The following is a 71,628-nucleotide window of genomic DNA, read 5'->3' as shown; positions in this document are numbered from 1 at the left end:
GGAAGGAAAGAAGAATTATAAAGGAAGCATCGGGAGCAATGGACATGTTCATTATCTTGAGTGTGGTGATGGTTTCATGAGTATATATATATATATATATATATATATCCAAACTTATCAAATGGAAAATTTTTACAATATGCAGTTGATTCTGTATCACTTATACTTCAATAAAGCTATTATATAATTTTTTAAAAAAGAACTTATTACATGTCTGGCACCATGTTAGTCACTGAGGCTACAAAATAAGCTATGAGTTCTGTCACAAAGCAGCTCATAGTCAGTAAATTGTTCTGGTGAATAAAATAGGTTTACGGGTGTAGATGGTTTAGTTCTCAACAAATGGACTAAAGCAAGGCATTCAGTCTCTAACTGAGGACCAGATCCTAGCCCATGGGTCCAGTCAACCCCCAAAACCCAACTTGAAGCCCATTAATTTTAACCACTTGATATTGAGAAGCCACATACATGTACACACCATTCTTTAAATCTATTTCTACATATGGCTATGAATACATGTGGGGAATAGCATTAATATTTTAAAAATCCCAGAATTAATTGTATATTCTCCACTTTTCGAAATGAAATTCAAAGACGTGCTCTCTTTACTTTTCACATCTGTGTTGCAGAGCCAAGAAGGATCAACAAAGACAAGAAGTTGGCACAAGTGAATCTTTAGAAGGAATAGTTTAGCAAGACAGCTGTTTGGTACTACTATTTCCAATGACCAGGGCTGTTCCTGTTTTGACATCTCTTGGTTATAGCCTTGTAACATGGGTAACATTGCAAAAGTGCAGTATTAAGCCCTGGAAGTGTCAGATGTTGGCTCAAGGGCAAATACTATAGATCAAACTCTTTATTCTATTTTCTCCTCAGTTTTGCACCCCCTAGTTCCTAGGGCTTATGAAAGTTTATAGGACATTTCCTTGGAACTGGAAGCTATTGCTACTACCTTTTTCACTCTGTATTAATACCATAATGATGGTTACATGTCAATATACATTTGTCCAAATCTATAGATTACACACTACCAAGAATGAACTGTAAACTGTAGAGCCTGTATGTACGTACAGCAATTAAAACAAATGTATCACTCTAACAGCAGATGTTGGTAATGGGGGAACTATGCACATTTTGGGATGAGGGTGCATGCAAAATCTCTGCACCTTCCTGTCTTTTTTTGTGTGTGTGTGAACCTAAAAGTGGTCTAAAAAGGAGATATTACTGCTCAACATACTGACTTTTTATTTACAATAATCAAGGTGTTCCTATACAGTAGGTAGGAGTGTATATAGGCATGTTCTTCTGGACAGTAATTTGGCAAGATATATAATGAGCCTTTTGAAAAGTTCCTGACAATGTACACATAAAATATTTCCAAAAGACTATACAGTGAAGTGTTAACTGCTTAAAAAAAAAAAAATCATTAGGGTCATCTGGGTGGCTCAGTCAGTTAAGTGTCTGCCTTAGGCTCAGGTCATGATCCCAGGGTCCTGGAATCAAGCCTCACGTCAGGGTCCCTGCTCTGTGGGGAGCCTGCTCCTCCCTCTGTGTGAGCTCTTTCTATCTCATTCTCTCTCATTCTCTCTCTCTCTCTAATAAATAAATAAATGAAATCTTTTTAAAAAATCATTCATTCCTGAATAGATAGCTTCTTATGAAGTAACAAAATTAGATCAATTCAAAATCCATTCCAAAGAAAGAAAAATATTTTCCATCACCCACAAAGACTTTCCCAGTACATCTCTGTGGCCTAAACAGCTCTGAGCAGGGAGTGTCATTCAGAATTGTATCAAATGCTGCCCACAACCCAAAACACCCTCACCTCTTACCCTTATCCACCACTATCACTCCTGTATCATTGACCCCTTTAGATTCAGATGCTGAGGCTGAGAAAGCAAAAATCCCAATGGCTCACATTGCCCAAAGAGACTTGGAGGACCGGGGGCACCTGGGTGGCTCAGTGGGTTAAAGCCTATGCCTTCGGCTCAGGTCATGATCTCAGGGTCCTGGGTTTGAGACCTGCATCAAGCTCTCTGCTCGGCGAGGAGCCTGCTTCCCCTTTCTGTCTCAGCCTGCCTCTCTGCCTACTTGTGATCTCTGTCAAATAAATAAATAAAATTTTAAAAAGAGAGAGAGAGAGACTTGGAGGACCAGTGTCAGGTAACCCCGTGGGGTTAGTATGCATGATCACCATGGACCCGGGGCGGGGTGTGGGGGGTGCAACAAAGGCCACTGTGAGACACATGAGGTAATGACAGTAAACATTGGTTATGGGAACTTAATTCTTGAGAACCCAGTACATCATATTGTAGCAAACTAATCAGGAGTGAAGTGATGAATTATTCCACACAAAATCATAAAATCGTAATTCTTTTCAAATGTTGATGTGTTTTTAGGGATCCGTGATTCAAAGCACTGCTTTCACTTTTATTTAATCTCCTAATAAAAGCAGACTTGCTGTCCTCATTAAGCTCAATTTATTGGCACTTGGAGCATACCGACTTACTAGTCTATGATTGCCCTAATTTCACTGTAAGTTCCAAAGCCAAGGAACGCCACTGATGAAAATCATCCCTCCCTAAAACTCCCTTTCTGACTGGGCACCTCTGTGCATTGAAAACACATTCTCAATGTTAACCAGGAGGGATTTTCCTAGTTCTTATCATGTTAATCTTGTGGTCTTAACTTTTTTACTGGAAGTCCATTTCTTCCATAATTTCTTTCCTGAAATCCCTTTGAGCCTGGCATGAAGACACTTCATCAACGAGAAGGCCCAGCGCAGATGTGGAAGGAGAGAGAAATCAGTGACAATCTTCAACATTTGTTCTCTAATGACAAGCAGTCTGACCCTCCTGAATAGAACATCTGAATCAACTACCCACTTCTGAAGTTGATGGGAATCATTCTGCCTGAAACAGAAGTCCCTCATTATAATATGGTTTTCATGAGCAGACTTTTTAGGGCAGGGGGAGGTTTGGGACAGGGAGATGTCAAAAATGGCCATGAAAACCTGACATTGTAAAGCCTACACAACACTCATAGTTGCAATCTGGCCTCATTCCCAATTCCCAGTATGTCTCAGAGGCACTTACCACATCACCCAGTGACTCTCTCAAACACATCTACTTTGGACTTGCTTTGCCCTTGGACAAGTCACTCCTCACCTGAGTCTCATTTCTCATCCATACCAAGTAAAGCCTTGACTAGGGGCCCTCTACTGTCCATTATAAACATCTATTCTGTTCTGGAATCCAGTCCGTGAATTACCTTGATTTTCCCCTAGTGGTCACGCTTTGTCTTGATACCTTAATTCTTCATGACATCACTATCTTAAGACTCTTCAAGGAAGTCTATTCTGAACTTTTTAAATACCACATCCAAAATGCTGAGAGAGAAGCTTTGCAGGAGCATGGTAAGGATGGTCCATGGAGGACAGCTGGTAAAAGCCTACGATCTGCTGAATGGACCTTCTGAACACCATCTACGCAGACTGGCCTGGAGCTGGGAGTTGATTTTGCCCCTCGGGGTACATTTGGCAAAGTCTGGAGACATTTTTGTCATAACTGGGGACAGAAAGGGGCTCCCTTTATCCTCTAGTAGGTAGAGGGCAGAGATGCTGCTAAACATCCCGCAATGCACAGGACAGCCCCGGACAACCAAGAATTACCCAGCCCAAAGTGTCGTCGCCCGGAACTTGAGAACCCTGGTGCAGTCCACAGAATCAGCACCACGAGGCAGCCAACTCCCCAGAGTCAGCTGTGTGCATCTCTTTCCAGTTCCCTATTCATAAGTGAACTTGAGCAGCTTGAAATTGGCCATGGGGGGCGTATTTACATCACGGACATCAGCACATGCTACAAAGCAAGGCGATTCTATTTCTTCATTTCAGAGAGCCACCTATTAAGTAGCTGCCGACACACCGCAACTCAGAACTGACACCTAATATAACCTATCCCAAACTCAAAGGTGCTTTCAGCAAGAAGGCTGCGTTGTGGCAAAACCAGAGATGACTTTACATACAGGCAAGAAGTCTGACCTCAGAGCACCTCCATAAGAACAACAAAGAAAGAAGCAGCAGTCCGAGGAACGTGGGAAGCAGGTATCAGGAGCCTCTCCTGTCTTCTTTTGCTTGCTTATTCATACACACCCTGCCTTCTTCCAGAAAGCATTTGAGGGGACAGTTTAGGAAATACACAAGATGCTTGTTTATTAAAATCCTCCCAAGAAGTGCTTGATGGAATAATAATAATCCAAGACATTTAATCTCAAAAACTTGACATACAAAAATAAAGATCAACACACAGCAGGTACAAAGCCTGAGGAGCTAGCAAGTCAGTTTTTCCGTACCTGGCCTGGTAAACGGAGGGGTGCACTTCCTGGTGGGTCTTGCAAGTCGGCAAAGCTGGGCTCCACTAGATACCCCCCCCCCACCCCGAGAAACTGTGGGGCCAGCACTGCGGTTCTTAAAGGGCTTCGTGCCGATATTGGGCGCCCTAGAGAGACTCAAGCCACATCGGAGGGAAACCCTTTCCAGAATTTGCTCCTCCTTTCTGTCTTGATATTTGCCTCTGGTTGCTATGACAAAATCTGGCGTTGGAATTTTTCTGGGAACAAATAGGAAATAGTTGTGGGAGGAGATTCAAGACGCTACGCACATCTAGGTTTGCTTATAAACATTCATGGTAAAATAAAGCATTGACTCATTGACTCCCCTCGAAGAAAACCCCCAGATATTTTTTTAATCCCCAGTCAACATCTCTTTGTTCCAGAGGTGACCACCTAGAAGCTATTTGCTCTAGACAAGGTCACAGATGAACAAACAGGGTAGAGAACTGACCAGGGGAGCTTGGTTGGTCACTCAGTGCCAAGACACCCTCTGCTTTTAGTCTGTTTGATTTCTGGAGCAGAAAGTGCTAACACCACACAGCGGAAATTTCCCATTTGCTAGAGCTGATTATCTTGTCCTGCCTCACTGAAGAGAAAAACAGGGCTGCAGCCATTCAAATTCTGCCCCCAAGGGTCTGGGAGATCTTAGGAGAGCCTTCAGGCCTATGGCATGCCTTGGACCCAGATGGGCTGGGTGTCTCTTTGTTTTTGTCTATATTTATCAAAGTCTTCTGTATCTAAAATTCTGTTTCTGGAGGCACCTGGTTGGCTCAGTCAATTAAGTATCTGCCTTCGGCTCATGTGATGATCTCAGGGTCCTGGGATTGAGCCCCACATTGGGCTCCTTGCTCAGCAGGGAGCCTGTTTCTCCCTCTCTCTCTGCCTGCTGCTCCGCATACTTGTGCTCTCTCTCTCTTTGTCAAATAAATTAAAAAAATATTTTTTAAAAATAAAGTAATTGTTTCTGAATCTCCACTTTTGACCTAAGCCCAATTAACCTCTCTGTTCACATCCACCAACTTGTCTTCTGGATGCAGCTTTATAGGTGAGAAGCAGCAGCTGCCATCCTAGGGAGTGCTTTGAAGAGCGTGTGGAAGCCCACTCTCCCCTCCATGGGCTGGTCAGTGTGACTAGGCGTCCACAGTTTGGAGGCTGGTGTCAAACACAACGGATGTGGGGAGATGTGTTGAAAAAACAGCATACTGATCCTTTAAATGACCAGCAGGCCCCAGCCTATCTTTCCCATCACATCCCCTAATGCTCCCCAGGGAACATCCTGCACTCCAGTCAGGCTCATATCCCACCATCTCTTCCATCTACCATAGATGCCTCAAATAGTGATTAACATACAGCATTTTTTAATCTCTCAGAATTTCTTGAAAAAGAAAATAGATCTGTTTGGAGAAAATATTTAAGTAAGCCAGCTGGGGAGGACAGGCGAGATCTCTAGGGTTGTTCAGAGAGCAAACAGTGGTCATTGAACTACTATTCATAAAATAAGTTAGGAAGAAAAAGGCAATCGCTAATGGTAGGTTGGGCCCGTGTGGGAGGGGACTGAGAGTGGTAACTCCAAGACTAGCTAGTGCTTAGCTCTACCTAGTTACTCAATCTCTCTATAGGCATCACTCATTTAACTCTTACAACAACCCTAAGAAGGAATTAGTAAAATTATTCCCATTTCACAGATGGGGAAACAAAGGCCCAGAGTGGTTTGAGAAGTTGCCCAAGGTGATTTGGCTAGTGAACAGTGGAGCTAGTGAGCAGTCTGATGCTAGAATCTGCTTTGAACCACTCTACGCAACTGCCTCAGTGAGTAAGCTTCTGGGCCCAGTTGAGGAAGGACGACAAAGCAGAAAGCTACAGGGATTTCATCAAATATAAGAAGGTGCCAGTGTCAGACACACCATTATTTTATGTTATTGCTAGGAGATGGCTATGACATTATTTTATATAATACTATGACACATCATAGTAGTAAGACAGATTCTTGCTCGGAGATATCCAATATTCACTTTTGAAAAAGGTGCATCTCAGATCCAAAGCCGAGTATTGGAGGGGGATTATAAACCTGTTTCCTGGAGAATTTGTAATGAGATATTCTCCATCTCTCCTTGAAATCTGCAGTGAAGTCTCCATTTCTCATTAATGCTATTGTGTGTACAGACTCTTGCGGGGAGGTGGTGGCAGGGAAGATTGGTAGAAGTACTGTGTGTGTGCACGCACAAGCGTGCACGTGTGCGCCCCGTGCATGCAGGCACCGGTGAACAGATGCAGGGCAAAGACAATTTTAGCAAGTTCAGAATTACCCTACATTTAATGACACAAAGAAAATATAGCTTCATTATTTTCTATAATTGCTCTAATCTTTTTCCTGAGCCCTTAGCTATACTACACAGGGACAGAAAATTAAACATCATCCAATCCAATAATTTACACAGTCTCCCAGATATTTTCGATTGTGCGGTTTTCCTTCCCCATTTTCTCTTTTCTTTCCACCATGGCCCCCTAAGGAATGGTTTACTTTACCTGGTAGCATGAAAGGGGAGGGAGATCCTTGACCTCCATGATTCACATGCACAGGTCCCTGTACCATCCTCTGGGTCCTCCCTAAAGACCTTGATGTTGAAGTCGGTGGCTGGTAGAATCTGTTCTGTGCTCTTGGCAGGGCTTTGCTGCCTGAGCTCCACTTAGGTCCTCACAGGTGGCACAGCTACCTTTTCCATTTGATCTTTATCCTGGGAGTCCCCAGCGTGGAAACACCCTGCTAAGTCTATAACTGGATTTACTCATGGCCCTCACAGTACTCTTGTTCAATGAGTCCTTCTGTCACCACCCACTATGTTGAAGTCTGCATATTAAATAAGCTAGCGCCATCTTGGATCTACTGCTGATTGCCTAAGAGGCACACCTGTTGGCCATTACTTGTGCCCAGGAGATGGTAATCACCTGAAGGGGGAACGCAAACGTTAGATAGACATGCATTTAGTATTGACTGAATTAATAAATAGCTTTATCACCTACTGAACATGTTAGCATGGGCATTAGTCCTAGTTCTAGTAAATATTAAGCCATTGATCTTCCCCAAGGGAGAGAAGGGGACACATGCAGCATGGGTATGTGCTGTTCAGGTGAGATATTCCTCTGGCTGACTCCCCCAGGATAACCTGAGCCAGTAGGGGGAAGCATGGCATATGCATGTGTGTGTGTGTGTGTGTGTGTGTGTGTGTGTGTGTGTGTGTTGGGAGTCTGTCCAGAACTTTGGGTTGTCATGGGCTAAAGAGCTGATACTGAAATCTTATCCATGTCCAGAAGTCTGGATGTACCCACCAACTGCTCCAGACAGAGCCCCAGGCCATGTGTCTCCCCTTCTGTAGACTAGAGCCACCAAACGTGGAGAAGCCTGTCCAGGCCAGAGAGTAGCCCTTCACCTCTTTCTCCACAATCCCGTTCTTCCTCTTCCCAGAACATCTACCATCTGTTACCTCAACTGACCCTCTCCCTCTGTTCAATGAGTGGAGTGTTTGAATTTCACATTTTCCAAAAAAAAAAAAAAAAAAATCCACAGAAGGAAAAAAAAAAAAAACACAAAAAAAGTGTAAAAATGAGCTCTGAAGAGAGAAGAGGAGGACACAGAGGAGAAGCATCGCTCCCCTCTCCCAGGAAAGACAGTCCCCTGGACCTCACACTTCTGGCTCTTCCCTGGCTCTGCCCCTTTCCTGCCTGAGTGGTCCAAGCCCACTTCTGGAACCTTCCTGAGCAGGTTCTCTCCAGGGTCAGTCACATCTCCAATGCATACACAACTTGACTTACAGCTTTTAAATATTTTGATGTGCTGTGTGAGCCTTCATTTTTACCTGCTGGGCCCCACAAAAGTGAGGGGAGGACGTGGGGAAGAGAGGGATGGGTGACTCTCTACATCAAAAAAGACCAAAATTGATTCTCTGCTGTGTGGCACTTAGAAAGCACATAGTGCACATTCAAATATGTGCTGAAAGAGAAAGGAAGGAAGAAGAGAAGGACCAGGCAAGGAGAGGGAAAGGGAAGGGTTTGAGTTAAACCATTCACACTTCAGGAGTTTGTTTTACAGAGTCAGAAAGAACAGACATCAAAGCCCGTCTCTACCATCCCACTTGTGTGTCCTTGGGTAGTAGGCTATTCAACATCTCCAAATCTCATTTCCTCATCTAGAAAACGGGGCGACCATGCCTATGAAAAAGAGAAAACAGATAAATATGAACCACTTACATTATTCTCATCGTCATCAATTTTTATTATATACTCCATCTCCTTAATCCTATTTAGCTTATAAGTCATATTCTGAGCACCAATTTGTTTCGAACAATCTCAGGAAGGCTACTGTTACTGAGGTGCACAACACTGAGGGGAGCTGTTTCATGTTCCCCACATCAGCCCCACCAGCAGCCTCAAATGCTCCCCAACCACCATGGCAGACACTGCCGGTGGCCCGTCCATATCTCCTGGCACAGACCCTTTCAACACTCACCAGCTTGATTTCCAATTGCCAGCACCAGCACTTCTTTGCATAACGGCATCCCCAGTCCTCCAGGGACCACATTGCCACTTGAATGGCAGGACAGAAGTACCAGAGAATTAATGTTCAAGAAGCAGATTTCAACCAATGTCAGGTGGGAGTGAGTATCAAGCTCTCTCACTCTTACAGGAAGGTAACTCCAGGGTGCACAGTCTATATTGAATCCCAGTAGGTAGGATTACATTATAGATGCCCTCAGTGGTGACTTGCTGGGTAAGGAATCGTTTGGTTACTACACAAATATGCATGAGCCTGGTCATGCCAGTTTCTATAGTGACTGTTCCTTCTAACTGGTCGGTGCTCATGTCTTAGTCCTTGTTAAATATTTTTAAAACCACCTCTTCACATTTAACCAATAAGTTGCTCCCACAAGTGCTTCTTGAAAAATATCAGTAGTTAAAACTAGACCTAGCAGCACTTCACCTGATAAACTAATAAATACGTATTGTTTCCCCCTTCCTACAACACAGCATTTAAATTCAATAGTTGAGTGGAAGAGAATAGATGATAAAAGATTATTCAATGCTTCTACCCACAACCAAAAGCCAGCCAACAGCACTGGTTTTATTTTATTTTTTTAATTTTCCCATATGTTTAAATGAGGACCATGACCCCACATAGTCTATTGAGTAGGGCATCTGCTGTTATGTACTTGTGTACTTGGCAATGACCTCAGGGCTTGACTAAATATGCTGTCTCAGCGTTTTTATTTATTATCTCCTAATCCCTTGGATGGTGACACATTCTGAGATTCTATCAAATATAGTAAGATCTCAATATGAATGTAATATAACAAAAAAGATCACCTAGATCTGGAGTGGGTAAATGCCAACCCAAACAGTGGCTAAACAAGGCAGCTGTTTGCAATTAGGTTCAATTAACACATTTTAAACATGGCAGTGCTTGGGAACCTCTTTGAAGTGTCTTGCTGGTGAAGGTTTTTCTTGAAAGGGGTTTCCGAGCAGGAACCAGTCAAAGCTCACAGCTAAACAACTCAGCTTCCCATTTTGACTTCAGTCCCTTGCAGAGTTCACAGTTTTAGAGTTCATTTTCCCCAGTTATGTGTAGAAATATTTCCAACATGTACTGAAATGTCTGGAAAGGCATCTTTCCTGAAAAGAACATTTTAAAGCCAGGAAGAGAGGGGAAAGCAAGGGCAGAGCTCCTCTGTTCCCAGCTGCCTTCTGTCCAACTGCCAATCTCTACTAGAAACATAAATTGCAAAACATTTATTTATGTAATAAATGCATCAGAGCATTGTCTACCCTGAAATAGAAGCTCACGAGGGCAAGAACTTTGTCTCATTCATTGCCATATCCCTAGCATCTAGACTGATGCACAGCAGGGCTACAGTAGATATTCGTTGAATGAAGGCAGGGGGTGGATGTTTACTGAGTGAATAAACAAATGTATGAATGAAATAATAAAGTGAATTATCTACATACATATGTTTGGAAAACACAAACGGAAGTCCCTAACTCACATGTGTGTGACACAAAGGCACCACACATACACTGGAAAAGGGAGAGAATTGTCTTAATTCTCCTAATTATTTTGCTAGTACTGCCTATTTGGGGATAATTTGGGACATAAATCTCAGCTTCACAGGGCACCTGGCAGGCTCAGTCAGTAGAGCTTACAATGCTTGATCTCAGGGGTGTGGGTTCAAGCCCCACATTGGACATAGAGATTACTTTAAAATAAAATATTTTTTTAAAAATCTCAGTTTTATTTTTCACATCTGACATAAAGCTAAGGAACCATGACTGGCTTATTTATTAAGTAAGCAATTAATACGTATTTGAGGACTAGTGAGTGAAAAAGCTAAATGATGCTTGGTTCTGTGGTCTTGGACCAGAAGAGACCTGACGTCTAAGTGCCTCACTCCTTGTGTATTTCCTGAGTCTTGTTCACTGACCTTCCTGCATGACCTTATTGCAGACAGAGGGCCCAGCCACACAAGAGAGCTTTGGAAGAAGAGGCAGGGAGACATCCTCGCTGCCTCTAGTTCTGTCTCTGAGATGGACCGGTCTGTGGCTTTGTTCCAGGTGAGGCCAACAAGAGGCGGTGGGAGGTCTGCTTAGGAGTACGGGTTCTACAGCTGGGCTGCCCACAAAAAATGCAGATTCCTGGCTCTTAGCCCCCACAGCTCTGACTCATAGTGGATCTGGAATTTCACCCGGGGGTATGCACTGTAACTTCCTCTCCGGGAATGCTGACATAGATAAGCTGTTAGGAAAACGGGTTAGAAGGAAAGCATTCTGGAAGAAGAAAAGTTCCATCCCGAGTGCCTCCAGGAAATAACTCCATGTCCAGCTGGTGGATGCCATCCTCAGGCATCGCTTCAGGGACATTCTCAAACATTCTCTATAAAGACCACCACTTACTTTAATGTAAAAGAGAAAGACATAATACATATTCTTTCTTTCCTTGCTGTTGTGGTGGATCTCACACACGCACACATACACATTTCATTAACCATAGAGTTTTAGCTCCTGAAAAGGCTGAAAACTAAAGAAAGAGCTCTTGCACATAGTTTGAGAAACCATCCACTTCTTCTCAGAACCACTTTTCCCTTCAAGGAAATTTAGAGGTTTGCTATCACAGAAACAAACCAAAATAATAACAACAACAACAATAACTAGAAAATAATAGTTGGGAATATCCATGCCAAAGAAGATCAAGGAGGAGGAGCACAGGTGTTGGGCTCTATCTAGATGCAGAAGAGATCTAGAAACTGCCTACGCGACAATCTCTCAGGACAGAAGGGAAGGCTGGACCAGAGCTGGACTTCAGTCAAGTCCTGGAATGACAAGTTCCTGCAACCTGATAATTTAGAGACTTACAACGTATCTGTCCACACAAAAACAAATTTCAGAGTCAGTGGTGTACTCCTTGAAGACAGCTTAGAAACCTGGGAAATTTGAGACAAATGGCCTGTTAGCGTAAAGGAGCTCAATGGTCTAAATCCTCCATTTATCTTGCCTGCATGAAAGGCTTCCTCTGTAAACAGAAGAGCGAGACCACACTGCCTTGTAGTAAGATATGCTCGGCTTGTTTAAAAGGGGGCATTATTTTCCACTGGGCATGTGGTTTCTCCATGATTTCACACACACACTGTGCACAGAGCAGGAAACTTTTTTGACTGGCTCTTGGGCTTAGCCTTTTTGTACTACCTTGGGAAGCTGAACCACACACTAGGTGGGATGTGTCTACAGTCTCAATGGGTCAGACCTCCATCTCTCACGGGCCAGCAATACCTCTCCCCTTCCCACTGCCTTCCCACCCTGCAACCAACCATCTCCCTGGATAGACAAGGGTACTTATGTTTTACTTGATACTAAATATAGTTTTAAAAAACCAAGTGGTAATTGTATTAAGCATGTATTGTGTTATGATAATTATATAACATGAGATCCAAATCATTTCTGTGGACTACCAACCATGAGGCTCATGGCAAAGACCTTGTGCCTATATGATGAATACAGGTGACTTCTCATTAAAGTCAGGAGGGAAGAGAAGATGCCACATTGCATGCAGGCTAGTTTATGCTGTGGCAGCAAACACTATCCAAATCTCAAAGGCCAACAAAAGGCGTCTTTCTCATTCCAGCACATCTTGATCTGTGTAACCAGAAACGTTGGAGAAAAGAAGAGAGCACTATCTCACAGCAGCAATTGTGCACTGGGTCTGGAGGTGACACAGCTCACCTCCATACGTATGTTCTTAACCAGAACTAATCATGGGGGCCCAACCACCAGTCACCCAATGACAAGGGGGCCAGGAAGTAAAATCCTCCCGCGTGCCTGGAAGTCAAAGAGTCAGAAAGATCTGGAGAATAGCACTAGTGACCACCAAGAGAGGAGGGAGGAAAGGAGAAGAATCCGGCATCTGAGTGCTACTGGGGAAGACATGCTGAAAAAAATCTCACCTTCTGTCGCTGACTGTACCCTCATCCCGACTCAGCAACACCTCCCACTGCCTATAAAATCCTGCAAATTTTATAATTAAAAAATACAAAGATTTGTTTAATCCCAATTTTTTTTATGTTTTCATTTGCCATGCATGAAATAGGCATTCTTATAAATGACTTTTATAAACAAAGTTAATCAGGTCTTTCTGGAACATTATTGGTTATGTGTAGAAGAAACATTTAAAAATGTCATTACCTTTCACTCTATAATTCTACATAGAAATGAATATTTAGGAAATAAGCAGAAATGCAGATAAAGATTTATGTAGAAGGATATTTTCTTAACCAACTGAGCCACCCAGATGCCCAAGATTTATGTAAAAGGATATTTTCTTAATAGCATTATTATTAATGTTCCAAACTAGAAGGAGCAGAAACATCCAATGGTCAAAGGGCAGCTGGGTGGTTTAGTCAATTGAGCGTCGACTTGATTTCCACTCCAGACATGGTCTCAGGGTCTTGAGATCAAGACCCGCATAGGGCTCTCTGCTCAGTGGGGAGTCTGCTTGAGATTCCTCTCTTCCGCACCCACCTACCCAACGCTCCCCACCCCCGCTCACAGGTGCTCTCTCTCTCTAAAATAAATAAATTTTATTATTTTTTTTTAAAGAGAGTTTAGTCAAATAAATTCTACTGCATCCATAAGCTAGAAAAATGGATAGCTATTAGAAGAAATGGCTCAGCAGGCTGATGTCCACACAATGGACATTCTGACATTCAGAGTCACAGTTATGCGCATGATCTAGAAATATGAAATACCTACATGAGGTAATGATAACAGGACAACTCAGAACTTGATAATACACACATTAAAATTATATATGAAATAAATAAGGCCTATCTTAAATTCAGAAGGGATGCTGGAATATACATGATATTTCAAGAGTTTGAGCTTTTCAGATCTGTGCCCCGATGTTTTGTTCAATGCTTGTTTATTTGATGAAGGAGAAAAACAAGCAAAGCAAGGAGAAAAGTTAGAGTGAGGCGGGGGGAAGAAGGAGAGAAAGAGGGAAGAAAGGAAGAGGAAACAGAAAGTTGAAGTAGAAGGAGCACAGAGGGAGAGGAGGATGGATGAGGCTCGCTGAGGTCAACATCCTGGGCTCCATCCCTGGCAAAGTCCTGAGGTCACTCCTCTGTGAGCTACACAAAAAAACAAAAAGCTACATCCCCCTGAAGGATGTTTGTTGTTCATTAAATATACAGAACGTGTAGAAGAGACCTTTAGTACCTCCACCTCACACTCACAGACATTTCCCACACAGGAGAAGTAGCTTTGGCATCTAAGCAGTGTGGCCACCTAGAAGGTTCTCCAACTACCCCATTGGCTGGGTGTTCCTAGAGTACATGGTACTTGGTTTGGCCAGTTCCCAGTTGGTAGCATTGATGAGCAAGGCTGAGTGATAAGTCTGGGTCTGGGCTTCATCTAATTTCTTATGTTCCATCCTTGAGGACAAAACAGAGGACCTAGAAGTTAGTGTTAGAAGTTCTCGAACAAGCATGAAACTTTTTTGCAACTCAGTAGGCTACCAACAACCACACACCAGCAAAATGGATTTGATCTAAGACTGACAGTGTCAAGTGTTAGTGAGGATGTAGATGAATGGGAACCCTCAATCACTGCTGGTGTAAAATGTTATAGCCACTCTGGAAAATGGTTTGGCTGCTTTTAATTAATTACACTCGTAGGTACATATACTTAAAACAAATACATGCATATACCCACAGAAAGACCTACACAAGAATGTTCATGGTGACCTTCATTATAATATTTCACATTTGTTCCATCCTTCTCCTTTCTGTGGGATGATGGACTTACCAAGATATGGTTTTCTCATGGTCAAGCTGGGGCACAAGAAAGCAGAAGACACTTGCCATGCTTCTTGAAGTTCCACCTAGAACTGATACATGGCACCTCTGTGCTCCTTCTGTTGGCCAAAGCAAGACATGTGGCAAAGCATTTACTGAGCATTTACTGCAGGTCTGACTCTTGTAGAGCATTTGCACCTTTTCAACAATGCAGTGAGGTGGGCACAAGTAGTAACCTCTCTTATAGATGAAGAAAGGGATACCTTGGGAAGTGAAGCAAGTTTCCAAGGTTACAAGACCAGCAAAGAGCAAGGAGTTGAGTGCACAGTCAGGCTCCAAAGCCCCTCACCCTGAGCCAGGTTAGGAGATCTAGATATGGGTTGTTCTCAACTTGCACAGCCATCACTAAAGCCTGTGGGGTGAGTTGGAGCATAAATTTTTAAGTGGCTTGGGAAAAAAATCACTTAACCTATCTGGTTTTCAATTTCTTCTCCCATAAAATGAGAATTATATTGGATCTCTACGCTCATTCCAGGTATAAATTTAACACCAAGATTCTGTGAACCCAATGGAACATTTACAACAGCTGTAAAGGGCTAAATTGCTAATCACTGAAAGTGAGCCCGCAAACTACCGGATTGCGGTATGGGCAACTGTATTCTGGAGGGTCACAGTGAAATGGTGAAATCTCTTTATGTAGAACAATACCAATGTAATTCTCATTTTTTTAAAATATTGAATTTTGGGTTGTGCTCAATTCTAAAAGCACTAGGAAAAAAAAAGGAATTCATTGTAAGATTAAATTCCTGCTGTGAAGTGTGTAAGCCTGGTGATTCACAGACCTGTACCCCTGGGGATAAAAATATATGTTTATAAAAAATTAAAAATTAAAAAAAAATTCCTCTGTTAATGCAGGATTTACTTTAGTTTCCGTGGAAGTGTAGCTGGGCTGCTGGCAGTGGGTCTTGTCCTCTACACCTTCTCCATGGGCAAAAAAAAAAAAAAAGCCAGAATGGGGTTGATACCCAGGAGGGCTGTGTCTGGGTGTTCAGTCAGGCAAATTCCATCCCAGTAAGAGTAATAGTAAGCATTAAAATTACCTCACATCTATGATTTCTTAAAATAACCAAACATTTTTTGAGTATTTTTTAAAAACATGCTTCTCTTGTCTCCCTAAATGGACTTACAGACTCAGAAATCAGAGAGCTTCTTCTGGATTACACCTCCATGATCACTTTGTACGGTCCTGTCACCATCAAACAGGATGGATGGATGGATGGATGGATGGATGGACAGACAGGTGAACACGTACTGTACCTCTGTTAAAAATGCTCTTTCTGTCCCACTCTACCTCCTTTCTCCTAAATCCCAATCACACGCTGGTTCTCAGATCAAGCATTGCTTCTTCAAAGAAGGCTTCCCTGAGCCCCAGTCTAGGGTGGCAGCTTCCTGCATGGTCCTTTCACAGAGCCATGTTCCTTTCTTCAGAGCACAAATCTGGGGTGTATTTATACATTCATCCATATAAGCAGATGTTTAAAATGTCGATCTCCTCTTCAAGGTTGTAAGTTCCATGAGAGCAGAAACAATATGTGAGCTAAGAGAGATAGATTATAGATAGACAAATGATAGATAGTGATATATATAGAGAGATGATAGATAGATAGATAGATGCATGATAGACAGACACACATATATGAACAAAGAGATGAATGGAGAGGTGAATGTGTGGATAGTGGGCTATGAGCTTGGAACTTGATTATAAAGACATTTCTATGGTAACCACAGAATGGCAATATTTAAGCAAAGCAGAAACCCTCAAAGTTAAATGGTACTCACACAATGAAGGAATCTTAGAGTTCTGAGGGTCCTTTGGTTCAGTTTTCCAGATAATGTGGGAATCTGCACAGTAATGAGATTTGACCTCTGAACAGAGTGTATATTTTCAGTGAGGCTTTCTTTTTGGAGTAGGTATTTTTAATTCCTTGGAAAACATCATTTGCTTGGTACCCTGAAACCCTGAGATGCTTAATTTAGCTCACATTAGTGTACATCTCATTCTAAAGGATTATTTTACTCATGCTTTTTCAATTAATCAATTTCTAGATCTGCCTAGATCAATGTAATGCAATAGATATATACGTGTGTCTGTGTGTATACACACAAATTATGTGTGAAATCCATCAGTGAAATCATTTGAAGGACACCAAAGCATTTTCTTCTATTCAATGAAGAATATTTTAAACTTGAAAATTTCTAACCCCCAATTGTTGTTTTGTGAGTCCATATTTTTAATCTAAACTTCCTGAAAACAAGACACACCTACAAAGATACCTCCAGTACCAGATTTTACCAAGAAATGATTCCTCAGAAAAATGACTGTGGAGCATTTTCTCATAAAATAGAATAATATATGGGCATTAAGCTGGCTCCCGCTAGTACATTCCAGGAGCCACATGGAGATGACCACCGGGTTCCTCCCTTCTTCCACTTCCTTCTCAGGTTGGTGCAAGTCATGTTGAGATTCTGCCCTCATGCAGTCTCAACTCACAGCCGGACCCCGCCCACTAATTACTATGGTCTTTGTCCACGCCTATGCAGACAGCTTGCCTGGCTTCTGGAAGATTCATCCCTACCCTATGTCCTTAGGGTATTAGCTCATCAGCTGTTCCCCAACCTGATGCCAGCCAGTCACGGGTAAGAGGAAAGGAAAATCACATGGCAGACCCCAGCAGTTGCTCTCACTCATCTTTGCTAGCAGAATCCTCACTGTTAGGAAGCATTATATCCAGTTGCAAAGGCTGACTCATGGTTGGTTTACTTGCCAGGCACAGCCCTCTTCCACTTTGCCAATGATGTGACGAGGACGGTCATGTGAACCAGTTCAACGCAATGAGATGTGAAGAGAAGCCTGCTGGGGGTGTGCTAGAAGAGAGTTTCCTCCCTGATAAAATGATTGAGGGCTCTTCTTGGAGCCCATTTCTTCTTTCTTTTCTCTCCATTTCCCCATCTCTTTCTTCTCATTTGGGGCACCACCATGTGAGGACATGTCTTTTGGAATTGTGACATCCATCTTGCACTGTGAAAGGAGGTATCGCCAATACATGGATAAGAGCAGAATGCAGAGAGCAAACATTAGGTCTTGAATGACATCATGAAGCCACTGCAGAAATCTTGGGACCTTGTACAGAAGGTAAGCGAACAATAAATTTCTTTATAGTTTAAGCCATTGTTACTTAAGTTCTCACCTACTTGTAACTGATGTAATGTAAAATGCATTCCTTTTTTAAAGATTTTATTCATTTATTTGAGAGAGACAGACAGACAGAGACAGAGAGAGAGCACAAGGGGGGGGGGGGGGGGGGAAGGAGCAGAGGGAGAGGGAGAAGCAGACTCTCCGCTGAGCAGGGAGCCTGACTTGGGACTTGATCCTAGGACCCTGGAATTATGACCGGAGCTAAAGGCAGATGCTTAACTGGCTGAGCCACCCAGGAACCCTGGCAAATGCATTCCTGACACAAGTCATAATGTAGTCAGTATCTGGTATCAGCACGGCACTTCCCTTTCTTCAAAATCCTTTCACATCCATTACCTCTTTTAATCCTGCCAACATTCCTGAGACTGAGTGCAGGGAGTCAGAGTCCAAAGTCCCTCAAACTGAATGGGGAGTTAGAAGATCCTAGATCCTTGTTCTTGCACAGCCATCACAGAAACCTGTGGAGTGAGTTGATGAAGAGTTAGTGGAGCTACTCTTATCCCTCATTTTATAAATTTATAGAAATGAAGATTTAAAAAGAATTGGTCCCATGGAAGGAAGGAAGGACGTGAGCAAGGGAGGAAGAAAGGACAGGACTGAAACTGACTTGAGAAACTTTGCTTTAGTCTAAGTGATAGCAAACTATGGTCCATGGGCCAAATAAATAGTGGACAAACAAAGAGTATTTTTTGCATTTTTAAGTGACTGGGGAAAAAATTGCAAAAACAATAATGTTATTAAACACAGTCATGCTCATTTGTTTATACACTATCTACGATTGTTTCAATGCTTAATGTTTAATGAAGAACTGCATCATTGTGATGGGCTATATGGCTGCCAAAGCCTAAAATATTTACTACCTGGCCCTTAACAGAAAAAGTCTGCTGACCCCTGTGCTAGCCCTATCAAGCCCACTCCAGAAAACTCAGTCCCAATAAAAACCACATAGAGTAGTCAGGACACCATATTTTACACACTCGCATTGTGATCTGAGGTTTTGTTTGCTGTTTGTCATTTTTTTCATCATCTGAGTATAACTTACTGACAGCTTCATAATCCCCAGACTACCCAGATAGGTGCAGGGAAATGTCTTGCCTAACTGCTAATTAATCAGTCTGGTTTAAATTCTCCCTTCAGTAAACACCAGAACACATCTGTTTAAAACGATGTTTTGATGAAACAGCCCGTCCATCATAAAGCAAAAACTAACATCCTAGGCATGCCACACTGCAATAGTTTCTCTACTCTGAGAGTGGCCATCGCATGAATACAAATGAATCATGCTAAATATGGTGTAAAACATACAAAAGCCTTCCTCTGCAGAGAGATTACAGGCAACCATATTATGCAAACCAAGATTATCCAAACCAGAAAAAGCGGGTCTAAAACAAATACATCATTTTACTTAATTTTTTTGCTTTGATCATGGTGACATAATATTTAATGAATAACTCATTCCACTGGGTGAGAAAATATATATACAAACACCGAATTAGGGTACCTAGGATATATTTTGTACTTGTTAAAATTAGTTGAACCTGAAATTCCATGAATCTTGGAGAAGAATTTTTTTTTTAAAGATTTATTTATTTATTTGACAGAGAGAGAGATCACAAGCAGGCAGAGAGAGGGGGAAGCAAGCTCCCCACTGAGCGGAGAGCCCTATGTGGGGCCTGATCCCAGGACCCTAGGATCATGACCCGAGCCAAAGGCAGAGGCTTTAACCCACCAAGCCACCCAGGCGCCCCAAGAAGAATATCTTTAAACCACTTAATTGTCAAGATTTTTTTTTTCAAGATTTTTTTAAGTTGGCATCTTTAAGCACATAAATGCTAGGAATTGGCAGTCTACTAAAATTCATCTGAAAATAAATTTTTTCTCATTTTTGTGGCTTTGGTTTAAACCACTTCATAGAACCCCCCAAACATGCCTCAAAAGATACAATGCCAGGTTTATTCCAGACAATGTGATTATGCTAACATGGTTTTGCCAGAGTTTACAAATCTTTGCATTGTTCTAAAGCAGAACCAACATACTGGTTTGTAAAGATTCCTTTAAGAGTTTTTATTAAAATTGTACCCACTCACTATTAAAAGTTTTTTTTGTTTTGTTTTGTTTTTGTTTTTTAGGGCTTCAGAGCTCCTGGCTCTCTGTCACCTAGGGAACTCAATGTTTTGAGTTTATCTGCTCCCCCTGCTGCCTGGTTCCGAAGTAATTAGCAGGTTTTTGGAGCTGGGCTGACATCTCATGTGATAGAAGAAGTCTACAAGCTAAGAAGTAAACATAAACAGTTGTGTTCATTCCAGCAGTGTTCAAACCTTAAGGCCGAAGGAAAATTGCTGTATCAAAAAGGAACAAACTCCAAGGGAGAGGTTCTCCCAGCATTCGAGCAAAGAACCAAAGGGCTACATCCAGTAGGCCCAAACAACCAAAAGAAAGGAGACGGTAAAATGCACAGATTTTTAAAGATACGATGGTTGAAAAAGTCCTCTTTCTTTCCTAGACAAAAGCTTTATTTTAATAACTGCACATTGTCTGGAAGAATTGATTAATAAGAATCCCGTAATTGTGTTACCAGGGGAGTGGGGGGCTTGAAGACGGCATGTGAGGAAGAATTGCTTATCACTGAAGTTACCTTTGCACCTTTTGAAAGACAGAACATGTGCATGTATCCTTTCATCAAGTTACTGCTTTCCTTAATTTTTAAGATTCCATATTATGCACCAAACACATGTGAATAGACCCAAGTTACTAAAAGTATGCAATGCAAGTTAGGACTTCTCATGGAGTTCTTCCTGTTTTCCCAGCACTTAATACCATTTATGTGTTGGGTTCTAGGGATGCAAAACGGAAAGATGTGATTACTGCCCTTGCAGAACATTTAATCTAATGGAGCGGGAATTGCATACAAGCATTTGTGTGTGGCACAAGGTGCAGTAGGAACAGAGGAAGGATACCCAATAAATACAGGAATGGATACCCCCACATGAATGTGACCACCACCTAGCGGTTCCCTGGAGACCCCATGCACTTGTTCCAGGAATTCTACTGTTGTTCAGCATAAGGAGTTCCTCTTTCGGACCCAGTTTTCAAGCTGTATTAGTTCTCGATCGCCATAACAATGCCATGTAACAACCACAAAAATCCCAGAAGCATAAAATAAGAAGTATTTATTGCTCATCTGTCTGGAGTGGTCAGTGAGGCAGCTCTGCTGATCTTGACTAAGCTCATGTACACGTCTAGGGGTGGAGGTGTGATCATCGGATGATCAAAAAATCAGGTTCTTGGAGTGAGAAATCGGTTACACTTTTTTTCTTAAGTGACCATGTGGGACCACCAACAAAGAGAAGGTGACAGTTGCCTGAAGCAATGGAAGAAGGCTTTTCTCATTCCATTTACCGGGAGGGAAGAGATGGAGTATTCAATGCTTATCACTGATGCACTCTTAGCAGTCGGTGTGCAACAGCAAACACAAGGGAAAAACCAGAGTACAGTACCAGTGCTGTTAAATATACATTGCAGCATAGCTAAAACTACGCACACATTCTTGGTACATATTGGTATATAGGATCTCATACACACGTTAGCTACCATGCCCTCACACAAGTAGTGGCGCACACTCTCTCACACACAGATACATTTATCACCAACAGTTATACGCTCGCTGCATACTCAATTCCTGAAGGCTCTATATAAGGTAGATTGCTATATCATCAGAGCTACCACTCTTTATGAAAGCACATGCTAAAAGATCACATCCACTGTAATCTTGCTGCAACCCTCAGAATGATCACACATTCACTGGCGCGGCTGTAATGAATGGAGCCGCCCTACTCTGTTCCACGAGTCTCTCATCCTTCATCAGGTGAGCCCCAGCACGTTTGCCTGATAACGGCACAATCCGAAAGAGTAAGTAAGTGAGAATATGTCAGCCTCTGGGGTCCTAAGCTCAGAAAGGGGGAGATGTTCACTGTCATCACATTCTGCTGGCCAGAACAAGTCACTGTGTCAGTTCAGATTCAAGGGATGCGGAGATGGCGCTACCTGGTTAGTAAAAGCATTTGCAAAGTCACACAGCAAAGCACATGAACCCAGAGAGGCAAGAGGAAGAATGGAGGCCCTTGTTGCAAGGTACCCCAAGCCATACAAAATTTCAGTCTCCAAATTACCCTTTCTCAATTTTAACCCATCTCTTTCACCAGAATTTATTTCACATGGCTTGGCCTTTACCCAGAACTAAACCCATCCTCAAAATCCAGATAACTGCCACTACTGAACATAGGGGCATTAGCTCATGCCTTTTTATGTCCCTTGACAATTGCCCACACAAGTCCTTATGAAGCTAAGTGCCTGCACAGCTCTTTGTTAAATGAATGAAGAAACACATTCACAAAGCATAAAAGTGTTTTTAAGCAATAGCTGTGTCTTAGAATACGCAGATAATCTCCTCAGGGGGCCATTTAAGACACATGCCACATTCTGATAAACTAGTGTTCTTGTGTTTGCATAAAACATTAATCCACTACATTTAGGTCATATTCCTACCATTCAATATTGTAAAGCAGATATTTTATTACATTTACCTTACTTTTACCTTTTGTTTTTACTCATGTTTCTAAAAGGCACTTCCCAATCTTTCACCCATTATTTTTCTAATAGTGAATAGTGAAGTCACTCTGCAAATATGCTGTTTCCTAACCTCATGACGGGTATATTATGGGCTGATCTTTCATTGGCTACAGAATGACTGGCTAGGATTATCCACGACCTACCCTACAGGATTGTTCTGGGAAGCTGTATGATGGATTCCTTGAAGAGTGGTCTGCAAATGTGCTTTTGTAATATTAATTCTTTACATTTCTAGAGCTGACTTTCTCTCAAGGAACTCCAAGCGCCTCACATATGGCAGGCCAGATCCTCTTGGAGTGTAAATTACGCCCCAGGAGTAAGTGAATTACTTGGAGGGAGGCATTAACTCTTTCAGGTCACCAGGGTTCCACTTAGAGCACAGCGGGAGGGCAGTAATTCATCAAGTAGTATCCCGGAGGCCAGAAAGTATCCATGCAATATAAATCATTCCCAGGGAGTAATTTGTGATCTCGGAAAATCTAGCTTATTATCTCATCTATTCACACAGTGTCCAGTGAGGGAGCGAAGGAGTAAGAAGAGAAAAACAGGCAGGGCTACGGATGCTAGAAGTTTCCCACAGCTCATCCAGGGCAGTGGTCCAACTTGAATTGCCTGATCATTGACATAATTTCCTCCTAATTAGTAGCTTCAGGATTGGGGGCTCTCACCTTGACATTTCTGGGTGGGTACACAGGGGAGGCAAGTGTGCTGCCCACCACACAGACTGAGAAGCCCCAGCTGCCTCCGCCTGGTCTCAGCCCTGCTACTGACCCATGAGGGATATGTGGATAGTTGCTTGAAACATCTAAAGACCAGAATTCACACTTGCATTTACTAATTGCTTCTCATAAACCCATAAACATTGATGAGTATTCATTAGTTAATTACTTCATTTTCCCCGCACTGAGAAAATGTGAAGTCAACAATGGTAGGGAAGAGAAGCTGTCCATATGGTTTTGTTGCCAGAGTTGGAAATGGCCAAAGAGCTCATCTATTTTCGGTAGAAAAAGATTGAATTCAATCTGGATTGAAGTCTTTATGATGTAATTAATACATGGCCAAGAGGTCCCTTGAAATATTTTGGCTTGAAGGTCGAAATATGGAGTTTTTGCCCCAGAGTCAACTCTTTTATGGCAGTATCTTTAACCATCACCCATGTTTTCTACTCTTTAGAAGACTCTGGAAGCTCTTCTGCAGGCACTAGATGGCCTACAAAAGAATTAGGATGAAGGTATCTTGATTCCCTCTCAAAGCTTTCTCTTACACTCACACACACACACACACACACACACACACACACACACAACATATCTCTGTGCCTTTGTGATGAGATCCTGGGTAGCTGCTGTCTGAAAGCTAATCACAGGAATAAAATGGCCTTTTAAGGAGGAAAAAAAATCTACTTAGTGTTCCACTTTGCCTGGGAAATCTGCTATGCTCTAAAAGGCTGCAATCGACCTCTTTTCAAAATTCTGTCCCCATTCAGGCTGACATCAACCTCTGCCATCAATAAAGATTTCAACTGATTTCTCCATATTTTGACTCATTTTTTGCCTCAGTGAAATATACTAAATCATAATCTGAAAGAAAGGTGATACAACATACCTCCATGACCACCCCCCACTGTTGTCATGCACACCTAAGAATACACACACACACACACACACACACACATACATATGAAATAATTTGATCCCACATTTTTTCAGAGGGTAAGGGTATGTCACTCACTCCAAGAGTGGTCTTGGTTAAGTCACTTACTCACTCCCTGCCTCAGTTTTCTGGTCAAATGAGGAGATTAGACTAGAAGCCTCAGGGCCCTTTCAGCTTTGGTGTTTCATAACTCTAGAGCTAGCTGATCCATGTTCAAGTTACAACTTTAGCCAAAGCTGGATCCAGTCAACTACAGCCTTTAGGTAAAACCCTGCCTACTACCTGCTTTTGGATGATCTATGAGCTAAGAATGACTTATATTCTTAAACGGTTGGAGGGAATAAATCAAAAGAATAGTATTTCATGACAGGTGAAAATCACACAAAAATTCAAATTTCAGTGTCTATAAAGTGTTTATGGACACACACAACTCTGCACATGCATTTACATATTATCAGCATCTGCTTTTGTCATATAAGGGAAGAGTTGAGTGATGGCAACAGAAACTGTACTGGGGACTACAAAGCCAAAAATATTTACTGTCTTTACTGAAAATGCTGGCTCTTTACAAAAAAAGTTTGCCACTCCTAGATCTAAGCCATTAGACCATCTGCATAGTAACAAAGTCTGCCATAACCCTCTTACCTGATTCAAGTTTTAGTTCTGGAAAACAGGAGTGTCAGAAAGTAATCTCAAGAACCAAGAATAAAATTAATGGATAATTAGTCAACCAGATCCTTATCAAAGACACTGCCAGAAATCATTGATAAACCTACCATGTCAACGTCAGAGTTGATTTCTTATGAGAAATGCTTTACTCCAAAGAATTTGTCTCTTACTACTACTTGGCAAAAGGCCATTACTGTCCATTTTTCCCCTTTTCTTGTCTTCTTTTCTCTTCTTAGAAGTAGTCTGAAGTATAGCAAATTCATCTTTCCTTTATGAGGAATAGTATCATTGGTGAAAATGACTGCAAAAGGGCAATCTCGCATGAAACAAATCCCTCCCCAATAAAGTGGTGATTTTGAAAAGGAAATTGCCTTGCTCGAGTGATGGATTCTGTTTCAGCCATCATGACCCATGTTACGAGGGAGTCCTGGGATCCCGGGCCTGGCCCTTATAGGCAAAGCAAAGCGGCTGCACAGCCTCACTGGGAGCTCCCTCAGGATGTTCTGTGAATGGCCAAAGGCTGACCCATTGCTCCACCGCCCCCTAAGGGCTGCAGGGCTGAGCACAGAGTCTCCGGAGAGCCTTCCACCTAGCCTGGAATGCCCTCTTGCCACCACTCCCCCCCCCCCCCCCCCCCCCCCCCCCCCCCACACTTCCTTTCCCCAAGAAAGGTCTAGTTTGCGGTCCAAATGTGGTAATAGTTGTGGCCTCAGCCTCATGGTACCCTGTATTACTTTTTATCATTTGGTTTGTGTTTTCTCTTCCCCAGGACTGTAAGATCCCACAGTACAGACAGCATCCATCATTGAGAATCTTTCAGTTCGAGCTCTACGCCAGATTCCAATGAAAATGATGACAATGCAATGGGAAATTAGGAGGGTTTTGAACCTTTTCTCTCAAAGAGGAGATGAGATGCTTGAACAATATTTGCTTCTCTCTTTCTGATCCTCAGGCAGGTTTTTTCTGGATGAAAGGCTGAGATCTAGGGCCAGTGTGAGGATTCTTAGCAGTGTGTTGTTGTGACTTTATCAGGGGACAATTGACCTACTCAGAGCAAAAGTGGGGCTGCAGACTATTCTCTTTGGGCTTTGCTGAGGAACAGCTTCATAACAAACTTAGCTTTGTTTCCTAAAAAAAAAAGGAGAAGATGGGGGGAGGGGTGACACCTGAGTGGATCAGTCTGTTAAGCATCCAACTCTTGATTTTGGCTCTGGTTGTAATCTCAGGTTCCTGGGATTGAGCCCCATATGAGGCTCCCTGCTCAGCAGGGAGTCGGCTTGTCTCCCTTTCCCTCTGCACCTCCCCCTGCTCATGCTCTCTCTCTCTCAAATAAATAAATATTTTTTAAAAAAAGAAAGAAAAGGGAGAAGATGGAGCCATGGAGGGGTCCCTACTTTCAGCAGCTGCGGGCTTTGAGATTGTGACATCCAGTCATCCTCCTGTCCCTAAGACATCAAATGCCTTCTTCATGGCAGTCACTTTAGAAGAAATTTTGTTTTTTATTGTCTGTCAAGCCCTGAGTCTGAAGAGATTTAGTCAATACTAATTATAGTACATTTAAATGCTGGTCTTTGTACTAGAAGATTCTAACAACATTGGACCTTTTCCCCTTTTCTGCAGCCATCTGAATGTCGTAATCATGCAAATAAATATTCTTCCCAAACTAGAAGTATTTGCTTTAACTCTAAATTCAATTTTACATTTTCCTTTATACCACAATTTCAAGATAATCAGTAGTATTCCAAAAGAAATGTAATACTTTGGAAGCATCGTAGTCCTAGGAGGGTCTAGGACTCTCAAAATAGATAAATCTCTCAGTTTTGCTCTCAGAAAGAATGACAAAATGATTATAATCATGGGAAAAAATAAAGTTAATTGATACCTCATCCCCAGGTGTACTTAGAACAACTTAGGAAACATTTAAAAAAAAAAAAAATACCAACTTCTGGGCTCTACTGCCTAAGAGAGTCTCAATGAATTGCCCAAGAATAGGTCCAACACATGAGTATGTTTTCATAATTGTCCCAGGGTTTGACTGGCCATGGGAAGATCAGACATGAGCACCTCATACATACCCCTATGTATACAAGAGCATTTGTCACCGTACTGTGACGACTTGTATGCGTGCCTCCTCCTCTTATAGCTGGTAAGTGCATGGAGACCAGGAGTTGAATCTTTTTCATCCTTGAGTCTTACAGTAGACAGAGCTTTGTTAATTTCCAAGAGGCTACCATTAATACAGTTCCTTCTGTTGGCACAAATCCTGTGGAAAGAAAGCAAGTATGAACCCCGGGAAGTTTCTTAAGCAAAGGTCACCAGGCTCGGTACCATGTGACCCCAACAGCATGGCCATAGGTGACTAGCCCAGAAGTACCTGACCAAGATCTACTGATCTACAGGGTGTCCAGCAACCAAATGGAGGCCTGGTACAAACGCAGAGTTCAACCCTAGCATCTGGTTAGTGCCCAGTGTGGCCAATTAGATTCTTTCACTAAAGGAGTTAAAATGTGAGATCAGCAGAGAGCTGAGCAGTTGATAGCAGGATCAGAAGCCAAGAGACAATCAAAGAAAAGCAGAGAGAGAGAGAGAGAGAGAGAGAGGAGCTGAATCACCTTGGCGGCTAAGCCTGCTAGTAGGGATCGCAGATGGCTGCTGCTCAGGGGGCAACAAGATAACCCAGCCACAGAGCTGTATCCTGAATGACCTTCCAGTTCCTGAACTTCAATCCAGTTTTCGTGAGGCCTGGCTAGGTGGCCTTTCCGGAAGGCTTTTCGGAGACACGTGGCTGAGTGGTGGAGATTCCGGTCAGCTTTCCTTCCACAGCGAACTCCCATTACTAGGGGTAAACTCAGAGGTAACTGTTCTTTGCAAGCCCTAAAAGCCCAGTCAGCGCAATTCCAGGGTCTAGCGCCTAACAAGTGCTAAATCATTGCAGGAGCTTGGACAGCATGACCATCCTAAGTGAAAAACCTTCTGAAAATGAAGAAATCATTCATGGGAGGGACACTGACTAGGGTTGCCTTTGAATTCCCAAAACAATGCTAAACTATGAATATAAGCCTAAATATGTTAAGCTTATCCTGCCCTCCCTTTTCCAAATCCATCTACACGTCTACCATAAATCCAGCAAAGAAGGAAATGTCATGTTCTGCAGAACTACAGTGATCATCTTAACTTCAGCTAAGGTGTGTTTGGATGACTTGATTTTTCATTCTGCTTCGCTTAAATCACGGTAGCATTACTAAGAACAATTTTCTTCCCACACTAGCTTTACTGACAAACCTCCAAAGGTAGCTGATCTTTGACTTTCAAAAAGTTTAATAATACATGATCTTCTCCCCACATTGCCACACACATTTCCCCTGTCTATTGTCTGTATTAGCTACTTGAAGAACACACTCTCCCCAACAACCAGATGACTCATACAATTAGAGGTACATGGACGTAAACTGAGCCTGTTTATGCTTTCCCTGGCCCCAACTCATAAAATAAAAGAGGTCTCCCTGAATTCAGGTCCCAATGGCTTCCGAAAAGCAGACTTCAGCTGAGTGAACACATACCTTATTTAGTACATTGTTTTAAAGGCAGAGTTAATTTCACGTGCTGTGTGAATGAGATGTATTTACGGGGAGAGTCAGGCACAGGGGGTGTGTAAGGACTTGCCCTCCTCGTGTCCTCTACAAAAGAAGGCTCTGGCTGCTTCTGGTGGTAAGCTAACCAACAAAAGGAATGCTTCAAAGGTCTCACAGAGATCAGGAAAGGGAGCTGGGTCTTCAGCTCCCTGGAAACTCAGCATCCAATGGAGTGCTTGCTTAAGTTTCCCATCCACATTTTGCAAAATCAGGATAAAAGAAGGTTTAGCCCAACCTCCTTTGACCTGTTCCTGATAAAATGATCTTACCCCTCTGGAATTGGGATTTTGAATGTATGTGCCTACCCCACGTCTGATATTATATTACAACAGCATGAAAATGGAGCCTAGGACTGAGGAGCCGGCCAGCCTCAGAAGCCTTCTTCATTGCCTGCCATGTAATACATGATATGCAAAGCCTCTGACTTCAGCCAGCAGGTATTTGGAGACCGTGTTGGCCCTAGCATGGGGACTAAACTAATGTGTGTTTAGGTCAGAAAGCGAATCAGAAAAGCCACTGGAGGGCACGTCACAGAGTGAGAGTCCTATAAATTCATCCCTACTCTCAGCGTCCCCTGGCAAACACTCTGCCTCCTAGGCTAGGCCGCCGCACATCTCTCCTTCGTAGTGTGAGGGGGACTCCGGCAAGCCGCTCCTCTCCTCCCCACTGCCCTCTGCCCTGCAGAAACGCGACAGGGCTAGACACCCGGGAAGGAAGGAAAGCCTTCGACAGGCGCGAGGAAAGCCCAGTGTAACCCTCCACCTGACGGAGCGCCCTCCATCATAGCGCGGGGCGCTGGGGCAAAGCCTGGCGCCGACACCGCGGTCAAGTTCAGATTGCCCCCTTCGGTTGGTCTGCGCGGAGCTCCACACATTCCTTCGGATCTACCCGGCAAGGAGGAGACGCGAACCCGGCAGCGTCTCCACGCGCTGAGCGCTCTCCCTGCACCCCGGGGAGGAGCGCCTCGCGTCACCCACTCGCACCCCGAGTCCCCTCCTCGGGAGCGCGGGCGCCTCCTCACTGCTCTCCTTTCCCTCCTTCACAACCGCTTCCCGACCCCTCCCCTCTCGGGGCCCCGCGCTTCCCCTCCCCCACCCCGGCCCCCCGGCCCGGGCTCTCAAGGACCAGCCTGCGCTCCTGGCGCCCTCATGTCTTCACGGGACTCCCCGCGCCGGTTGACGTGGTGTCTCGATCGGATTTCCAGGCCAGACCTCAGCTCCGGCAGCAGCATCAGCCCGGCCCATCTCGTGCTCCCAGGCGCTGCGCCCCGAGAAGGCGCAGAGCGCGGCAGCAGCAGCTGAGCCGCCCGCCGCGCCCCGGGCCCGCGCAGCCCCGGCCAAGAGCGCGGCGCGCGCAGCCGAGTCACCCCACAACGCAAGGCAGCGGCGGCTGCTCGGACCTCGGTTTCTGGGGGTGCAGGGCATCCGCGGGGGAGCTGTCGGCATCCCTCGCTCTTCTCGAGGCGGCGGCGGGAGTCTTGGCCACCGCCTCCTGCGCACCCTCGCTGCCCCAAGATTGCGAATTAGTGCCCCTAACCAGTTGGGCGGGGCTTTGCGCTCCTGCCCTCGGCCCGGATGGGGCTCCTGGCTGGGACTCGGGGTTCCTGGAGTTAATGTCCAACTGGGGGTCTGCGGAGACCGGATCCGAGGTAAGTGGGAGAGCGGGCCGGGGTGGAACAGGGGGGTGGCGCCTGAGTCGCCGGCGGCCGCGGCGGCCTGCAGGGCGCGGGAGACAGAGGGGGTGCGGCTGGACCCCAGAGCAGGCGGTGAGATCGGAAAGAAAAGACTAGATCGAACCGAGGCACCGGGAGGGTAGAGGAGAAAGAGAAGTTGGACGCGAGAGGGGCTGGCCTTGCCGAGACGCCGGTTGCCTTCTCCACGTGGGCAAGGATATCTGGTGCCCCGATGCCTGTGGACCCCAGAATGTCCGAGAGGTTCAGTTTCCCTCCCTGGCTCCTCGGGCCTCTCTTCGGTCAAGTCCTGGGACGGGCAGGTTTGGGGTCATCTTTGAACACACCGCGACCAGAAAGTGCCTTCTCTGGACGTGCAACTGCAGAGATCTCATTGCGGGCATGTAACTACTATTGAGCTTGTTGGGGTATGTTCCGAGGAAAAGCGCACACCCGGGGAGGGACTTCTGAAAGGTGCTGAGAGCCTAAAAACTGTGGGCTCACGTCCTCCGGGCGCCGTCTTGCAAAGCTATGTTCCTCGCCCTTTTCGAACCCGGTCGCTTGCACTTTCCTAATGCCCGCAACCTCAGAAAACCATGCCCGTCGAGGTTAAGAGAGGGACTGCCTGGACAGTCCACGACTTGGGTCTTCACCTCGAGCAGGTTATTAAAACTCCTCAAAGTCTCCGCGCTAGGCCATCGAAGTGATCACTTTAATGACCTCTTTCGTCCTGTAACTCTGTGCCACCTCCCCATTAACACCCTCCGCCACTACCTTGCACCACCTCTGGGCTGACTGCGCCGTGGTTTGGTTTACCAGCCCCACCCGGTGAAAACGAACCCTCGCTGGGGAGGGGAATGGACTTTCACCGGAACCCCCAGCCTCCTGGCACCTCCCTAGTTTTGGCTGTAGCAAACCCGCCCGCAGAGCCGACGTGCGCGCCCCGGGGAGGGGGGGGGGGTCTGCCCAACCCCTTGCTCCCAACATTTTTGCTCATTGGCGGGGACAAACACAACTCTTCCGGCCTCTGACGCCGGTGTGCTAGAGCGTGCTCGACTCTTGCACAGTATTTTGAAAATACGCTTAAGTATTCCGAGGAAGAAATGCAGCTTTCAACTCCATGCACGCGCCTCTTCCTGCAAAGCCCTCGAAGTGGGAGCTGCTGGGCTTCTGCCCTGCCGGGACCAACTGTCACCCTCACTGTTCAGCCACACATTCGCTTTTGGGGTGTTGGGGGACAGTATCGCCTTTTCAACAAGTGTCAGGTGTTCAGGGGGCCCGCAACGTTCCCAGCCCAGTCTTGCAAGGGGTTCGGATGCCCCGGGACCTAGAACCTGGTCTTTGGACCCTTACCAGACAGACCTTTCCCCCAGAGCTGCGTGCAGAAAATGTCCACTTTTTATTTACCCTGGTCTTGGGCCCAGCAATTACGGGGAAATAAGTCCTCCGTCAGGCTAGGACACGAGGCACAGTGAAGAAAAGCAGTACATCCTTCAGGAACTTCTGTCCCTATCCCAAAAGAAAACCCCCGAGTTACAGCACGCCCCCCACCACCACGCCTCCCCTTTCTCTCCCTGAGACCTGAATCTTGAAGGCAAAGCCCAAACAAACCACCCATCCTGCCAGACAGAGGAAGGTGCGGGGGCACTGGCGGGGGCGCTCACCCCGGGGGAAGCTGTCATGGTGACGCGGGAATTGGGGGAGGGGGAAAGTCTAAAAGCAGGTTACCGAGAAACCAGATCAGGTGAGGTGGGAAGGGAAAAACCGAGAGAGGATGGAGGGTAGGAACCTGAAAAGCAGGCAAGCTGGTGAGCACATCCGGAAGTTCTGGGGGGTAATGTGGATTTGGGGAGGATGGGGGGGCCGGGGGTGCTTGTTCACGGATTTCATACTTAAAATGACGCAGCCTCTCGCCCGCGTGGGCGCCACGAGACTCGGACGGTTTCTGGTGCCCCCTGGTGCTGGGAACCCAGAAGCGCCCCACCGTGAGCGGCGGCTTCTGCGGGCACTGGGGCCCTCTGGGGCGCCCTTTCCCCCCGCTGCGGGCTTGGGGACCGCCGGGTGCGGGCGCCCGCAAAGCGTCCCTTTTGCCCTGCGGGGCGCACTGGTCCCGGGCGCATGGGGGGAGCAGGCTGTGGGGTACAAGAATGGGTGCGGGGGCACCTGGCGGAGCCGACTTCGGGAGGAGAGCGTGGTCACCGCACGTGGCAGCGCGCTAAGCAATTCGCGCGCGTAGCAAAGGCGGCGGGTTGCAGCAGAAACGCGTCCTGCAGCTGTGCTTTGAGAAAGCGATAAAAAGACAAACCGGGAAGTGGCGGGGGGTTGGAGGGGGGCGCCCAGATGGGCCCTGGGAAAAGCTTCCCTGTAGACAGACCACTGTGTGTGCTCAGCTCCCAAACCCCCTCCTTCCTCCGCCCAGCAAATACCGGGAACTGAAGAGCCGCTCCGAGTGGGGCCGGGCCCGGCGGTGCTCGCAGAGAGGAATGCGCCCTCCCTGCCGCGGGGGAGGTGGGGGAGCGCTTTCCGGGCCTGCGCTGCACCCGGCCGCGGGCGGGAACGGGAGCCGGGAGCCTCCTCTGGCGAAGCGGAGACTTTTCCACTGTTTCCTCTTTTGCCAGCTTCTCCACACTTCTAATTGAGGATCCCCACGTCCAATTTAAAAATCTCTCCTCGGCCAAGCAGGAAAAAAAAGGAAAAGCCCTCTTAATGCGGAAGGGAAATCTGGTGCCTCGGTCGCTTCCTGCTGGCGGGCACCGCGATTTGGAATGGCGCATTAACCCCGGGGCTCCCTGCCTCTCAGGGCCGCCAGCCATTTCGCACGCACCCTAGAGCTGGCACCGCGGCGAGGGGGCGGGAGGCCTGGTGTCCCCTCCAGTTCTCTCCCGTGCGCTCCTTTTGCACGGCCTCGGTGCAGTGTTCCCTGGGCCTAGGCGCCCGAATCTAGAGCCTCTGCTTTTTCCCGGGTTTGTAAACCTGCCCGCGGGGCTAGAGGGGCCGGGAGCTAGCTGCAGGTTGCCCGGAGTTCCCAGTTCCTGCAAATACCCCGAGGCCCACAGCTGCGTAGCTAACAGACGCCCGAGGGTTGGAAAATACGCTCGTCTCCGCAGCGGTGGGAGGTGGCGGCCGAATTAAACGCTTCCCCGGGTGGCCTGTGAGGGAATCTAGGCGGGAGTTCTGGGTGGAGATGGGGGTAGGGCTGGGGGACGGGAGGCGGTGAGCCTGGGAAGTCCCCGAAAGATGCCGAGCCCAAGTTTTTGCGTTTACCTGCACACTGTCTTACTCCTTCCTGGAGAAAGTTCAAGGAGATTTTCCTTAGAATCGTATATGAAGGAGGAGGCATAATTAACTACTTGAATCCCGTAGGTTCCACTTAATTTCCTTGAAAACTGGAACACGGGCATTGGGAAGACACGAGGAAACACCACACCCCGAAGTGCCTGGGTCTCCTCCACCCCCTGATTGGGTGGGGCCTGGCGCTGAGTTGACAGTGCCTTTTCGCCCCCGCCCGCGGCTACGCTGGTGTAGGCCGCCTTTCTGGGGGTGTTGAGGGCTGAGGAGCTAAACGGAACCCCCTCGCTGAGAGAACTGAGCCCCAACTCCGCACCCTTTGGTGGTCTAGGCCTTCCCCTGCCCGCGCTGCAGGGTACCATCCTCCTGGATACCCAGCGTGGGGAGCTCGAGACTCCTCTGAGCCGGGAGAGGGGACTGAGGATCAGAATCTCGCAAAACTACAAAAGTGAAATAGAGGGTGTTCCGGTATAGAAGGAAACATTAAAATTGTCAAGGCAAATGCAAACCCTACCTAACAGCAATGCTAAAGCAGTTATTGGGCGCTTATTGTATGCTCTCCTAGGTCTTTCATACGTTAATGTTCCTAACCTGGAGAGGTGGAAGTAGTATTTTAAACCTAGCTGATGCTTTGGGAAGTAACGTAACGCAGGTGTTCCCACACAGGCCAGAAGTCCCCAAGTCCCTACTACTCCTTCAGGGACAGAAAACTTCTATAAATAAGTGGGAGGAATGAAGCGCGCGGGCGGGGTGAGGGGTGCCACAAAGCCTGCCCCAGCGAGCTGACCGCAACATCTGGACCCCGGATAAAGGGTCCTTGATTTTATTCGTAAAATGAAACGCTGACCGCTTGCTTGGCTCGAAGGTTGGTTCCCGGGACCTCTGGGAGCTGCGGGAAGGTGGGAGAGCCCCGAACCGGGCGGAGGACGCAGGGTGACGGCTGTCCCCTCGTCCCTTGAGGGAATGGGGCCGTGGGGACACCAGTACGGGTTTCGTCGTGTTAGCCAGATATTGTGGTGCCGTCGTGTTGGTACCTGCCGGGGCACCGGCCCGGCAGGGAACTCTGACCCCTGGGATCCGCTGGCAGGAGTGAAGGGCGGTAGTAGGTTGGAGGCGGAGACCTAGCCGCGCCTGGGACGCCCCCGGGACCGGGGAGTGAGTTGGGGACTTGGAAGGAGGGCGCGGGATGCCCAGGGAAGCGCTGGGCTGCAGCCCTCCCGGAGGAGGGCGGTGACGAGTTTGGAGCGGGGCCCTGGGACCCGCGGGGATGCCGCGCCCTGGGCTTCCCGGCCTAACGCGCCTCCGCCGGTCCTCTCCCCCGCCCGTGCAGGTGCCGCCGCCGGACGGGACTCTAAGATGAAGTTATGGGATGTCGTGGCTGTCTGCCTGGTGCTGCTCCACACCGCGTCCGCCTTCCCGTTGCCCGCCGGTAAGAGGCCTCCCGAGGCGCCCGCCGAAGACCGCTCCCCCGGCCGCCGCCGCGCACCCTTCGCGCTGAGCCGTGACTGTAAGAACCGTTCCCTCCCCGCGTAGGGGGGGCCGCCGGCGGACCCCCACGCACCCCCACCCGCCGCCCGCACACACCCCAAGCCAGCCCGGACGGCGGGACGGCCTCCCACGCCCGCGCGGTAGCCCCCCTCCCAGGGTGTGCCTGTCGCCTGCTGCCCCAAAGCCCTGACGCCCCGTCCGTATGGGACACGTGCTGGTTTGTTTAGCCCAGAGGGTATCACATTTTTTTGCTACCCGTTTAGCATTCGGATGAACATTTCCCCCCAATCACTACCAGCACCGCAGGAAAAGACACAGTTGTCCCCTTTTCTCCGCTTCCCTAACAGACACACGCACTCCCGGTTTGTTTTGTTTTTTCCTTTCTTATCCGTTTGGGTGTGCCTGGCTGTGCTGAATTCTGGAAACAGTTGTATTTCCATCCTGAACTGCCCTTGCAAGGGAAGAGGCTGAGGTTTTCCAAAACCAAGCCCGAGTCAGAGAAAACACAGAAGGGCCTCGATTTCCAGAACAAGTATCTGGGCAGTGTCAAATCTGTTCAGAAAAGTTCCGGTTCTAGAAAGGCTTAAGGGTAAATAGTGCTAGCTAGGACTAGGGGGAAAAGCTGTAGTTGGCTCTACACGTGACGATACTAAGTTTTAAGAAAAGAACATACAAATAAATAAATAAAAATCTGTGATTTACCTCTCAAAAATATTTTAGATAGACCTCTATTAGGGCATGTCAACTATGATTTGATATAATTTGTCCTAGGCTCTTCAGTTTATCTGTTGCATCAAACAGGGTATGTGCATACATTATAAGTTAAAGGTTATGGGGGAAGTATGTAGAAAATTTGACACAACCCCCCAAAAAGCAATAGTGAGCTGTAGCCCAGATATCACCCTAGCCACTATGGCCTTCCATTATCCCACTAACTGTTTTCCACTTAAAACAAACTTAAGTCCTAGGCACAGGAGAAGCAACCCTGAAAGTCAGCTGTGAATCTCCCAAACCTAGTGGCCTTGAGCTGAAAATGCAGTGCAGGAAATGTGATGTTTATTTTATGCTTAATTACAACAATAAAAGCCTCTTCTTCTAGAAGTCCCAAGAAAGAGGAAATAGTGCATTTTCTAAACTGAATTAAGACTTCAAGAGTGACTTAAGGCTAGCAAAAGAACATGGTTGATGTCTTGAAATTAAAGTAACTGTTTTAAGAGTTTCTGTCAATTAGTTATATAAATTTATTTTTAAAGGTTTCGTTTTCAGCCATGAATATCCACCTTAGTGTACATAAAAGTTTCTCTAATAGAAACCTAAATTTAAAATGCCCCTTAGTATCATTGTCTTCAGAATAGTACCCATGAGAGCTGAGTAAGTGGCTTTTCATTCACTCTAACAGCCTAGGCCAAAGGAACAGGAACACAGTGTTAGACAATACTTCTCTAATCAGAAAGCTCAGGAGAAATATGACTGTGCCTGATTATGAAGCTGATTAATTCATGGAAATCTAACTACTTAGGCTACCTGTCTACCTAGGCTTATTTAATACTGGCTCTTGATTCTGGCTCCACTTTCTCTTTTTTTTAAAAAAGATTTTATTTATGATAGAGAAAGAGAATGAGCGGGGGAGGAGCAGAGGGAGAGGAAGAGGGAGAAGCAGACTCCCCACTCAGCAAGGAGCCGGACCTGGGGCTCAATCCCAGGGTCATGACCTGAGCCTGAGGCAGAGGCTTAACCCGCTGAACCACCCAGGCGCCCCTGGTTCTGACTCTATTTTTTTTTTTTTTTTTAGGATTTTATTTATTTATTTGACAGAAAGAGAGAGATCACAAGTAGGCAGAAAGGCAGGCAGAGAGAGGGGGAAGCAGGCTCCCTGCTGAGCAGAGAGCTTGATTCAGGGCTTTGATTCCAGGACCCTGGGATCATAACCCGAGCTGAAGGCAGAGGCTTTAACCCACTGAGCCACCTAGGTGCCCCATCTGGCTCTGCTTTTAACTAATTCTGACTTTGGCCAACCTACATACATACTTTACAACTCCGTGAACAGTTTACAACCTTGCAGTAAGGGGAGGCCTTTCTACTCCAAAACACCGGTGGCTATAAGACTTGGTCCCCTGGCCTTCATGGTCCTGCCCTCACTGTCCTCTGGGAAAAGACTCAGAAGGACAGAGCCCGTGCTCACTGGAATCACCCAGGGATCCTTAATGGAACACTGATGCTGGGCCTCACCCTGAGAGCTTCAGATTTAATTGGTTTCTGGTGTGGCTTGGGCATTGGGAGATTTAGATGTTCCCAGGTAACTCTAATGTGTAGTCAGGGTTGAAACATTTTGTTTGATAATACCCTAAGAAAATCTGTGCCCCATGTAAGATAGAACCAGTGACAAAGCAAGCACGGTAGCATTAATCCTACTGATGAGGGCAAGGTGGCGGTATACAAGGGACAGGTGGGAGAAGGGAGATTACTTCCCTTTTCCAGAACTGATGCTAAGTCATCAATGGCCAAGATTCCTACTACTCTGTTTACATTTGAACTAGCAGAACACACCCAATTCCATTTTATCTGCTAGAAGACCCAATAGATCCTAGAGGACACTTGAAACAGAAACGTTCCCAAAGAGAAACTGAGCTGCGTTCTAAGCCAAGTTGACTGCTTTCCAGGTATGTTCAGTTCGGTAGCAAGCTGTTAGTGCAGGGAAGGCAGAGGAATGACAGCGTGCAGACTTCGAAGGCTCAACCAGGGTCAGCAGACTCCCGTCACGGTGCTGACATTTATATCCTGCACACTGTACACCATGCAACTGGTTAACGTTTATGGACAAAAACATTAAGTCACGAGTTGCGTTGGGAAAATGGTCCCTCCACTTTTCAAATGCCTGTACTTAGTGATTGAGCAAAGTTGCTTTTGTGCCACCTTAAGCACCCTGTGCTATTTGAAGGGGGCTAGCCTCACACCCTCACCCCTGAGGTTGCAGATGTCCTGCTGCTTCTAGTGTAAACAAAACAGCCAGAATTCTGTTCCTAGCATTTTCACAGGGTGAACTACCCACATAGAATGCATAACTGGCTCACTTGCTTGCCTACAGGTTCACTATAAAGTAAATGTGGCTGCTTCCTGTGGCAACTGTGAACTTGTCTAAACTCAAGGACTTGTGGCTTTCCCTTTGGGGCATCCAAGGACATCTTTTTCCCTTTAGTGATCTTTTTTCTTGTATTTTGCTTTTTGCCAACATCTTCTCCAAAGGGTGATTAGAGCAGGCTGGGAGGAACCCAGAAGGTGAAATTTACAGACCTCATAGCATTGTAGAGCTGACAGTTAACTCCTTCCCCTCCTCATGGTAAAGCAGCTGGCACAGAGTGTAAGAGCTCCACAAAGGTGGGAGGCAGGTCGGCTGAACCTGGACCAGAGTTTCCCCAATCATGGAGACACAGAGCAGAGCATTCGGTTTGACTGCTTAGGGGAAAACACTTTAGGTGGGAGGAAGGTCTTCATCTAGCGACTAAAAGCCTATTGCACAAGGTTGTCTGAATTTTTTAAAGGTTAGTTCATCTTAGTTGTACGTCAGATCTTGGCCCTAGATGTCAGCTCTAAATGCGTTTCACAAGCAAAAGCATAAAGTGCATGTGGTTTTAAAATTTGCAATCTGAAAGCATGTATTCATTCAACAAATAGTTCATGTGTGCCCGTGGGGGCCAGGCACTGTCCTAGGTGCTGGGGGGTCTTTGGTACACATAATAGGCAAAAGTCTCTGCCTACACGGAACATACTATCTAGTGGAAGTATGTCCAGCAGTGGTACAATCCAGTAGTACTATGAACCAGAACTAAACGTGAACAGCCTTGGACCAGGAAGGCAGACTTCTTATGTGACCAGAGGCCAACTAGAAGAAAGATTGGGCATTCTTAAATTATAATTGCAGGTAATACACAACTTACTGTAATACAATGAGACTATTTTCCCCCAGTTGGGTAGCATATCATGAAATTTCCTATGGAAACAATTTTATCAATCAAGTTATCCAGTTCCCAGGCCAGCCCACACAAATCTAGGTGTAAACCATAATATAACTGAAATACAGTTCACAGTATTATTAGGCTAGAGCCTCTTCCCGGGGTGCCAGTTCCCATAAGTTGCAGAAAGAGGGCACAGAGCAAGAAATCAGGGAGTCCCAACAAGCGAGATTTCCAGTTCCCACCATTGGATCAGAAGAGGGTTTGGGTCCCAGCCTTGGCACACAACCAGCTCTTACTTAATCTCTCAAATCTCAGTTTCCTCACCTGGAAAACAGGGTTGTTATTCCAGCTTTTTCCTGGGGTTGCTCTGAGGGTTAAAGGAGAAAATGCTTTGTAAAGCCCGTGCCTGATAAGTAAACCCTGCTGTTGTTAGGGGCATCTTCCTTCTTCCAACAGCCTGATGAAAGCCTTTCTGCCACCTTTTCCTTCAGCCTCTGCCAAGACGTTGCTCTAAATGGTGGGATTTCAAGCAGCACAACATAGTGTGGACAGTGAAAGAAATGCAAGCCTTACAAGGAGGCAAATTGGGGCCCCAAAGTCTGTCATTTGGTAAACACTTGGTCAGGCCAACCTTGCCTGGGATTCTGCTCCCCAGGTCAGGCCCCTGGCTCTTCCCAGGTTTCACAGCTCCTTCCCTTGCCCATTTTCTTGAGCCCATGGAGTTCCTGTGGAATTTTCCCCACCAGCTTCCCATGGGCATGTTAGGGAGACCCTCTTCCCCCACTGGGGAGAAGGGAGCCAAGGCAGGCAGACCCATATGTGTAAGTGATAGGGGAGTGTGGGTTGTAGACCACCTGTACTGAGTATTTCTGCTTTAAGTGATCCCTGGTGGATATTTAATTTAAGATGCTTAATTTAAGATGTTTTGGAAACGCAGCAAAACCCTTCTGGTGAACTTTACTAAATGTTCAGCCTGTTGTTATCCAGCAAAGGAAGTTTCTAGAAGCTAGTTCAGTGTTAAGCTTTCCAATCTAATGTTATGTTATGAGATGTAGAACTTGGAATGAATAAGCACCATTTACCTATTGCTTCTCCTTTCCTATGTGAATGAGCAGTGCTATGATAAAGTAAATATATAAGCTGGAAGAGGACTCAGCCCTTTGAGATGAGACTTTGAAATCAAGAAATTTCATGTCTGACCCTTTTAGGAGGAATGGATTCCTCACTTGAGATCTGAGACCAGCATCTCACTCTGGCCCCAGTCTGGAGACCAATATTACACTGTTGCTGTTTAGAGAAATCTATTTCAGGCTTAATTTGGATTGGCCGGTCTTAGGACCTTCGGCTGATCTGACAGCCTAAGAATTATGCTGAAAAGACTCTACTTTTCTGTGATATAAAAATAAAGACAGCCCACCCACCCACCCGCCCCGGCAACATCCCTTTCATCTTTGTTCGTTTAGTACTTAATGGTCCATTGCACCTTCATTCAATTAAAACACTTATTCTTTAATTAATCACTTGAGCTCAATCAAGAAGCAAGTATTAAGTATCTTCCATGTACTAGGTGCTGTGTGGCATCAAAAAGACAAAATGGTGAACTTAAACAGCTTATGGTCTGGTTGTAAACTATGGAGAAGCAGATGGGTGGGTGGGCGGATTGTCAGACAGACCGATATGTCTATCAAGGGGCTTATATTAGCTGAGGTCATGGTAAGAATTCTTAGCAATGAGGTCACTGGGATTTGGAGATCACAGCAGGAAAGGATTCAGGGAAGAGGGAGGATTTGAGCTGGTACTTGAAAGATGGGTATTAGGAAGAGAAGGGAAAGGGGAAAAGACACATTCCAGACTAGGGAGAAGCATGGGCAAATTTATGACCATGATATGGGGCAGGGCAGGTGGTAACCCCAAGGAGGAGGCCAGACCTCCTGTCCAGAGCTGAGGACAGGTGGCGGGAAGTGGTATGAAATTTAGGGGATCTCCGCAGGTGATCCCCAGATGATGAGATGCTATAAATCTGGGACAAGGAGGGGTTTGCTGTGTTTGATGGCAGCGGAGGGCTGCGGGAGCATCTTGAGCCGGCAGGTGGCTGTGGCTGTGGGCTCTCGCTGCAAAGCCGTCTCACTGTAAAAGCTACTCAGGCACACGAGCTGCTTGGGAGTGGAGTCTGTAGCATTAGGCATATTTTTCATTTTGAGGTATTGTGTTCTCATGTTTTAAAAGGGCACAAAAAAGGGCATGTTCTAGGCACAGGCACCGTTGAATCAAGGTATTAATCCTCAAGGAAGTCAATAACTACAAATAAAAACTGATTATTAAAATTATTGTCATAGCACCTTTTGGCTATCCAGAGGGTTGACTCCATTTTTTAAACGGATAAGTTTTGTAGCTTGTCCAAAAATTGAGTACGTTTGAGCTCTACTGGATGGGAGGAGATACTTGTATCCCATTTTACAGATGAAGGAATGGGACCTCGAGCATTGTTCAAGGTCACGAAACTAGTAGGTGGTGAAGCCAGAGTTCAGACTTCTGACCTCAAAGCCAGTATTTCTTGGCTTTACACAGACTGTGCTCCCATATTAGTAGATTAAGAAAACACAAACATTGGCTTGCTAAAAATACATTCACTAACCCTGAAACACAGATTTTTCAAGAAAGTCCAAAGAGTCAGCTAATAGAAGGAGGGAATATTAAATTTTTTAAGCCCTTAAATTTTTATTTATTTATTTATTTGACAGAGAGAGAGAGAGAGCACAAGCAGGGTGAGTGGCAGGCAGAGGGAAAAGCAGACTCCCCATTGAGCAAGAAGTCCCAAGAGGGACTCAATCCTGGGACCCTGGGATCATGACCTGAGCTGGTCATGTGCTGACCTGGCTGACGCTTAACCCTCGGAGGAACTCAGACACCCCTAAGGTCTTTTTTCATTTCCATTTGGGTGGCAGTGGGCTTAGGCTCCTATTTTTAGTGGCTACTTTGAAGTCCGGATCAGCAGCTTTTAAGGAGGAAACATGAATTTCTGTACATATGCCAATACCACCAATGCCTGTAGCTGTGAGAAGAGGCTTCCTAACATGTGGGGACAAGTGAGTTCTGCTCATATGTTTTGTAGGCTGACAGAATTTGGGAGGCCTTCCGGGAGGTACTTTTTCTCAGAGCAGTCCTGTTCAGCCCTGGGGAAGGAGACACTGACATGGGAAATCCAGGGTCAATGCATAAGGGCCAGAGTCACCCCCACGGTGGGAGCAGGAGTGAGTTTGCACAGGGAGATCTGGGGTCACTATTGGGAATCTACCAGTTAGCTCAGGAGAGGCAAACCCACTTTTTGCATGGCTTTAATAAGGTCATGGAGGTGGAAAGCCACGGTTTTAAAAGTCTTCAATCTTTTTTGTCTGTAAATCTGCAGAAAGAATGTTGAAAAACTATTGCACACTTCTAAGAGGATACCTAAAATTTTGAATCACAAGTTTAATAGTCGTACGAGATGTAATTTCCAGCCCATTAGAGAACTGTAGGTGGGCTTCACATATATTTGTCGTGAAATCTTCGAGCTGCAAATTTAGTTTCTTCAATTCATGGGAAACTAGCAAACGAATTAGCCCAGATAAATGGACTTTTTGGTCGGAAAAGATAAGACTTCATTTCTAGTTCAAAGACACATGTGAATATACATCCATGACAACCATCACAATTCTGGATCCTAATTACACGATGAAGATATGGTTGGGTAGGTGGACAGGCAGTCGGGGGGAAGCCCAGAGCCTTGCCGTGAGTGTCTGGCCAGAATGAAATATGCAACCACCCACTTCAGCATATCTTGGTTTATTCATATGGGACTTCATAGTACATGGTTCATAGTACAATAAATACCACGTGTCCTTCACCAAGACTGACCTCTTGTTAGCATTTTGCTTCATTTTTGTCCCCTGATCCACTTGAGAATTGGTTGCAAACATAACATCAAATGCTTCTGTACCATCTAAGAACAAGGATATTACCTTACATTACAACAGTTCAATGATCAGTCTCAGGTAGTTTAACAATATTGTTATCCAATACACAATCCATATTCGTATTTCCCCAGCTGTGACAATAATATCCTATGTGTTTTTTCCCCTGAATCAAGAATCACAAATTGCATTTGATGATTATGTTTCTTCTTTGGAGGAAAGATTTTATTTATTTATTTGAGAGAGACAGAGACAGAGATAACAACAGAGATAGTGAAAGAGAACACAAGCAAGGAGGAGAGGGAGAAGCAGGCTCCCCGATGAGCAGGGAGCCCCATCTGGGACTCAGTCCTGGGATTGAGGTTCAGGATCCTGGGATCCAATCCTGGGATCCAGGTTCAGGACCTGAGCCAAAGGCATACCCCTAACCGAATGAGGCACCCAGATGCCCCATTGATCACCTTTCTTTATTTTCCTTGAGAATAGCTCCAAGCCTTTTCTTCCCATGACGCTGAAAGTTCTGCAGAGTTCAGGCTGTCTTCCTGCTCTTTTGTAGACTTGCCCTTCGATTGGGATTTGTGTGACTTTTTCCATGTTACGAGATTCAGGTAAAAATCCTCAGAATACTGAGTTCCTGATGATGTGTCCTACATCAGGAGCCACCAATACCGGTTTTTCCTCCAGAGCCACGCATGCCTGCATGGTCCCAGTGTGGCCTCACAGTAAAATGAGTGAGATGGGCAAGAAGCACCCCTCTCTCACTGAGGTGGAAGGCTGATTTTATAAATGCAATCATTTTTGAATGATCTGTATAGCTGATTCCATGAAGAGTCTTTGAGAGGCCAGTAAATTCTTTCACGTGGGGGGGGGGGGTTGCATAGCAAGTCCCTCCTCACATTTGACCGTAGGAATCCAGTTCAAATGACAGGGAACACTTTTCTTTTACCCCCTGTATTTTCCTCTCCTTTTGCTGGTCCTCTGCTTGCCCAAGTCCCTCAGACCTTCAGCGTTCCTCTTAGCCACCAGCTCAGTGGGCCCCTGGGAGGGTCTGAGGGAATGAGAACACAGAGCCCCGGAGCATTGTGGGGCCTCTGGCCTCACGCAGGGCTTTGTGGGAGGGGAGAAGCAAAGGTTCCTTTGCTCCCAGGGTCCTTTTGGAGTTTCCCCTCAGAACCCACTTGCCTCAACACCGCAAGGGATTCTTTTCCCAAGTGGCTATTTGAGTGCTTCATTTTACTGGGTAACTTTCTCACCTTCCCGTAAGGTTTTCATAAATGCAATCACAGAGCTCATGGGGTGCGCTCGTTAGCATGGGGGTGTTTACTGCAGACCGTGAAGTGCTTTTAGCTCACGCCAGGTGTTCACGGATTAGTTAACAAATGGACACCCTGTGGGGTGTGTTTGTGACTTAAAAGCAAGAGGATGGACATTTTCCTTCCAGGGGAGCCGTGCTGTATTACTGTAAAATTATTAACATAACTATAATGAAAGCGTGGACCACATAGGTGGAAATCAGAGCCGGGCAATCAGAATCTGATGGCAAAATGAGTACACTGTCTGTCTCTTCCTCGGTAAGGTTTCGGGGCTATTTGTCTTCCTGGAATAATTTCCATTACCCTCATGGCAGGTTTCCTTAGTTAAGTTGTGGGATAAAAGTTCAAGACTGTATATCTAATACTCGTGTGAGATGTTGGTCAAAGTAGCTGGAGATGGTAAAAAATGGCATTTTGATGAGCAAAGTGGCTTCTAAGAGTATACTCAAGGGTCCTTTTTCTTGAAGGTTTATTCTGAAATGGTTTGCATACTAGTTGGGTCTTTTTCTTCTGCATTGAGAGGATCCAGAAAGGCTTTTTTTAAACAACAAAACACTGGTGTTTTTACAAAGCGAATACTTTTCAAATAAACCCATGTCATGCCTTCCTGTCAACAAACCACGGGTCATGCAGAGGATGCACTATAGCTCTGGCAATGGTCACAGTGACTTAGTAAACCGCCTCAATTGGTGAGTTACTCTTAGGGAACTAGACGCCATAGACCCCTCTTGAAGTTAACTCAGGAGTACCCAAGGACTAGGCCGGTCTATCTAATCTGGGAGAGTACTTTGTCTAAAATAGGAAAACGATGGTGATCGTTACATAATGTGACACGTATCTGCATTCTGGTGCTTAGTGACCCATAGGCTTTTTATTTTTAATTAATTCAAATAAGTGGCAAAATTAACACATAAGTAGGAGCAGATGACAAAACTCTGTAGAATTTTTCGGAGAACTAGAACATGGTCGCGGAATAACACCACACATTTCAGAGGTCGCTGAAGGTCAAATAGAACCAGAGTCAACTTGCAAGCTTGCAAGCCAGGCTGGACCCGTGAATCATTTGGTAGCAGTGACAGTGGGGGATTCGAACCTTGGAATCATAAGCTGGGTATGACCCAAGCATGCTCGAAGCGGCGAAAACAGAAATGGATAAAATAGAGATTTTGAAGAGAATGGCAAGTTTAGCTTCAACTTCCCGTCGATGGAGACGGAAGGCTGACAGCGTGTTGGTGGAGTATGTCCTCTCCGAGGCCATCAGCTTCATCCCTTCCTTTACAGATGGAGACTGAGGTGTAAGGATGCATCCCCCTAGAAACCCCGAGAACCCCCTAGAACCTAGGGTATCTTGAGACTCAGCACCCTTTCTACACTTCTTTTCACCTCTCCTGCATGGGCAGAGGAAGATGTTGAGTTGAGAGACATGCCGTGGTGATTATTTCAGATGTAACCAACGCACTGAGCCAAGAGGAAAACTGAAAAGGTCAAGAACTGCGAGACCTTAAAATACCTCCCAGGGGCTTTCAGGGGCCCTGGGCAGAACGCCACTGGGGTGACAGCCAGAGAGGGCCTCTCCCTGACAGAGGTCACCCAAAATGAATGTTTTCAGCAACCCCCCCCCCCCCCCCCGCGCCCCCAGGACGGAGGCCATCCCCATCTCAGGCCGTTAGCACTGGGGAGGGCCCCAGAGAAGGTCCGGTGGAGCTCAGGAGTACTCAGTGACTGGCCCAAGGTCCCCAGACGGTCAGGAACTGACCCCAGACTGGAATTCGAGGCTGTGTTCTCTCTAGCTCTGCCCTGAGAGCCTCGTCGTTTGGTGCCAGAGTGAGTTTGAGGAGCTTCCGGAGATGGGGCCTCTCTGTCGGAATCTGCCGCCACCCTTGGCTGCTGGTTTTCCGGTTTTAACTGGGAAATTGCCAGCTCTGCCTTAGAGTGATATGCAAGACCCAGGGTACAGGAGGTGGCCCTGAACAGCATGGCTGTTCCCTTGCCGGAGACGACTTACTGTATTCCGTGGCCCGCAGGAGCCCGAGTTTAGCATCTACTTCACGTAACTCAGTTTGTGCTGAATTTTCCAACAGAATGTCTGTTTCTCACTGAATTTGGTGAATGTGTACAGGTGAAATCAGCGTATCTTCAACTTGTTCCAGAGTAAATTACCACATGCCCTGAGACTGAAAAAGCTGCATAGTAGTAAGCTTTTTTTTTTTTTTTTTTTTGTACTTAGAAACAGATATAGCATGGAACCTTAGATTAAGTTTGAACTTTAAACCAAGAGACCACATTTATGAGTCACGTGGCCTTTCTTTTCATCTTCTCTGAGCCTCAGTTTCCCAATCTGTGAAGTGAAAATAATACCCATTCCCTAGTTAGCCTTGCAGGGATGTTGTGGGGCTTAAAGTTGATGTTGTAGGAAAAGAGGCATCCGTCTCTCCTTTATAGCGGTAATATTTTATGTGCATCAAGGAAGCTGTTATTTTAAAACATAGAATGATGAAATTTTGCAATGCGAGGAATTTTTAAGTTTTTTAATACTTACAATATTTCAGTACTTAAGTATTAGTAAAGAAAAATCACGTTTATATTTTATTGAAAAGTAAAAATAATGTATTCCAAAGAATGACATGGGCTGGGAATTTTCTGGAGAAGCTCTATCAGTCAGGCTGATTCTTTTCATATAAACATGCATGTGCACACGTGTATGCACACATGTATGTACATATGTGTGTGTATATAGATAGAACTTGTGTTCTGCATGTGGGTACTCTACAGAGCAGGCAGGACTGTATCTGGGGTACAGGCACGTAAAGATATCCGATTAAATACTCCCACCCCCAGGTTTTCCCCTCGCCTCCTGTCTGTGGACAGCCTTTTCGGGGAGGCTCTCCCTGTGAGGACAGGCTGCCCAGCACCTCAGCAGCCCGGATGTAGCCTCCCATGACCTTACCTCCCCCAGCCACCTCCCCCAGCGTGTACCCACTGGCACGGGGCACTACCTGGAATAAGACCTGTGTGGCCTTGGCTTATGCAGTAACTCACCCATGGGCCTCAGTGTGTTAACCCTTGCTCTTCTGGTACATAGCAGCTGGCTATCTTACAGTGGAGTACAGACGCTAGTCTTCCCCCAGAACAAGAAACAGACTTTTCTCCCAGGCCCCTGCATCCTTGAGGCTGACTCTGGCCTGGAAGACTGTTCCTCTAAGAGAGGCTACTGTGGGTACCAGGATCTAGCCCTATCCCCCTCCCCCTTTTATTTTCTGGAACTCTCAGAGCCTCAGGGACCTTCCCTCTGTCCCCAGAGCCCACTCGCACGCTGGGGGAGGAGTCTTCTCCTTGTGCTGCCTCCCTTTGGGGCCCATAGGTTGAAGACAAGCTGAAGGCTGGCTTAGACACCCCCCCCCCACCCCACTCAACAGCCTGGCTGGGGCAGAGAGGCAGACAATGTGATATGAATATAAAAGGACCCCTTTGATTAAACTGTACTGTTCTTAAGAGAAATCTAGTATTTAGGAGACTGTTTTGTCCATGGGATGCCTGCTTAACTAAGATAATGTTTTGAATATGTACTTTTTACTTAGGCTATTACAAGAAGTACTCTGTGTCCTTACATTGTTCCTATAAAAACTCAATTACCTTTACAAAATGGTCAGTATCCCAGTCCTTTGTTCCTGAGGTGACTTTACTGTCTTTCCCCATAATCAAGAGAGGCAAGGTCTCTGCTGTGAACGGTTTGTTCCCAGAAATATTCCCCCAGTACAAGGTTTCATTTGTTTAAATAGCACTGTTTATACAAAGGACACATCAAAGTTAAAATATTTTAAAGAGAATAATGCCAAAATATCTGGTTGCATACTGAAGGGTCACTTTAAATGCATTTGAGTATATTGATTTTTTCAAAAACTTTAGCTTTTAGACATGATTTTCCAAGACATATCCTCCAAGCAGGTCTGGGAAAAGAGCAAGTGTTTGACCTATTTTTTTAAAATGATGCTCCTCTTTTGTGGTTTGCAAGTATTTTACTATCAAAGTTACTACTCACGAGGGCTGTTTGTATAGCTGACATTTTGCCAAGCCCTTTATAGGATGCAGAAGAAAGTGATATGCCATTAAGTTTTAATTTAGGGAACTAATCCAAACCCTAATCCCCTACATTCCCCTCAGCTCCATGAATTCTTGGAAGATAGAGGCAGCTTTGGGTTGGCCGGAGCCCGGGGTTCGAGGCCTCTGCAGAATTTCTAAGAACAGACTCAGTGAAGTGAAGAGCTCCTCGTGCACCCGAAATGCCTCGTGTTGATAAATTAAGGCGCCTCTCCATAAGGGAACTCAGTCAGCATCAAGAGGCCTGGAATGAGGAATCTAGTTGGAAGAGACAGGCCTATTTGCTCTGTGGTTTGGAAAATCTAATGTGGGTCGGCGGCAATGTCAGCCACCCACCTGACCCATCTTGGAAAATAGAACGTTACCCTTTTCTGGTTTCCAAAATTCATATCCATGTAAAACTTGCAAACTAAATATTTATTTATTTATTTATGCTTTATTTTTTAAGGAGAAGAAAGGAAAAAGGGAAGAAGGAAAGAAAAAAATACCCTCTGGGCTCAATGAGAATCATTTGGAGCCTAAAACTGGGGCTTCGATAAATATTTCCACATTACCCACCAGAAGGAAAAGTTCTTACCAGCTATATCCTTCGGTTTTACATCAAGCATTTATTGACTGCTTCCCAGGTTCCTGGAAGCCTTTTGATTCAGGATTAATAATCCGTTTACCACCTTACCCTAAAGCATAAGTGGCTGGTGCATTCTCTTCGCTATACTCTTCACCTTGAAAAGCCAATTGGAATTTTAAATAAAGGAACTAAACGTTCTCATAACAAAGTATAAGTATGTTGCAAACATCATTTAGGGCTGCTTATGCGAAAAATGTATTTGCAATTTATGTGAATTCAAATTTAGCAGGGTGCTCTGTATTTTACCTGCAAGCAAAATCAATGGACAGAGCCATGTAGTCAAAATGTCATAAAAAGGTGGGAAAATGATTTTGGGGGAACTTTGAAAGGATCAGGCAATAAATAAGAACAAATACTGATTCAAATTGTTATTATAACTCCTGTAATATAAAAGCATGTAATTTATCATTGCATAAATTAATGAGTCCCTAAACTAGTTTAAGTTGAACTTTTATAACTCGAATGTTTTCCTATGTGTTTATATTAAGATTTTAGTAAGGTTTCATCCTGATTTCTGAATAATCTTCAGTTCTTAATCAATTTTGGCTTTCTATGCCCCAGGTTCTTAAGTTACTGATCTATTCAAGAATTCTTGAATAGAGTTGGGGGGGGGGGTCCCTTCACGTGAGTCCTTTTGTCATACAAAGGGTCTTTTGGGGGAACATGAAGACTTTTGCAGAACTTTGATTAATCGCCTCTAAAATATCAATTTTAGAAGTTCAGATTTCTATACAAGAATGGTTTTTTGAAACTGAGCACATCTAATTTCCTCTTCAGAGCTTATTATTGGAAAAAAATTACAAATAGCATAAGGAGCTCATTCTTCAAGCCATTCATTTCTTTATACAGAGTGATTTAAAGGTTTTTGTATTTTAAAGGTTCTTAAGTTTAGTTAGAAAGGGGTTCCAAGGAAATGATTAATCAGAGCTCCTCCCACACCAGTCCTCCCAGAGAGAGCCCCTTAAAAGCCCTGTGGGGAGTCAGACCTTGAGAGACTTGCCTGCTGCAGGAAGCAGGCCAGCTAGATATTTCACTCTCAGGTGGAAAATGACAGTGTCACTCAGGGCATGGCTGCTTCCCATGTGACATCATGGGCTGTTTACCTGAGAGCTGTTTATTTCATGATGGTGTGGTTCTTAACCGAAGTCTAAGCGTCCCCTTGAAAAATTAAGGACTCCTTCTTCTCCCCTTATGAAGTGCCCTATTTCATTCAAAATTTATGGTGGGCTTCCAGGGACAAGATCCTATTTTAAGTGCTTGGGGGTCCATGGGGGAACAAGCCAAGCAAAGGTCCCTCCTCCCGGAGTTGATTTTCTATCAGAGAAGACAGACAACAAATAAAAAACTTAAGAAATCAGTTCTATAATACGCTGAAAGATAGTATTATGGTAGAGGGTGGGGAAGCAAGGCAGGGAGGTCAGGGTTGGACTTGGTGGTGGTGACATTTGAGCAAAGACCTGAAGGGTTGTGGGAGTGAGCCACTGCGCGCTGTGCAGGAACAGTGTTACAGGCAGAGAAGGAACAGACAGCACAACGGCCCCGAGCTCCTGCTTGTGTCTGATCTGTGATACTCAACCCAGGGTGCTTTTGCCCCCAGGGACATTTGGCAATGTCTAGGAAAGGTGGGGGGATATCACTGGCATCTCCTGGCTAGAGGCCAGGAATGACGCTTACCAACCTACAGTGTGGGGAACAGCCTCCCGCGGCAAAGAAAGATCCTTCCCAAAATGTCAGTGGGGCTAATGTTGAGAAACCCTAAGTGTGAGAAGTGGCGAGGAGGCCTGGAAAATTGGAGGAGAGGCAGTAAGGGAAAAGAGAAGTAGAAGAGATCAGAGGTGACCAAGGCTGGAGGAGAAGGAATGGCTAGGCCAGCGAGGGCCTTAGGCCAGCCTGGACTTTGACTGTTACTCCAAGAGAAATGGGGAGCCATTGGAGGGTCTGGAGCAGAGCAGACATGACCCACATTAACAGCTATGGCTGCTGAGTGGAAAATAGGTTGAAGGAGGGTAAGGCTGGAAAGAGGGAGCTGAAGGCGGCTGCGGTAATCCCAACAGAGACAATGGGCCCAGACCAGGGTGGGAGCAGCTTCGTGACTTCCAGGCAGCAGGACTTTCCAAAGCCAAATCCCAGATATCAGACAATGAGGTATTCTGGGGGTTCCACACAATCTGCACTCTTCATTACTATGTATCCTAGATTATATGTTCTATATAATCTAGATAGATCAGTGTTCATCAATAGACTTATCAATTAATCAAGCAATTGGTATAGTTAAATTGCTTTAGCTGGATTTTGTTTTACACACAGGATTCCTGATATGTGTTTTAACAATCAGTCCATGACAGGGGCCCCTGGGTGGCTCAGTCTGTTGAGTGTCTGCCTTTGGCTCAGGTTGTGATCCCAAGGTCCTGGGATCAAGCCCCGCATCGGGCTTGTTACTTAGTAGGGAGACTGCTTCTCTCTCTCCCTCTGTCTGCTGTGCTCCCCACTTGTGCTCTCTCTTTCTCTGCCAAGTAAATAAATAAATAAATCTTTTTTTTTTTTAAATCCACGGCAAAACAATTTGGTAGGAGTCAGGCACAAAGTAATCCTTCTCTGCTTTACCGTGGTCTCAGCAAAATACATTCACTCTTGCCAATGACTACTTTGAGGTGTCTTTTTCTGAGCCACAGATACCCCTAAACATGCTAAGTTACCTTTAATGGGGATGAGGGGAGCATAAGAGTTCTAGGCCCTAATAATGAGGGGTTTAAGTGGCTTTCTTCTTTTAGAAATGCATTAAATTGTTCAAACAGCTCCTCACCTCTTATTTGATCAGCCAAAGCAGATGCTGCAACAGAGCAGAAAACTCTAAGAGACTGGGAATCCTTGCTCTAACCCCAAGTTCTCCAACTTCTGAGAAGAGCTGCCTCCTCATTCCATCGGAGAGCCCCTATTCCAGCTCTGATTCTCAGCCAAGAAAAATGGCCTTCAAGGAGCCACCTGCTCCCAGCAACTGCAACACAGACTGGTTAAAAAATGGCAGATGTTGGGGCACCTGGGTGGCTGAGTCATTAAGCGTCTGCCTTAGGCTCAGGTCATGATCCCAGCATCCTGGGATGGAGTCGCGCATCGAGCTCCTTGCTCTGCAAGGAGCCTGCTTCCCCCTCTCCCTCTGTCTCCAGCTCAGCGTATTCGTGTTCTATCTAACAAATGGATAAATAACAATCTTAAAAAAAAATAGAAAATTAAAAAAAGAAAAGACAGATGTTATTCAAATGGAAGATGTGCTTCTGAGGACTTGTTTTCTGCAAGGAAGTATGTCTATCCCCACATGCCAGTTCCCTCATCCATTCATCCATTCATTTATTTTAGTCTCCTCTTTTAACTGGATACTTTCCCTTCTGAGGGTGCATTTTCACCTCTGCTCCCGGTAGGGGTTGGGGGGGGAGGTTGCACTGGTTACTTAGCCTGACCCAGCTGCTGGTTCCACTGGGCGTCCCTGCTAGGCTAACTGTGGAGGCACTTTCCAGGAGAAGCCCACTTGAAACGAGCCTTGTCATCTCCTTGTCGTCTCACGTGACCTTTTCTGTTTTCTCGCTGAACAGCAAACGTGCCAGAAGATTATTCTGATCAGTTTGACGACGTCATGGATTTTATTCAGGCCACCATCCGAAGGCTGAAGAGGTCGCCCGAGAAGCAAGTGGCCATGCCACCCCGGAGAGAGCGGAATCGCCAGGCGGCGGCCGGCAGCCCGGAAGGTTCCAGGGGGAAAGGGCGGCGAGGACAGCGGGGCAGAAACCGGGGCTGTGTCTTGACGGCGATACATTTAAACGTCACTGACCTGGGTTTGGGCTACGAAACCAAGGAGGAACTGATTTTTCGGTACTGCAGTGGTTCCTGTGACGCGGCCGAGACCATGTACGACAAAATATTAAAGAACTTATCCAAAAATAGGAGGCTGGTGAGTGACAAAGTCGGGCAGGCTTGCTGCAGACCCATCGCCTACGATGACGACCTATCGTTTCTAGATGACAACCTGGTTTACCATATTCTAAGAAAGCATTCCGCTAAAAGGTGTGGGTGTGTCTGACTCCGGCTCCAGAGACTGCTGTGTATTGCATTCCTGCTACAGTGCAAAGAAAGGGACCAAGGTTCCCAGGAAAAGTTAGCCCCGAATGGAAGATGAGGACCAAGGAGGCGGAGGCGGAGGACGGAGGAGGAGGAGGAAGAGGAGGAGGAAGAGGAAGGCAGCCGTTGGGGGAGCCTGGTGGAGGGAGATTCAGCTACAGAGAACTGGACGGGAGAGGAAACAGCCATCTGGACTCTCCCTGCCGGCAGCTAATGTCGCCGGCAGCCGATGTCACCAGCAGCTTAGGGCTGGGGTCCCTGGTTGGGTGTTTCCCATCATCAGACACAGCCCACCATGGCTGGCCCCGGGCACAGTTGCGGATGCACTTGAAACCAGACCAGTGTATCTCCTGTGGTTTATTTTCACACATCTGGAGACACCTGGGAAACGGTCATCCTGGTGTCATTCCTTGTCACGACGTTTTACTGCTGAAAGCAAGAAAGGCTTATTTTTCTGTCACTCAGCGGAAACATACCCCGGAGAGGAGGAAGAAAAAACAAAACAACACAACGCAACACCAAAAGCAAAGACACAAGAGATCGTTCCCTTTGAATTTGAAAGTTGAAGCCTGAGGTTTCCTAAAGCCAGCCTGGTTTGCCAACGGTCAGTCGGTCATGGATTTGGAACCTGGTGTGTGGGGCAGGAAGAAGTTGGCTAGGAACCAAAAAGGCTGTCCTCATGACTAAAAACAAACCCAAAGGTATTTCCTTGATGACCTTGGAAACAGGAAACCAGTTGTGGTTTTCGGCAGCATTCTTGCAGGAGAGCAAGTGGGGAAGGCCCCCCAGCCGCCCCGGGGGCAGGGGGACCCGCTGGGCCTGCCGGTTTACAAAGAGACAGAGGTTACATACCCCCCAGCTCCGTTTAAGCATGGTCACCAGTGACCAGAGAAGCTACTCGATGCAATGCATCTGTTTCAGATACAGAAATATAGAGAAGATATTTATTGAGATTTAAGTTATTGTTATTTATTACCGTTCACTAATGAGTTGCTCTTTTCTCCCCTTATTTATTAAAGTTTCTTTTCAAGGTGCCAAAGCATATGTGGTCGCAAAATGCAAAGAAAAGTGACAAAGGAAATTTTGATTGGGAACAAGGGTCCATGCTTTTCAAAGTATTAAAAAGTTTCTCAGTAGGCAAAAATCACTTACTTTACCTTTTTAAGAAAAGCCCTCCCTCATCTCCCCCCCAACCCCATCTCAGCCTCTTCCCTATTTTTATTTTTGAGAAAAGGAATGCGGCAGAAGGAGCGCTTCGGTTCGGCCCCCTCTCGGGAGCGGTGGGCAAAGACCCGGGGGCTCTGGTTTTACGTCCTCGCTGTTCTGTCGCTGAGCAGGTCTGCCACACGCTCCCCTTTCTGTTGTATGTAAGCCCTTACTCCCTTCCGCGTGTATCTATCTATGACATGCATAACCGTGTATATGAAAGGTTAAATCCCTTTTAGTAAGTAGTCCTGGAGTCAGTGTTGACCTAAAAGTAAGATACAAATCCTGTCAGCCGGCCATGGTCTGTCCCGACTCTTCCCCTGTCCTTCCATCCACCACTGTCTTCTTAGAGAAACGTGCTCACGCCCAGGGTAGCCAGGGAGCACGTGGCCCGCCTTCCAGAAGCGGGATCTATCTGGGTGCCGTAAAAGCCCCTTGGCTGTCCCCTGGGGGGTAACGGTCGCTGTCCCTGTCAGAAGGAGGTGGCCCAGAAGGGAGGATATCTGACCCAGCCGCATACACACACCCAGTCTCATGCCCACAGAATGTCCTACCTGTACGATGAAAGCCTTTGGAGGGGCGGGGGCATAAGGCGGGAACAACCAGCTCCTCACACGAGTCCCGGATGTGGGATTGTCTGGCAGCTGACGAGGCACGAGGAGCTGGGCCCTATATTAAGAGTTTGTTGCATGTTTCATAAAAGGGATTTTTATCAAGGAAATCATCTATCACTATCCGAGTGGCTAATAGCCCCAAAGTATGACAGATTTAGCAATTAAGTGACCTACGGCCTCCCTCAAACAATCATGTGAATTTTGCAAAGTAACCAAGAGGCACCATTTAGCAGACATCCCTTCCCCCACGCCCCCAAAGACCCAAGTTCACCATCATTCTGTCCCTGTCTTTTCTGTTCCCCTTGCACAACTTGGAGATAAAGTAAAAGGAACCCCCTGCCCCTGGGGCCAGAGTGGGGACCTCATCGAAGAGCAGCCTGCTTCAAACAGTGACAGACCCAGCCGTCTGGTCATTTGTGAAGCACAGTGTGACGTAGCCCCAGGACCGTCTGTCTGGTTCAGACAATCCTGGCAGATTTGGTGGCTGGCGTCCCCAGGGGTCAGCCTCAGTTCCCCCCCCCCCCGCCCCCCGCTGCCCCGATTCCCATGAAAAGTCCTTGTTCACAGGGGCTCTAGGACACAGTGGATGTGGACAGCTCGTTCCCAGCATCACCACAAGCAAGTTTTAACTGAAGCTAATCACTCTACCAAATCCACAAAAAGGGTAAAGTTTGTGATTTTTCTGTATCATTGCGATTACCATCTGATCTGGTAGGGAGTGCACTTCTTTGGAAGTTCTGACTTCTCTGATCTGTCTCAGTCATTTGTGTTATACAACCAAAGTTCTCTACAGACTTTATTTTTGTACAATATCATTTTGTAACTTTTTACAAATAAAAACTCATTTCTATTGCTCCCTGTCCTTCTGTCTTTCCTCCTGTGCCCGGGGACCACAGCTAGCCCAGGCGGCCATCCCAAGCATTTAGGATCAGCCGGGCCCTGGACCTGAAGCCCGCCCCCGCCTTCACCACCACACAGCCCACAGTTCCGTCAATGGCCTTGCCCGTCCGCTGCTCACACCCGATCCCCACCCAAGGGAGAACAAACTTGAAACAATGTCCCTCACTTTTTCCACCCATACTTCCGGTGTGCCGACCCTCTGCCAGGTGCTATTCAAGGCACTTGTCATCCCAAAGTGTCCAAAACCAAAAAGCTTTGCCCTCGTGTAGTTGATATTTTATTTTAGTGGAGACAGACCGTATTCAAAAAAGTAAAAATATGTAGTGGTCCAGGCAATAATAAATGCTATGCAGAATACAAAGAGGCTATTATAATAGAGGGGAAATGGGCCCTGCTTTAATTAGAGGTGAAACTGAGGCAGGATTGAAGAAACAGAGCGTGCCAACAAATGAGCATCTTGGCTTCTGCCCTGAACCAGGCAAACACTTGGATGGAGCCACTGCTCTGCACGACTTTGGGGGACACCATTCATGTCTTTTCTGTATGACAGTCCTTGGAGTCGGTGCAAATGGTGGCCTTGAGCCGAGTGTATTCTGGTAGCAAGAAGAACACACCAAAGAGAGGAAATGCCAGTGCCCTGGGTTGGGAAGGAGAACATGCTTCCTCCTCGGATGACACACTCCCTGTGTTATGTCACAGGCAGCCTTGTGACTATGAAAAGGTAGCCCTGTGTGGTGTTTTAAACCCAAAACAAAACTCGGACACTCTGAAAACTCATTCCAAGTGTCTGCCAGCTGAGGTTTTCCAACAGACAGCCTTCAAAGCAGTGCCAGGCTTTGCCCAAAATGCCCTTTCCTTCCTGACGCTCCTGACCCCCTGCACTGAGTCCACAGCATCTGGGGGGGGAACCCTCTGTGGGGCCTGTGACCGGAGTCCTTCTGCCAGGGCTGTGCTGGGGCCAGCCATGCTTTCTGTCACCCAGATTCTGATACAAAGTTAGTGACTTGCAGAGGGAATGCAAAGATTATAAACTCTTGGCTGCCTTCTGTTCCCTTTTTAGAGCCATTTCCCCAAAGTAGGCTTCCGGCATTGCTAATGGGATGATATGCTCCTCAAAAACAAATGGAGAATGGGGTAGTTCTCTGATCAAATAAGTTTGGAAAACATTGAGTTAAATAGCATCAAACAGTATTTTCAGTTTAAAAAAGAGAAGTGCAGAACTTATCAGAACCAACTTATTAGACCAACAAGCATTGTGACAATCTAGGATGGTTGTGGTGTGCAGTGCTCCCTAGGTGGGTGGGGCCAAGCAACTGCCTGCTGCCTTGTTTTCTTGGCATGACACCTATGCACCATCCCTTGGAACTACTGCCTGATCCTATAAGCATCAGGATGAGCAGAGAGGGGTTAGAGATTGGGAGGCAGCTCCCACAGAAAGGACACCCCACCGCATACACACCCCTACACACACACACACACACACACACACACACACACACACGGGTACTGTGGTTTTCTGCTCAGCATGATTAACCAGCGGTCAGCTTTGGAAATTTCCTTTCTAAAGGGAGAATGTGAAAATGAATTTCTCCCACATAAGGGAGAATGTGTTGAAAGCTGGGAAATTCCTACCAATAAAAAAGAGAACTTTCACCATGCTTACTGAAAATCCTCATCAGGCTCGAATTATTCTGAATCACGAGTGCGGTCTTGGGCTGATTCCCCCGTGCAGTACTCCTCTAAGGGAAAGCTGCTTCTGTGGAGCTTCAGGCTCCTAATTCTTGCTGCCGAGAACTCTGGGAGAACTGGATAAGGAGTGCCCCCACCACGATCTGATGGTTCCCCGGGGCTTGTGCCCACGAGTTCGGCCCAGGCCAGTTTTCTCCTCCGTGGCCTGTGCTGAGCAAGGCAAAGGTTTACAAGAACGTTTTAAAGAATCAATCTGCTCTTGAGGTAAAGGCACAAAATCAGAATTTCATGAACCTAAGTCTTAAAAACCAAAAGCACCACCGCCGTTCACATGCAGAGTCCTGCTTGAGTCACGGCTGATTTGCGATCTGACCCCAGAACCGTGGGGGAGGAGGGAACCCAGAACTTCACACCATCCACCTCAGAGCACAGTGGCAGGAAGGGGACCTAGGTGTCAGCCACGGGCTCTGGGGCTTTTTTCCATCAGGTTATGAAAGGTCTGAATCCGGAGTGTCTTCTTGGGACACATCTTGGGTAACAGAACTGTTGCTGTGACCCCACACAATAGTTAACTTTGGTCTCATCACGTCCCTGAATGAAATTAAAACCAAATACTGCCAAGTCATCCCTGAAAATAAGTAAAAGGAAATAAAGGGAAAGCACCCATTTGCTCATGGGTGACCACGAAAGCACTGCCACATCCTGGCCCCCGGACTGGTTAGGGGAGCAGGGAGGAGAATGCAGACCGGGCAGGTGCACAGCGAGCGTGGGAACGCCCCGGTGAGAGGAAGATGAGCCAGGGCCAGTCGCAGAGCCGGATCGCTAGACCATCTGAATTTCAGATAGACATATCACAACTTCTCAGTATCACTATGTCTTGTGTAAGATTTGGGACATGCGATATTTGGGACAAAACTACATTAAAATGGTTACTTGTTGTTTATCTGAAACGCAGCTGGGCACCCTGTATTTTAATTTGCTAACTAACGCTGGCAAGAAATAGTGACATTTGAGCTGAGCCTTGAGGGTGAGCAGGAATCTGTCAGGTGGATGAGGGCAAAGGGTGGGGGTGGGCTGAGGGACAGACGGTCCAGGCTGAAGGAACAGTGCGGCCCAGAAGGACGGAAGGGCCCTGTGCGTTCCAGGAGCAGTGAGCACAGCAACGGGCTCAGGCTGACCTAGCCATGAGGCACAGCAGACAACTTGGCTAGGAGCCACCAGATTTTTAGAGGTCCTTTCCTTCTTTCTTTCTTTTAAAAGATTTTATTTATTTATTTGACAGGCAGAGATCACAAGTAGGCAGAGAGGCAGGCAGAGAGAGAGGGAGGAAGCAGGCTCCCGCTGAGCAGAGAGCCCGAAGTGGGGCTCGATCCCAGGACTCTGGGATCATGAACTGAGCTGAAGGCAGAGACTTTAACCCACTGAGCCACCCAAGCACCCCTAGAGGTCCTTTCAATTAAATATCAATTTTAATACTTTTTTAAATCAGAAGAAAAATGGAATAAAATTGACTATATCATAAGAAATCCAGTCTGGATTCTATTCCTCTTTATAAAGCCATGTGATCATATAATTTTTAATATTGCCCATAGAGAGGGGGCCCACAAAGGCAAAAGTAACCCAGCCCTGGCTGCGGGCAAGTAACAGCCTTGCCACGCTCTCTACCTGCAGTTTCCTTCCAAGCTTCCCTCTCTCGCCTGTCATGGAAGCCAAGCTCATCATGAACATCATGACCAACACTCGATCAGAACTTGCTACACATATTGTCTCATTAGATGTTCACATCAACAACACCACCACAAACCCTCTTCCCACGCTTCAAGTTCAGGCGTCTTCTCAAGATAATTTGCATTCGCACCCCACTTAGGAAGACAAACCTAAGGGCAGGCCACCCACATTCTAAGATTCATTCACCTCCTTTGAGAAAACAAGTGAGGCAGGCGGCTCAGAGCACCCTGGCAACTGGGGGACAGCGACAGAGGGAAGAAGTGGTCAGACAGAAGGCAAGAAAGAGGGAAGAGTTAAGGCGCTAAGAAATCCGAGAGCCATGACAAACAAGGAGGAGATTTTCAAACCCGCGGAGTACATTGTTTTAACTAGAGAAATTCTTTAAAGTGCTGTACGTAAGGAATTTGAACCCACTTCCAGCTCTGTGTCTGGGTTTCATTCATTCAATTAATTATTTAGCATCTACCTCCTACCAGGGAAGAGTATAAAGATAAAAGCATATAAAGATAAAGCCCTCAAGGGGCCCCCAAGATCTGAGGGACAGAAACAGTATAAAATACATGATGAAGACAGTGATAAAGACAACACAGCATTCTGGGAGAGTCGAGGATGAACTATAAATCCAGCGGAGGCTGGGGGGGGGTGGGGAAAGGTATCGGGAGAGCTTCCTGGAGGTGGCCACTTGCATGTCCTATTGTAAGGTAAGTAGGAATTTTCCAGACTGAAGTTGGGGAAGAGAAGTCATTCCACACAGAAGGGACTTGAGAGCTCAGCCAACAGGAGTAGAAATACTCTGGTGTCATCTTTGCTTGGAGGGTGGAGATGGGTCAAGGCCAGAACTTTGGAAAGCAGGACTAATGAGCTTTATTGGGCAAGAGAGGGAAGGAAACAGTGAGGCTGAGGGGGGTGAGAGGTGGGGGAACAGGGAGCTCTTCCTCTGCTGGGCTCCAGCTCCACATCCACCCTTAGGGAAGGATCACTTCTGCCCTCCACGCCTGACCTCACCCTTTCAGATCCTCTGCTGCATCACAATTGCTGGGCTGGAAGATAATCCACGCGGCTCTTTTTTAAAAGACTTATTTATTTATTTATTTGTTTATTTGTTTGTTTGTTTGTTTGTTTATTTATTTGAGAGTGAGAGTGAGAGAGCAAGAACAGGGTGAGAGGCAGAGGGAGAGGGTGAGCAGACTCCCCACTGAGCAGGGAGCCTGATGCGGGGCTTGATCCCAGGACCCTGAGATCATGACCTGAGCCAAAGGCAGATGTTTAACCGACTGAGCCACCCAGGTGCCCCCACTCCAAGAGGTTCTGATACATACTACACACACAAAAAATCAGCCATCATGGTCTTCAGTAGTGCTGTTCACCAAATAATCACATACCGTTCCACTCCTGGCTATATGGTAAGATCACACATTTGCGTTCTTTTGTGATTGACTAACACCAGTGACGGACCAAAGAGCATGAGCAGAAGTGGTTGTTTCTTCTGAGCCTGATATTTAATTGCTGTTATGTGACCCTCAAGAGTCTCTTTTCCTATAGGACGGAAACCAGAAACATTCTAGATGGTGGCTGTTCTGTCAACCTGGATTGACTCTGATGAATGGAGCCACTCTGCCAACCCATGACAGACATGTGGGTGAAAGAGAAAGCACCCGTTGTAATCTGAGCCACTGAGATGTGGAGGTTGTTCATTACTGCGGCATATCTTAGTCTATTCTGACAGAGGCCAGTTTTTATTATGATGAGCCATATTGTGGTCCATGAAGACAAAGAGAGCTGTCAGCCGATGGGGGAGAGTGATGAGTGTAAAGGCTCAAAGAGATGGGGGAGTAGTAGGGAATTAAGTGGAGGAGGTAACCAACTGCTCAATCATGTGGAGTCTTTGGGGGCATTGTAGGGATTTAGGATTTTATTCTGAATCAGGCAGGAAGCCATGAGGAGGATTTTAGAAGACAGGTGACAGAAAGGATTTGGTTTGTGATGTTAAAGGACTCCTCTAGCTGCTTTGTCAAGTACAGACTGTTGAAGGGCAAAGGCAGGTACAGGGAGACCAGAGAGGTCACCACGCTAATGCATGTGGGTGAGGGTGGAAACTTGGACCAGCGTCAGCAATGGTGGTGCCCACAAGACTCGCTCAAGGTCTGGGAGTGAGGGGCTAGGGGGGCAGGAGTGAAGGTGTGATCAGAATGGTACCAAGTCTGAAACCAAAGCTGTGGCATCTCTAGAAGGCCAGGCTGCACAGGTCTCATGCAAGGGGCCTCATTCGGGTCTCACTATGGAGCCTTTCTGCTGGGAAGGCCACCAGGTGAGAAGTCAGATGCTCCCTCCTGACATCTAACTCTGGGTAAAACAGGAGCCAGTGCAGGGGCTGGGCTCTGAGGGAGTCTGCCAGGCTCTGAGGTCTGGAATGCCATTAAAAGTGTGCATGCCAGGCCAGTTGGCTCATGGTCAGGATGAATCTGCCACTGCTCCCTCTGACAATGTTTAGCATGAAATAAAAAGTATGGCTTTCAAATGACACCACAAGGAAGATTCTTGAGCAAATATGGCCAAGGCTGCTCTGCAGAATGTTCTCAGAGGCTGGGATTCCATCCGCCTCCAGCCCTCTTGTTTCCATCTGGTCCTTCCCAGCCCTGCACTGAGGTCTAGCTGGACAACTGCATTGGCCTCCTCACAGGTCCCCCGCCTTCCAACCCTTCCCCTCCAATTCCACTCATGGCTGCCAAATCAATCTTCCACATCTCGCTCTCCTACTCAAGCTTTCTCTACCTTTCTCGTGCCCAACAAATCCCTCAGACTGCCAATCAGAGCCTCCACAATTTGTTTCAAACAAATCTTTTCTCTAGTTGTCATGTTTATGTTCCCCAAATCTTCCTGTTTAACCTAACCTCTACCCTTCAGTCGCTATGGATGACCTACAGAACCTCAAAATACACACTGAGCTTTCTACACTTACCACAGCTGGACCCTGCCCAAATCTTTCCCTCTGCTGGGAATAAGATCCTTCTCTTCAGCGCTCCAGCTGGTGTCCATCACCTACTTCATTGTGGTCCTGCGGCTGAACTTCTTACATGTGGCTCAAGCTGATGGCACGGGCCCCCTTTCTCATGGATATCAGTGCACTGGTCTCATGTTCTCTGCTAGGTTGAAGGTTCCTTGAATGGAGGGGCCACATCTGGCTCATCTTTGAATCCTGAAAAGCCCTGAGCACATGCTATCACATGTAGCAGAAAATCAACTCAGGCTGCCTTAAACAATGAAAGGGAATTGATTAGCTCACCTGGAAAGTTCTGAGGTGGATCTGGTTCAAAACAAGCTAGAATGAGGTGTTCAATTAACATCATGAGGGAGAGCCCCCAGTCAACTATTTTGCAATTTTCCATTAGGTTGGCCTCATTTTTAGACTGTCCATCCCCCACGTGGTGGCAAAGATGTCCAGTGGAAGTTACAGGCTTAGGTCCCACTCGCTTAATTCCATCAAGGACCTTGGAGGAGATTCTGAATGACCACCTAGAGCCAGATGTCAGTGTCTCAACCAATAGCTATGGCCAGAGGGGTGGATAATTCTGTTCCGGCCTAGGGCATGTGTTCACGTTGGGTGTCAGCTGGTAGGCCAACCTGACTAACCTGCATGAGCTAAGTACATGGGAGGTCAGATGCTGTGAAGAGATATGGGTGCTGTGACCTAAAGAAGGAATGGGGGATGCTGAGAAGCCAAAAACAACAGATGTCCACGACAGTCATTTTCTGTGATAGTGCATTCCAGCAAACAATTTGGCACCTCTTTTCTCAGATTGATTTTGACAACCATCTGCTCAAAGAAATTAAGGTTTCCATCTTGGCTTATTTGTTTGGCCATAACAGCAAGTTCATATAACAATTCAAACAGAACAACAGGGAGTAGGGGCGTCAGTTAGAACGTAACTGAGAGAAATAGAAGTATTGGTACTTCAATCTTTTTTACAAAAAAAAAAAAAAAAAGGAATATTGGATGGGTAGACGGATGGAGGAAGGAAAGAAGGAAGGAAGAAGGAAGGAAGGAAGGAAGGAAGGAAGGAAGGAAGGAAGGAAGGAAAGAAGACTGTTTTATTTATTTGATTGTGCCATTGTCAGATTAACACCCTGTTAAAGGGGCCTGGGTGGCTCAGTCAGTTAAGCAACTCTTGATTTCCACTCAGGGCATGATCTCAGGGTTATGAGATCGAGCCCTACATTGGCTCCCCCACTCAGTGGGGAGTCTTCTTGAAATTTCCTCTCCCTCTCCCTTTGCCCCTCCCCTGCTTGCTCTCTCTTTGTAATAAATAAATAAATCCTTCTAAAAATCCTGTTATAATGGGCCTCATTAAAAAGACAGTTCAAAGAATTTCAATTAATAGAACACCCTATTGCAGTGGTTTAAATAGGGGATTACTTATCTCACACAATTGTTTATGGATGTGTACATGGTGTGTGCCACAGGAATAATTTTTGCAGGCAGATCTATCAATGGTTGTTAACATTAGTGGGCATATGCTTAAGGAGAAAAAGATACTTAGATTTTTCTCAAAGTATCTCTCCCAAGGTATTTATTAATTATAAAGGGAAAAACAGTAAATTTACATTGGAGAAACTCAGCAAACACCATGTTAACTAAGGGATCAGGGCTAAGATCACCAGTAACAAGAAATATTGATATTGTGTTCCCAGATACAAATGAGAAGAACACAATATCACTTCTTTTATTTTTGCCAAAATTGCAAAACCTCTGTGTAGCCTTGAGAAAACATCAAACTCAAATCGAAGAACTGTCTACAAAATAATGTTCACAAGTGTCAGGTACGAGAGAGAGAAAAGGAAAGATGGAAGAATGGTCCCAGCCTGGAGTAGATGAAGGAGACGTGACAATTAAATTGACGTGGGACCTCAGATTGGATCCTCCATAAGTGAGAAAACGGGAAATCCCTCTTCATAAGGTCTACAGTTTTGTTAACAGTATTGTGCTGATGTTAATTTCCCAGGTTTGATCGTTATACCTGGTTATAGAAGATGGAAGCATTAGCGGAAGCTGGGTGAGGGGCATAACGGAGCACTCCTCTTATGATTTTGACAACTTTTCTATCAGTCTAAAATTATTTAAAGGTTAAAGTTGAAAAAGAAAACCATGGCGTTGGTTAAAGTTGAAAAAGAAAACCATGGCGTTGGTTCTGAGTAAACTTAGAAACCAGTTGTTACCACAGTGCAAAGATGTATAGGGTTAGTGCCCAAATCATATGTACAGGCAAGCATCTTAGAGTTTGGAGGAAGGAGGACACAGTGTGACCTTGATACTTTTGACATCTCCAGCTTCAGGCAAGTTGCATGGCTTCTGCTAGACTTTGAAAGCATGGACCAATGGGTAAAAGGACTTCCATGGGGAACCCCGACAGAGCAAAGACAAAGAAGTGTGAATGAATGTCCATGGCACGTTCTGAAGGCTGCTCAAACTTCTTCCCAGGCAAAGAAATGGACTTTGGGCTCTGGTCTGGAACTAGCATTCTGGAATTTCAGGCCGGGTGCAGGAGTGGAAGGGCATGGGATTGGCTGTGGAACATGGGAAATCTGGAACATAAAGGTGGCATCTTCAGAGAAATTGGTTATGGAAGCAATGGATTCATTTCTGTGTTCAAAAAGACACTTCAGGGGTGCCTGGGTGGCTCAGTGGGTTGGGCCTCTGCCTTTGGCTTGGGTTGTGGTCTCGGGGTCCTAGCATCGAGCCCCAAGTCAGACTCTCTGCCCAGCGGGGAGCCTGTTTCCCCTCTCTCTCTGCCTGCCTCTCTGCCTACTTGTAATTTCTCTCTCTGTCAAACAAATAAACAAAATCTTAAAAAAAAAAAAAAAAAAGACACATCAATCCATTGAGCACAGACCTGCCCCAGGGTCTCCCGAGAGCAGCGGAGACCCGGCCAGGAGAAAACTCTCTGCTGACCACCTCACTACCACCAGTGCCTTTGGCCTGGCTGTGCAGTATGGCCAGCAAGCCCAGCTCTTCCTCATCCCTCCTCCTGTCATCACACATCACTTCTCCTCTCATCCCCCCATGCCTTCCCAGCTCAAATATCCCATGACCCAGTAAAGACCTTCCAGCCTTCCCACCAAAATGCACCACCATGTGCAAAAATGCAGGAGCTGGGAGGAAAGGCAAAGACCCTTCGACATCTCCCAGGGACTCATCCACTGTTTCTAGATAGAGACTTCTACCTCCTCTCCCCACCAGGCAAGTTAGGAACACTATTTCTAGCAATCAGTTGGAGGCATTTCCATTTCCTGTGAGTATCTGGAAGGTGGGCCTCTTCCCTAGATGATCAGATTCTATTCTACCCAATGAAAAGAGGATGAGTGCTTCCTACACACACTGTGGTGACCAAAACACAGCCTCTGCCTTCAAGATGCTCCTAGCCTACTGGGAAAGAAGGTCAAGGTAAAACCACAGGAGGTGCCAAAGACAACGGGAGTCCAAAGGAGGTAACGCCCTATGGAAAGTAGGGGTTGGAGAACTGAGAGCTAGACCCCAAGTAAGGAAGCCTCGTGGCTCCATCATGCAGCCGCACTTTCTCCCTACAAGACACCCTAGTGTCTACCATCTTCACGAGGACTGTCAGGATCCTTGGCTGGTGGGGCTTCCCTGTTATTAGGTGCTGACTCCGTAGCAAACCCTGCAGACCAGTTCAGCTGAGCCTCACATGCTCACTCACTGTCTTTGCGTTCCCCACAACGGAAGGCTTCCTTACAACTGCCTGTTCCTCCCAGGCTCTAAAGCATGGCCCCCAAATCTTCCTGAATGCCTTTGCTCTGAGCCTTGGTGTTCACTCACTGCCTTGGCCTCAGGGCCCCGCCCAGAGCATGGACCGCACACCTCACCGCCCAGCTCTCTGAGCCATGTGGACAAGAACGCTTCTGCCCTGTCCCCAGCCACCCACCTTCCCTGGCACTTGGTTGGTCCTCTTCTTACTCCTGCTGTTGTTTGGGAGCATTTCCCCCTTCGTTTTCTCCCTTCTCCATCCAAATCCAGTATTTGAAGTCTGTGTTCACAGACATCAGCTTGGGATCGACTGTTAGATGATTGTTTTCTATAAGGGCAAACTCATCCCTCAGGAATTGATGGATGACGCTTTCGAAGCTCATCCACATTGTAGCAGGTAAGAGAACTTCATTCCTTCTTATGGCTTCTAGTCCCTTGTTTGTAGATGCCATCGTCTGCTCATCCATTCATCTGCTAATGGACATTTGGGTGGTTTCTGCTTTGGGGCTATTACGAATGATACTACCGTCAACATTTGGGTGCAGGTTTTGGTGTGGCTATATGTTTGTTTCTCTTGGGTGTGCACTTCAGTGTGGAATCATTGGGAGGCAGTTGATGCCAAACTTCATGAGAGACCACCAAACCAGGCTCCCCAAGGTGAAGACTTTTGAGGGTTGCATCAGAAAGCCCATTGCAAGAACGCCTGGGTGGCTCAGTGGGTTAAAACCTCTGCTTTCGGCTCAGGTCATGATCTCAGGATCCTGGGATCAAGCCCCGCATCAGGCTCTCCGCTCAGCAGGGAGCCTGCTTCCTCCTCTGTCTTTGCCTGCCTCTCTGCCTACTTGGGATCTCTGTCTGTCAAATAAATAAATAAAATCTTTAAAAAAAAAAAAAGCCCACTGCAGCAACAGTATGGAGTATGGCTTGGACTGGATCTGTGTAGAAGCAGGGAGACTGGTTAGGCAGTAGTTGCAAGAGGCCAGGAGAAAGACTTGGGGCAACGCCTGAATCAAGGCAATAACGCGTAGGATGGGAAGGAGAGAAGACAAGTATGATGAATGGAAAGAAAATCCTGCCGGCGCGGACACAAATTAGATTTCAGGGCAGGGGGGTTTGGTGGGATTGTGACTCACTTCCAGGTTTATGTTTGTATGATGGGACCGATGGAGGGGCTGGCACTGGTGGGCACAGGAAGTACTGATGCATGGTCACGCATCCTCTACGTTGGCTGTAGAGTATTTAGGCTGCCTGGGGGACATGAAGGTGAATAAAAGATCATCTCCCAAGCTCAGGAGAGAAGGGAAGGGGATAGAGAATTAAAGGTTGTCACCACTGACATCACTGGGTGCATGAGATCCCAGGGATAAGGGCAGAAGCAGGAAAAGCCGCGCCTGGAGACAGAGCTCTGCCCGCCCCATAAATGGCCCCAACCTACCACTACCACTGTGCCTTCCCCAGTCCACGGAGACACTTCCCGCTTGTTTTCTTGTTCTCAACAGTGATTTAACCTAAGCTAGCCAGAATTCAGTTTTCTAGCCCATAGACTGCCTTCCTGTGCACCCCCTCCCCCACACATGTACTCACATCAGAAGATATTTCAAAGAATATGTACATGTCTCAAGTTCTTTGCCATCCTGACTATCTCATTCACTCAGCTGAATTCCTCATTTTCAATCGCTGGTGAATATATAACCACAAAACTTGTGGAGGAGAGAAAGCTCTGTCTTTTCCTTGAAAGAAAGGATGTGCCCCTCAAAATGGAATTTTGTGGCAGCAGGAGCAGAGCAGAGCTCACACAGATGCAGATGCAGCCAGTGTCCTTGCAAGGAACGGCAGGCAGCCTTGACCTAGGGACTTGGTGCCCTTGGGCTTTGGTGGCAGGGTTGATTCAGATTCTCACCCTGAGAGAAGTGTCTCTCACTCCCCAGTTAGACATTCGATTCCTCTGACTCCACTTGGTTCTCGGCATCTGCCTGCCGCAAGCAGGGAACAAGCTGGTCCAGCCAGTGTGGGATTCTGAATCTCGCCGTGGGGATTTCACACTGGAAAGGAGCTATTCCAGCTTCTGCTTTCATCTCAGCCGTGGGAGTTTGGGGAGTGTCGTTCCGCCCCTGGGCTCGCCCTTGATCTGTGGACAAAATGTAGTGACCCGGCCTGTGGGCTAAGACTCAGCCCTTGGACCTGGTCAAGGGCCCTGACTCCCACCTGCCTAAGAGGACGCTGTGGAGCAGACAGCCCTCCCCAGAACAACTGGGGCTCTACTCTTTCTTTCTTTCTTTTTTCTTTCTTTCTTTCTTTCTTTTTAAGCTTGGTGTCTCTCCTTTGAGCACCTGTCACCTCTTTCTGCAACCGTTCCTCTTTGCTCCTGAGTCTGCTACGAAATTTTAATCTACCTGTTAACAATGAAAAAACCATTCTCAATTTCTATTTTCTAGTTTAACTTTTTCGTGTGGGTCTTTTCAGACTTCAACTTCTGAACTGGGGGAAAGCATACTCATAAAATCACAGGGTTCACAGCCCAGTTAGCTTCCTTAAAGGACTACTTCTGGATGCGTTCTGTGAAGCCACAGTTTAGAAAAACAGAACCCCCAAATGGCTTTGGAAATGAAACCATCTTCAGGTCAGCAATCAGACTAACTTGTAAACATTTTCTCCCATTTATTTCAGTTTCCCCATCCAAAGGCAGAGATGGGTGGGAAACATAGAGTGTGCGGCAACATGTTGGTGCTGCTGGGGGGAGGGGAGCCACTGGGCCCCCGCTGGCCAGTGCATTTTCCCCCACTCCAAACCCCTCCCGCATGAGCAGGTAGGCACAAGCCATAACGCGCATGGGACATGAGGACTCACAGGAAACCAGGAGGCAGCCAACAAGACTGCTGCTAAAATGTAATCCACCTTAGCTTACAAAACTGCTCCCCTTTTAACCACACCCACAGGGCCCATTGGGCCCTTCTGACAACCCCCCAATACTTCTTCTACCCAAAGTCTGGCCCTTTCTGACAGTGCTCTTCTCAGCTTTGCTGCTCTAGCCTACCTTTGCTATGAAGACTAATAGTGCTAACGGAGTGCCTTCTGTTTTCTCTGTATCCTGTAGGTGCTGCCTCATTCAATCCTGAACAAAGTTAGGAAGAGACAATGAGCAACCAACCACTTTTTATAGCCAAAACCCCCACAGCTTAGAGAGACGCCGATGAGCCTAGTTAGGGTCACCCGGTTGCTAAGGAGCAGAGCCAGGGCTGAAGCCCGGATGAGGCGGACGAGCACACTCTTCCCGTCTCGCCCTCTGACATTGGGCAGCTTCAGCGGACAGATGGAGAGGTGGGGGACGGACGACACAACCACCAACTGAGCAAGGAAGCCAAGAAAGCAGAACTTTTCTTTGCTCACATCTGTGAGCTTAGGTATTTCTGGCCAGTGTTTTCCTTACCAGAAATGGAGCTGCCCCCGTGTTTATTTGTCAGAGGGACGGGGTAGTACAGTAGGAAAAACATCCACCCAAGAACCAGAAGCTCAGGGACTCAGGCGCTTGCGTTTGGAAGCTTGTGTAGGTATAAATGTCCCACAGGCTCTGCTCTGTCAAGTGAAGATAAACCGTGTTTGCTCTCCTTTCCTCTCAAGGCTGTTATGAGGATCATTGAGGTGATCGAAGTGAAAATTATAAAATGGTCTACAAATCACATATAAATGTATTTTTTTATATTGATGTATTTCCACCTGGTAGAAGAACATTTTGGGGTCATTGAATCCAATCCTCAGCTCTGCTTTTGGACATGACATTTAATTTCTCTTGGCCTCAGTTTCCCCATCTGTAAAATATGGCCATGGGGTTCACTGAACCCTAAGCTTCTTTTTAGCTCTGACCCAGGGCAGATTAATGACTCTTTCTGATTCCTACCGTGCTGTCCAACTGGCCCCTGGTGACCAGGAGAACCCAGAGGTGCGGTTCCCTCACACAGAGCCATCTGTCCTCTCAACTAAGAGGAGTCTGGATATGAAACAGCAGAGGTGTCTCCAAGAATGTTCGACTGCAGAAAATAGCAGAATTAAATTCATAGAGGAATAACAAAGTTTATCCCCTCCACAATGTTTATCAGTGGACATTATGTGCCACAAGTTATGCTAGGAATAAGACTGGGTAGAAGGAACAGTCTAGAGCAGGAGACAGACTTTAAACAAACACTTTCCCAGGTAATTATTTAATTGGAGGCATGACATACACTAGGACATAGAGTAAGACTGTTGATCAGGAAATTATATAACAGGGCAGAGGCATCTCAGAAGGATTTCCCAAAGAAGTGGCATTTCCAACTACTCGAAGGATCTGGATTTAGCAAGGCATGGGAAGGGGTTGAGAAGAGGTTAGAGGATATTCTAGGCAGAAGGAATATCCAGTGCCAAGGTCTTTTTTTTTTTTTTTAACTTTTTTTTTTAAAGATTTTATTATCTATTTGACACAGAGAGAAAGATCACAAGCAGGCAGAGAGGCAGACAGAGAGAGAGGGGGAAGCAGGCTCCCTGCTGAGCAGAGAGCCCGATGCGGGGCTGGATCCCACGACCTTGGGATCATGACCCGAGCTGAAGGCAGAGGCTTTAAACCACTGAGCCACCCAGGTGCCCTAGTGCCAAGGTATTTTATTTTTTTTTTTTAAGATTTTATTTATTTATTTGACAGAGAGAAATTACAAGTACACTGAGAGGCAGGCAGAGAGAGAGAGAGAAGGAAGCAGGCTGAGCAGAGAGCCCGATGCGGGACTCGATCCCAGGACCCTAAGATCATGACCTGAGCCGAAGGCAGCGGCTTAACCCACTGAGCCACCCAGGCGCCCCACAAGGTCTTTTAAAGAGGAAAGTTCTTGATCTACTTGAGTTGCTGAAAATAAGTCGATTTGGCTGTGATGCTGCTAGTGATGGGAACGGTGGCATGACATGAGGTTCCAGATATAGACAGGAACAGATCATGCAGGATCTTATAGGTCAACATGAAGAATCTGGGCTTTATCCTGAGAGCACAAAGATGCCACTGGAAGGTTTTAAGCTGGAGGATATGTTCTGAGTGATGGTCCAGAAAGATCATGGAGGCAGCAGTGGTGTACTGGAGGGAATGTCTGGGTGGGCGACCCAAACCAGTCAAGGGCTAGAGCAGTGGTCAGAGGCAAGAGCAGACAGTGGCTGGGACTATGATGGTGGCCATGGAGACAGAGAAACATGGAAGGAGTTGAGAGATAATCAAGAGATGGAACTCAGGTCATGGTCATTGATGGGGGAAAGTGGAGGAGAAAGAGGTAAGTAACTTACATATGCTACGCATTCTAATCCACTGGGATGGTGGGGACCATGCCCTCTAGTTTCCAGATAAAGAAAGTCTCTGAGAGGCTGAGAGACTTGTCCAGATACAAGAGCTGGAAAATCAGGTTCCCAGAACTCTCAGCTCTTACATCATAATTATTTCAGGGTTGGAAAGGCTTCCCAAGTGACTCATTCTAGGTGCTATCATTACTTCACAGAAAACTCAAGGAAGGTCTGATTTCATGTGTCTTGAATGCCAAGTGCATCACGGCAAAGGCCATATGATGAGAAGGAACCAGTGAGCAAGTGACATCATGGGCCAAATACAGTCGCTCCTCGAACGTGCACTGCAGACGCCTTACACAATTCCCTAATTATAGTTCCTGAGG

General features: G+C 46.3%; 1 protein-coding gene and 1 long non-coding RNA gene across 4 annotated transcripts; one reads left to right on the top strand and one right to left on the bottom strand.

Moving 5' to 3' along the window:
- Nucleotides 1–16,841: 16,841 nt before the first annotated feature.
- LOC132028257 (uncharacterized) lies at nucleotides 16,842–27,597 on the bottom strand. Of its 2 annotated transcripts, XR_009407385.1 has the most exons (4): nucleotides 27,540–27,597; nucleotides 27,003–27,190; nucleotides 18,313–18,434; nucleotides 16,842–17,901 (listed from the first exon to the last, which is right to left on the bottom strand). It is a non-coding gene; the product is annotated as an uncharacterized LOC132028257 (long non-coding RNA). The 2 variants fall into 2 exon arrangements; XR_009407384.1 differs by lacking the exon at nucleotides 16,842–17,901 and having other exon boundaries at nucleotides 18,078–18,434.
- A 2,537-nt stretch (nucleotides 27,598–30,134) lies between these two features.
- Nucleotides 30,135–55,715, top strand: GDNF (glial cell derived neurotrophic factor). Of its 2 annotated transcripts, none has more exons than XM_059417017.1 (3): nucleotides 30,135–30,207; nucleotides 34,847–34,945; nucleotides 52,534–55,715. In XM_059417017.1, exons 2-3 carry the CDS (start codon nucleotides 34,873–34,875, stop codon nucleotides 53,016–53,018), a joined length of 558 nt encoding a protein of 185 aa, XP_059273000.1. In that variant the 5' UTR covers nucleotides 30,135–30,207; nucleotides 34,847–34,872; the 3' UTR covers nucleotides 53,019–55,715. The 2 variants fall into 2 exon arrangements, with proteins under 2 accessions (XP_059273000.1, XP_059272999.1); XM_059417016.1 differs by having other exon boundaries at nucleotides 34,847–35,023.
- Nucleotides 55,716–71,628: the final 15,913 nt, after the last annotated feature.

The sequence above is a fragment of the Mustela nigripes genome, chromosome 12, assembly GCF_022355385.1.
Source record: "Mustela nigripes isolate SB6536 chromosome 12, MUSNIG.SB6536, whole genome shotgun sequence".
NCBI lineage: Eukaryota > Metazoa > Chordata > Mammalia > Carnivora > Mustelidae > Mustela > Mustela nigripes.
The sequence above is the reverse complement of the archived record's forward strand: the minus strand, read 5'-3'. Positions and strand labels throughout refer to the sequence as shown.

Coding starts and splice junctions, on each gene's coding strand:
- GDNF (XM_059417016.1), top strand. CDS start 34,873: ATGAAGTTATGGGATGTCGTGGCTGTCTGCCTGGTGCTGCTCCACACC. Junction 35,024..52,533: donor CTTCGCGCTGAGCCGTGACT/GTAAGAACCGTT, acceptor CTCGCTGAACAG/CAAACGTGCCAGAAGATTAT.